Raw genomic sequence first — 72,089 nt, 5'->3', positions numbered from 1 at the left:
ACATGTCTATCATGAATGCTGGTGGGAAGCCCTGCTTGTTAAATAATATGTTTAGAAGTCAAAAACAGCTTGTGAGACCTGATTTGGAGTTCACACAGGGGAAACACTTTTGCAAAGTGGAAGTGAACCTTGAGAGACAGCTTCCACCTTGCGGATGGTGGTTGCCGGCTTGGTTAGAGCAGGAAGCGTTCCAGCGAACCACTGCATGTCCATTCAATGTTGGTCACTGAAGGCCACCATTTAGTTTTCAAAGTAGTTCAATTTATTAAATGGTCAGGAGTACTTCAGAAAAATGTGGGGATTAATTTAATTTACTTGAAAGTCCCTATTAAAGTGCTACTACATGTATGCATAGCTTTAAATTAAATGCTATTAGTGCACCTGCATCACTAACAGTGCCACCCACATAAGTAACCGTTGAAACATTTCACATCCTGCTAATGCAGCCTGTATCTGCAGTTCTAAACTGCCATTTCGACATGGCAAAATGAACAATTTGCCAGTCCAAACCTTCCTTTTCAATACATGTAAGTTACCCCATATGGTAGGCCCAACACAGCTCAGATGGTAGAGTGCAGTGCATTAAAAAAGTTTGACGTACTTTTAAGTTTTACATGTCCTTGTAGAGAAAAACACCTACATTTGTTCTTTGCTACTGCAAGGCCTACCTCTCTGATAGGATAGCATTGGGCTACCTTATTACACCCTATAAGTGAAAGCATTCAATTGGGAGCTAGAATAAATGTTGATTTAGGCCTCATTTGGAAAATGCCACTTTCGGAAAATTCACAGTTTCTTGTCCTAGCCATTAGGTACCTGCAGCCTGTATCCTTTGTCCCATGGCTAGGTGTAGCTGGCAGCTGGTCTTTGTGTATTACTCCCAGACAGTGAGACAAAGGGGGAATAGGTGTTAGAAAAGATAATTTATTTAAGATGAAAATTAATTAATATAATAGCTTTATTTGAAAAGATTTACATGAACCTTAAAACGAGATGAAAATTACACATATTGTAAATGTGCAGACTTCACTAGGCAGCCACAGTTAATAGTATAGGCTGCAGAAATGCTTAAATGCACGTTTTCTTTTAGCTAGAAGTGAACTCCACAATGTTGAAATGTGCACAATACAACTTAGATACTTGACCTTAATCTGACTTGCCTAGAAATGTTAGTCATAGCTGCAGAATGCTGTGGTTTAACTAATGTATTACATGTTGCTAATAAACATCTGATTGCAATAAATAAACTTCCTATTTACCCAATAGTTCACATAATGCTTGAACAGAATTGTTGCACATATTAATACAATATTTCTTGTTTGTGTTGATGAAATGCGTTACTAAACAGTATTTGGTAAGCTGATGTTTCTTTTCTTTAGCATAGTTCATTGTGCATTTGATCAAACATTAACATGAGAAGGTTAAACTGTGTTTGATGCCTATGAGAACGGAGGTCTATTAACTATAAAAAACATACGTACGGAAGATGTCTGTAAAAAACTTTGTGATAAAACTTTAAAAGCTGCATGTTATTTCGTGGGAAAGACGAATGCTGTTGCCTATTTGGATCCGAGGACGAGAGCTCTGTTTATTGCATTATTTGATTATTTGTTCTAACTATTCTTTTTCATGAGATTTCTGGAAACTTACTTGATTTACTAACTAATTTGAATAAAAAGATACTTACTAATGTCTTAATGAAAAATAAATATTTTAAGACTATTTCAAACTCTCATCATTGGCTGAACTTAGAACTGTTATTGGGATTTAACGTATTATGATAAAATAGCCCCTGTTCAAAATATAGTGGCAAAGATCCATCACCTGAAGTGAGTGTACTTAGAAGCCAGCACGGGAATGGGGCTCAACCCTGAAGTTGCTGGTAGGAAAAGGTTGAACCACATCATTAAAATTTTCTCCATGTCCACGTTATCAGCAGGAGGGGCCATCTCTGACCTTATAGTGGACGGAGCTGCCACATACCACACTTGTACATAACAAAGGCTCTGCCTCAGCACACTCCCAAAAGGGTTCTCACTAAATTTGTGTGCCCCCAGACAAGCTTGTGCCAGGGCAGGGAGGCAGAACATTCCAGACACTTCTCTGGGGAAGGGCTCCAGAAGTTTCTCTCACTCCAAAGTGGGGACCAGGTATAAATAATGTTCCCTCAGAACTAAGGGGTCCATTAGGATGTAGGGTGGATCGCCACCACCCGTATGGTGCTGGCGAGCCCCTATATCCTACCCCGCCCGCCACCCATTTCCCCCCACCATATTAGTATGGCAGAGGGGTCTTCCCATCCGCCACTTTTTCGCACCAGGGCGGAAAAGGGTTTAATAGGATTGCGGTTTCTGCTAGACACCACCATCCATATTAGTAGGCAGGCGGAGAGCAGCCTTTGCCGCCACGGAAAGGCATGCGGAGTTCACAATTGGGGGCCTGTTGCGGGCCCCCAGGTAGTTGGGGGGTGCACATGGGGAGTACCTATGTTACCCCCCTACATTTGCATGCACAATGTGGCAGGCACCACGCGGTGCCTGCCACTTTTTGCATGCAAATGCACAAAATGCATTTTTACCATTGAGGCGGGTACTGCTGAAAGCACCGCCCGCCGTAATGTTAAAAATGCGTGATGCACCCACCAGTGTGGTAGGCGCGAATCCTAATCTTCCCCACGGAACCGCCGCACGTATGGCGGCCGGTCCCGTTTTCCATCAGGATGGTGGGTGGACAATGTCCTCCCGCCATCCTAATGATGCCCTTAGTCTTCAGATCATTTCTTGACCTGTTGAGTCTGCCAGAAAGGAGGACTGCTCAGCTTTAAAGTCTGTCCTGCTGACCTGATTGCTTACAAAGGACTGCTTTGCTGCCCGAGGCCTGCTGTTGCTGCACCAGGACTCTTCTGCTGCTGTGTGCTACCCTGATGAAACTAAATACATTTTACTGATAACTCGAGTAACTTTTCTCCATGAGAGTATACTTTGTAAAAAATACTCCAAGGTAGCTATCTGGATGTATTGAAATGGAAGAACTTAGATGAGTGCATGAAATAAAGTAGGATAGAGTATATACACATGTAATTATTAGTTGCCTGATTATATGCTATCAATTCTAGCATGCAAATTAGGGAAAATAATTTTATGTATAGCATCATAAAAGAAATAGGTTAAATGTTTAAGATTACTGCTAGGATGAATGGGGAAGATGACCTGTCATGGTATACCTAGAAAGCAAAAAATCACCCAGCGCGATCCAATTTCTGGAAAGGTTATTTATGCTTTTGGGCTAATGTTGAATCTTCTTGCTCTTAATCAATTTTATTTTTACCCATACATATTACCATAAATATAAGCATATAACAAAGTTATTCCATGAATGTATTGTTTTAACTTAGTACTGAAACTTAAATACTTGCAGTGTAGTGTGAATTATCTCCCTTAGGAAGATCATTGATGTTTTTTTTTTAATACTTATTGCTATATATACTGTTTACGTACTGTTTTATAAAATCTTTCATTGGTTTTAAGAATGTTGGTGTTTCTGACACTATTGGTTGTAGGTGATCTTCAAATATAACTAGCGGCTAATTAAGGCGATCTCTCACAGGTTGCTTGCTCTCACTGATTGTTTTTTTAAGAGTGTTGCATATAGTGCACTATGTATTTATAATTGATGCACTTGTTTTTTGTTTAGAAAATCAGGAGTTTTTTAGTGATCCATTTAGTTTGTCATTCCAGTTCAATAATAAATAGATTTATAAACTGGTAACTGAATAATGGGAAAATATTTTTGTGATTTGGTGTAAATCCTTTCAGCCATTTTCAAGAAATTAATGTTTACAATTGGCTAACATTGGGTATAAAGGGGTTAAGAAATTTGGTATATTTGGAATATTAGTGTCCATATATACTCCCATTGGCAAATGTAAATGGAACTAGTCAATCCTGATAGGCTGGCCACACATAAATGTAAATGTTTTTGTACTTGTATAGCGCGCAGCTACCCGGACCGGGTCTCCCGGCGCTTGTACTCATACCGCTAAGGAACCCTTCCTGGTTTTCCTTGTGAAGTGTCCACTCCTGGGCACCCCCGTGGTGAAACAAGGCATCCTCGCGCTGTTGGGGCCATTGTGGAGATTAAGCAAGCTATTGCCCAGAGTTGCAGCGTGGGACCCATGGTTAGAATAGGCACTGAGGCGAGAATATCCGGTCGGAGGAATTTGAGCCCGAGACCCGCCGAGGCGGGAATAGAATCCTGGTCCCGGACCAGAGCTCTGCATCAAGGTCTACCGCTCTAACCATTGAGCCACACATAAACAATATGTTGTGGAAGCCATTACAGGTCACAATGACATGGTCCCTGCACCCTGTAAATGAATACATTATAAGTTATAAGGGGTAGGGTAAGCACATCCTGACCCTCAGGGGTGATCCAGCGGAAGAAGTTTTATAATTTAATGTATTAAGTTTCACTCCTCATGTATCCCTCTAACTGTACTGGGCCCTCTACAGTCAGATAGATTACAACCTTACCGTTATCACAGAGGTGACTACTCCTCTGATGGATCTTTCTCTGCTGCTAGGTGCTGCTAGGAGAAGTGAGAATTAGGGAGTCTAAACCACAATGTTAGCCACCCAATGAGGATTAATTGGTGACTAACTCACAAATTTGAGATCAGGCTCAAATACACCACTCTCAGGTCCATACTCTAGAAATGCAATATTGCAATGGGAAAACCCAACCCCCTAAAGAAGTTAAGTCTAACAAGAATCATGCACATAAGAAGCTCTGCTATTGATAAACCAAAAAAAGACGCAGAACTAAACTCTGCAAAAATGTGCTGATTTTCCCTACAGCACATTTAAAACTATAGATATACAACTCAGTTTAATGAAATAACATCAGAGACAATTATAGACTCAGGAAATTTAGATAGTTTGGTTATAGTATTAATGATCCGAAATCAATACAAATAAGCAGTCTTTTGAGCAATTCATTCAGGAATATTAAAGCATGAAGTACAAGACTACACATTTCTGCAAGGATCGGTGTCAAAGAAGATAGTTACAAAATAGACATCAACCACTGGTTACAGATTCCTACCACCATTACAGGAAGACAGATATTTTGTTTTCCTAGCAGGATTAAAATGTTTAGAGCATATTATGGTAAAAAGAAATCAAATAAAATCCTCTATGCATGAGTCCATAAGCATAAAAGGGTAAATTGGCAACATTATGTCTTTCAGCAAAGAAGGCATCCAGATCAACTGCTCAAGGCAGCAGTATCAGCAAAAAGGCAGTTTAAAATAGAATATTAAAGGATGGTTATAAAATCATAAGAAAAGCAGTCATCCGTATCTCAAAGAAAAGAAAAATTAAAAGGGATACCCCTCCCTTTTTTTCTTTTATAGTTTCAATGGAGCTTTAGGTGATGCGGTATCACCCCACAGCGGTCAGTTCATCACATGATCAGTTTGCTTATAAAATTACCAAATACGTTTTGTTATTTGTACATACTTTCCCATGTTGTTCATAAGAAAGAACTGGTTTTCCGGGCCTCACAGGTTTGTCAGCTATAAGAATGTACAATGTAACTGTCTATGGCATCGGGTTTGAGTTGACTTTCCCACTGAGTCGTTTCTGCATGAACTTTGAAAGGATGTCCCTTAAACATTAAGATGAAACATATAAAGAACAAACAAAGCAACATTTGCTAAAATGCCAAAGGACCATTGTACTTGACAAAGGGAAAAATGCAGTATATGAAAGGACCACATTTAAAAGGCCGTAAATACATATGTCTGCTTTCAATGAATTTAACTCAATTAGAATCGAATGTAATTCATTAAATCAAATATTTCATAGTAAAAGAAAAATAGTAAAACCTCGCCAATATATTATTACACACAATTGGATAATACAAGCTATGGCCTATTGCTACAAAGTTCCAATATCCATACATGTAATTCATTCTTTAAAAACATTTTAATAAAATTGTTTCTTAATTTCTATGTTCATTGTAGTCTCTACTATTACATTTAAAAATGTCAACTTCAAAGTGGAAAAAACGTGGAGAAACTAAAACATTTCTCTGTTTAACCCCTGCTTTTCAGCGGTGTTACAGTTTTTTTCTTTTTTATAGAAAGGCTAGAAACCCTTTCTACTGATGATTGAGAATAAAGTTTAGCATCAAAAAGCATGGGTATGCCCAGGTACAACCCATGTAACAACCCTTGACGCAAAGTAATGCAAAGCAGCACTTGGCGCTGATTTGTATCACTTTTCCATACAAACCAATGCAAATGCTAGTTTGTGTTGGTTTGGGAATTCCCCAAAAACGTTTAGCGTCTGTTTAGCGCTAAAAAAGTAATGCTAACCCGACGCTAAACCTTGGAGAATCTGGGCCTTTGTGTCTTAAATTTGGTAAATGTGTCATGAAAGATGTTTTTAAATATTTAGCGCTATCAAAGGCATGTGGGGTGTTGGCAAAGGGACCCCCCCTTGATTGGCAGCCACAAAATTGACAACATACCAGGTTTTGAGGTTCTCAAAAAGGAACACATATTAGGGGTGATAAAAGATTTTATTCACAATATAATTCAATTGTTGGTGGTGTTATACTCATTTTAGGAATTCTGGTGAGTTCTCAGGTGATTTTACCCCGTGAAGAAAACGGACCCTCTGCTAGGATTTGATTAACCATGTTTGAGAGAAAACTGTTTTCTTTTATAATTTTCGCAGAAGTGATGTGAGAACAAAGTCTCCTATTTTGAGTGAGACATGTACTTTCAACAGCAGCAGAAGCCTGTTTTTGATTCCTCAGCATTCTACTGCAGCGTCCCACAGGAAACAACTAGAGATCTAATATTTTGTATTTATGACCAATACCATCTTGATTGAATAGAAATTGTAAAACTTAAAGCACTTCCTTTAGAAATGATCAAAATGGGGGGATTATCTTGTCATTGAAATTATTGTAAGTGGTCCATTCAGCAAAAATTAGGATACCTTTTCTATGAGTTTTCGAATATCTTCCTTATCTATGTTGTAGGTGTTTAATGTAGAGCCTTTCCAGCAGCTGAGACAGAAGTAAATGAGCATTGAGATGTTAATGTAGGTAATAAACCAGAAGAATGGATTTTTAGTAAAATAGCTAATGAGGAAACCATCTGCATAATAACAGCATTCCCTTTCCACATCTGTTTTCTAAGACTACCCATTTTCTCAGTGGCTTGTCAGCTGCCTATTTTTAAAATAATAATATTCACTGAAAAAGACGTTTAAAGTGGTGGTATCGTTTGGTGCTAAGGTCTCAACATATGTTAAAAACAGAAAAGACAAACTGTTAAATAAATGTTCTAGTTTGGTGTTGAAATGAGATATGAGCTTATGTTAAAAAAATTGACAAAACAGAAATATGTGAGTTATAGTTCATTTAATCACCTACATAACTTGTGTCCACATCATATTCTGCTTATAATCATGACAGATTAAATGATATCGTTGAGAACATCACTCGTGACAACTTAAATGCATGGAATCTATATTTGAATTAGAGGTGTGCAAAACAGGAGCAAATTGCTGTAGCTTAAATACACCAAATTACCACAAAAAGAGACAAAATTAAATGTATTTACACAAAATGCATCTTACACTTAAATAGTTAAGTCAAAGTTTTTTATTTTTGTTACGGTACTCTTACGAGGACCACAAATAAAATATACATTTATACATTCCATATTAATACATTTTCAATGAGATTTTCAAAAACTTAAAAATTCTGTAACAAACTAATTCATTAGGGGGGCTTTTACATAGTGAAAAAAAGTCTTGTGAGCTAGTGATCTTGCAGGACCGGTAGATGGGCTTAAGACATGTTGACCTTGCATTTACAATTTCTGCATTAGGGCATATAAAAAATAAGTGTTCCAAATTTTGGTTGCCTCCTTGACAAAGGGTACAAAGGGCAGAGCTGTCGGGCCTCCAGGAGGAAGTAAAGGTTTGTACAGGAAGTGTTCCAAGGCGCAACATCATAATTGCACGCCTTGCGCCATGTTGAAGAGTATACTCTAGGTAAGGCTGACGTTGTTTGTATTCCTGCAAGGCTACATAAAATTTATATGACGATAGTCTATTACAATGAGAGTGATCAATCTCGTAGCTCAATTCGGGAGTGAAGTTTTTTAGAAAAAGTTTGAGTTGAGCTGGTGACCACGTAGACAAAATTTCCACATTGACTTTTGCAAGCTGTAGAGCCTCTCGCATATTTTTAGTAAAGGTAGTATGAGTAGAGCTACTCTCGAATGTCTCTACTTTTAGCAATCTTCTTAAAGTACCTTCTTTTGAAAGAAGAAGATTATGGGCCCACCTTATGATGCTCGCTATAGCTGTAGCATATGCGCTCGTGATGGTACATTCCAGTCTCAATGCCTGTACTGGGGTAGATGTTGAAATCTTCAGTAGTTTTTTCAATATTCTTCCTTCTGTTAAATCCATATATGACCATTGATTTAGAGGAATATATTCCGATGCATAGGACAGGACCGGTATGATTTTAGCTCGATAGACTTGAATCAGTGCAGAGAAATGTCTATGTCCAGTGGCCGAATATAAGCGGGACAAGGCCCCAGCATGCAGATCACTTTTCCTTTTCAGGTGGTTGATTTGATTGATGTTGCTCATGTTTTGTGAGAAAATTCTACCCAGATATGTATACTCCTTTACTTGTTCTAGTTTCTCACCTCCCAGCTTCCATTCGTACCGTACCCTTTTCTTCTGATTTGAAAAGGCAACCACTTTTGTTTTGTTCGTATTTGGGATTAGGTAATTTTTCCTTGAGTACTTATATAAAATATCTAAAAGATTTTGTAGTCCGAAAGGTGTTAGGTCAAACATGACTATATCGTCTGCATACAGCAGGGAATGGATATATTCAGTGGCTATCTTAGGAGGAGTACATATCCCTTGCTGCAGTTGGGAAGGTAGGTCACTTAAATACAGTGAGAATAAAATTGGAGCCAAGAGGCACCCTTGTTTCAGGCCATTTGATGTTCGTATTACCTTCGATAGGCCCTTGTCACTTCCCATTTGGACGCGGCACCAGGTGTCACTGTGTAGATTCACTATCAGATGTAATAGCTGCTCCGGGATCCCCATTATTCTCAGTTTTGACCACAGGGTCGGTCTATCCACTCGATCGAAGGCTGTCGAGTAATCAATGAACGCTGCGTAAATAGTTTGTTTTTTCCCTGTTGCGTACTTATCTAATATAGTTTGGAAGATTGCTACATTGTCAGTGACAGAGTGGTGTGGGCGAAATCCGGACTGAAATTTAGGAATTAGACCTAATGAGAAAGCCCAATTTTTCAGCCTATCCAGGATTTCTGCTGCAAAAATCTTCCCAGCAGCGTCCATGAGGGCAATTTGCCTATAATTTCCCGGTGTGTTTCTTTTTCCTTTTTTAAAAATCGGGATTATGATACTTCCTTTCCAGGAATTTGGCATTTGACCACTGTCGAATACATAGTTAAATAGCGGCGAGAGCACCGTTCCCCACTCTTTATGGTCTATTTGGTAGACCTTGACAGGTATCTGATCGGGGCCAGATGCACCTGTGCTCCTTGCCTTCCTGATATTCATAGAGACTGACACTGCCGACGTTTTATTGATCTTAATATCTTTAGTTTCCACGTTTTCTCCTCCCACTTCTTCATTTTTAATATATTCATTCTGTTTGTATAGCTCACGTAGGTATATGTCCCAGTTTTCTTCTGATACAGGTGTAGCCTCCAGCTTTTTTTTGGATCCTGTCATTGTTGCAATCAGTGACCAATATTTACGTTGATTATTATGTTTAGCTGCTAGCTGGATTTCAGTCCAATTAAAGTCCTGCTTCAGTTTTTTCTGTTTAGTTTTTTCTCGTCGTATTTAATTCTTTAATCTATTGATTTCCTTTTTGTTTACTGACGAGAATTCCAGATACTGGGCGCGTATCAGTCTATTGATTTGTTTTACGACTGGTTGATTCCAGTTTTTATTCTTGTTTTTCCATTTTCTTTTTGCTGGTCTGTCGTATTCTAGCTTACTTTGCAGAGCTTGTTTGAGATTATTCGTTAGATGTTCAAAGTTCTTTACAGGATCATCTGAATATATGTTGGTCAATATATTGGTTTCAGTATTTAGTTGCCGCAGATATTCCAGATTTTCTGTCCCCCAGTAAATGCGACGCCTAGTTGTGTTTACTTCCGTTTTTTCTGTAAGAAATAGTGGCTGGTTATAAAAAGAGGACGGTGCAATCCAGTGGGTTGAAAGGTTTAAAAGAGCGTGATCACTTTCTGCAGTAAATATTATCGAAAGTTGACTCATTTGTTCTTTTCCTTCGATCCCGCATATAAAGTAATCAATAGTTGAAGGAGTTCCATTTCCTTGCCGTGTGTATGTTGCTGGTATATCACCATTGATGTTACCGTTTAATATAATCCCATTAATGCCAGAGAGAAAAGCTAGTAGTGCGCGTCCCCTCTTATCCGATTTAGTTCCTTTTGGGAATTCAGGGAGTGATGATTCCAGAGATTCCTCTTTGAGGAGACGAGCCCATTTCTTTATCTCGCAGTTAGAAATTTTAGCATTCAAGTCCCCCATTATGAGGTATGGCAAGTGAGATTGATCATCAATTATATGAGTACTAATTTCCATTAGGCGGTCAAACAGCAAATCATTATTATTACTGCTGGGAGGTGCGTAAATATTGAAAAGTAATATTTTTTCTAGTTTGGCTGAGGCATGGGTTCTAAGGGATACTTTTAAACATTGTAAATTGTCTGTGTTTGTGTTAATTATTTCCTGTGACCAAGAGTGATCTTCTTTTAATAATATTGCCAGACCACCCTTGGCGTGTCCCCTTCTTGATCTTTTTGCCAATGTTTCGTATACATAGTATCCTCTTTGAGTAAAGGTATTGATTAACCATGTTTCCTGGAGGGCGATGATATCAGGGGAATTTTTAATTGCATGTTTCATTTTTATATCAGTTTTCCCTGCCAGGTTCCAGGACAATAACGTCAAACCTTTGCTAAACTTCGCGTTGTTGTGAATTTACCATTTTTTTGCTGTTTAAGGTTTCTGATAACCATGCCCAAGATTTTATTGTGTTCTCAGTGTTGCTAAAGGTGGGATTCCGAGACCAGACTGACCTCTCTCCTTGAATTACTTGTATTTTAAGTAGGTCTTTCCTCATAGTACTTGATGCTAGGTCTCCCCAATTAGAACTGTTGTTTTCTTTTCTTCTGTGAGTTTGTCCTAATATACCATTATTTGAGTTGTTGGTTTTGAAATCTTCCACCGAGATTACATCATAGCCATTTTTGTGAAGAATTTCCTTCTCTCTGATTATTATTCCAGGCAAAACCGGTGAATAAAAGGATACCTGTACTAGTTTGTTATTTTCTTTTATTGGAAACAGAACTAAGTCAATTTCTTTGCTGGTCAGAGAATTCAAGGATGGAATTTCTTGTAATAGATTGATGATTTTACCGCGATTAAACGGCTCCTTATCTGAAGGAAATAGCTCTTCAATAGTTATGTGTTTGGATGGATTTATTTCCCATGGTTGGAAATTATTGTCATATGATTCTTTTATGTCCATGTTATTTTGCGATGTAGGTGTATTTTCTATCGGCGGACAAAATTCATCTGCTTCAGGATTTAAGGGTTTTTCTGATGATGTTTTTTGAATTACTGGAGTGTTCACCAGGTTTACAGGATTAAATTTTTGGAATTTGAGCCTATTCCCTTTTTTCCTCTGTATTCTCCTCATAGGTTTTCTCTTCTTCTTCCCCTTTACTTTTTCCCTAGTATTACTTTTTTCAGACTGTTCTCTTTGGTTGAAGTCCTGTTCAGCAGTAACTCCCGATAGCTCAGTTTTATTTTTTCCGATAATCTGATCGCGATTGTTATCGGATACTTTATTCGAAAAAATCGGATAGTGTTTGGTATTGTTCTCAGCTTTGATTTCCAGTTCTTCTTTGAACAGTTTTTTAAGTGAATATGTGATAGGAGGTTTTTCTTTGTTTTTTGATCCATTAGTTTTATTGTTGATTATTAGTACGTCGTTCGTTTGTGTGCTTGCTTCCTGTTGTTTTGGGGTGGCACTTCCATTTTTATGAAATTCATCTGTTTGTTGTGATTCGACTTCTCCGGTTTGTTTTGATGAGACTTTAGTTAGATCTTTTTTCTTTTTTTCTTCAACCAGGAATTTAAGTATTCCTATTTGTACGTCTAAAGTATCGTCTGAGTTAGCTAAAATGTGTCCAAGATGTGTTAGTACTGAATCCAGAATTTCTTGCAGTGAGAAGAGTGCTTTTGATATGGGAGAGGCAGTATTTCCAGAGTTTTGGTTTATAAAATTTGGGTCTGATAGATTGGTCAGATTAGAAAAAAGGTTAGGTGATTTTTCTGGCGAACTGGTTTGGGGATGTCTTTGACTTAACAATATTTCTTTATTTTCTTCTTCGGTCTTTGAGTTATGATTTGCGGATACGTCGAAAAATAAGTCGTTGTCCTGATTTTTTATAGGTGTTATAGTTGTTATTTGAGACACAACTAGACGAGATTTTTGACATTCTTCCGAAGGAGAGTAATTTGCCAAATTACTCTCTATTGTTATTTGACCTTGTTTGTTGGATTTCTGGTCAGAAAAATGTAACGGATCAGGTTCAACCAACTTATTTTGATCATCATTAGAGTTTGGGGAAAGAAACTTTTTCTTGGAGAGGGTAGAGAAGTATTCACTTATAGCAGGAGTGCTTGATATTTGTCCTGGTTTTAGTGACTTGTCTACAGATTTTCTTACACCTGCGTCCGTCCCCATTCGCCTCATGTAGATTGTCCGTGAGCGTAGTTTTTTTAGCGCCCTCATACTTGGGGACAGAAATCTGTTTTATAGATGTGATGTATAGTATTATTAATATGCTGTGGCTTGTCTTAATCACACTATCTCAGTTGATCAGTAAGGGAATGAGGTTTTTTTTTACACGTATGAATCAAAAGTTTAGTTGAATAGTTTCCTCTTGTAGTGAGCGTTAGTGGGGTGGCCCGTCCCGTCCTCGGTCGTCCCCGGACGGCCACAGACGGCCCGCCCTTTTGCCCGGGCTTATCCCCGCGCTTGATCCCGCGCGCGTCCCGCGTCGCGGGATGCGAGATGTTATCTATATACGTTTCGTTGGGGGCGTGTCCGTGGGCGGTTCGCCTGGGGGAAGAGGAACCAGGTGATCTCCGCTAAGGATTCTGGTCCTCGCAGTCCCCCAGGCTAGGTGTTCTCGCTGTTTGCACCCTGGCCTCAACCCCTCTGACTCCAGCTGGGAGCGACAGGCAGAGCGTGCCGAGTGCAGCTCACGCTCACACCAGCGAGTCAGGGGGAGGCAGCACCACGACACAGTGAGGAATCAGCGTCAGCTTCAGACAGCCAGCACAGGCTGCAGACGGTAAAACGAGTTCTATTGCTCAGCAGAAGTAGAAACAGTAGATCAGCAGCAGTTTTGAGCTCCTGTGAGTGGCGCCCGCGAAGCGGGTGTCACGAATCTTTAACCAGGTCGTTGGGGGCGTGTCCGTGGGCGGTTCGCCTGGGGGAAGAGGAACCAGGTGATCTCCGCTAAGGATTCTGGTCCTCGCAGTCCCCCAGGCTAGGTGCTCTCGCTGTTTGCACCCTGGCCTCAACCCCTCTGACTCCAGCTGGGAGCGACAGGCAGAGCGTGCCGAGTGCAGCTCACGCTCACACCAGCGAGTCAGGGGGAGGCAGCACCACGACACAGTGAGGAATCAGCGTCAGCTTCAGACAGCCAGCACAGGCTGCAGACGGTAAAACGAGTTCTATTGCTCAGCAGAAGTAGAAACAGTAGATCAGCAGCAGTTTTGAGCTCCTGTGAGTGGCGCCCGCGAAGCGGGTGTCACAAATCTTTAACCAGGTCGTTGGGGGCGTGTCCGTGGGCGGTTCACCTGGGGGAAGAGGAACCAGGTGATCTCCGCTAAGGATTCTGGTCCTCGCAGTCCCCCAGGCTAGGTGTTCTCGCTGTTTGCACCCTGGCCTCAACCCCTCTGACTCCAGCTGGGAGCGACAGGCAGAGCGTGCCGAGTGCAGCTCACGCTCACACCAGCGAGTCAGGGGGAGGCAGCACCACGACACAGTGAGGAATCAGCGTCAGCTTCAGACAGCCAGCACAGGCTGCAGACGGTAAAACGAGTTCTATTGCTCAGCAGAAGTAGAAACAGTAGATCAGCAGCAGTTTTGAGCTCCTGTGAGTGGCGCCCGCGAAGCGGGTGTCACGAATCTTTAACCAGGTCGTTGGGGGCGTGTCCGTGGGCGGTTCGCCTGGGGGAAGAGGAACCAGGTGATCTCCGTTAAGGATTCTGGTCCTCGCAGTCCCCCAGGCTAGGTGCTCTTGCTGTTTGCACCCTGGCCTCAACCCCTCTGACTCCAGCTGGGAGCGACAGGCAGAGCGTGCCGAGTGCAGCTCACGCTCACACCAGCGAGTCAGGGGGAGGCAGCACCACGACACAGTGAGGAATCAGCGTCAGCTTCAGACAGCCAGCACAGGCTGCAGACGGTAAAACGAGTTCTATTGCTCAGCAGAAGTAGAAACAGTAGATCAGCAGCAGTTTTGAGCTCCTGTGAGTGGTTAATAGTTAACTTAAAGGTTCAGTAATAAATAAACAAAAAAAATTGATTTTGTGTTGACTTTCGGTTGCTTGCGTTCAATACACTGACGATCAAGTTCGGATTTGCAGTGCTGCACTCACAAATGACACAGTTTGCTCGAGTAAAAAAATCTACCTGAAATGTTTGATACTGCCTACTTTAAAGTAAGTGCCACTCACAATTTAAACACTGCCTCTTGGGTTCGATTTGCAGTTACATGCAAGAAATTACCCTAACGATCTGCTTTAGTAAAAAGTTTACCTGAAATATTTAACTACCCATATTAAGGGAACTGTTGCTCATGATTAAATCGCATTAAATACTACCTGAATGGTTCATCTCATGCCCCAATTTCTCTCCCCAAATTGGCGCCTCAAAATGCAGCCTGAAATAATTGTTTAATCTAGGTAAGTTTTTCAGGTAAGTTTGCGTACATTTTGTTAAGTGAATATACCCAAATCACAGCAATTATGCCAGCGTAATTAACATTGTGCCCTGGCCTAATTTGATTGCACCAAATCATTGGTTCATTTATGTATTTTTGGACTGTGAGTTTGACAATAAAATTATTTTGAAAACTACTAGAATGATTGTGCTTTAATCGTTCTCTCTTTGGTTCAAATCTCTTATATAATTAACAGTACTTAACAATCCTTTCTGATAATCAGACATGATCCCCCAGATTGGTTAACCGGCCTAACTAGGACTTGAAAATATGCTCAATGATAAGTTATTATAACATTTTATATTAGTCCTTGCAACAGAGACATATTGAGCAACATGACTGTAAAACACAGTAATCTCTCCCCAGTTAAAGCATTCTTGAAACTGTGGTTCATAAGGGGAATAGTAGGAATTCTAGAAGTGGATCCTCACAACAATACATTAAGAAACGATTATTCTGAATTTATCACATTAGCACACTTCTAAAGTCTCCTAGGACCTATGGGGTAGCACAAAGAGATTCACAGGGCAGCAGGCAGAGGCCCACAGGAAGTTCCAGTCCACGTCCACCTGCCATTGGTCAATTGGGCAGCTGTAAGCTTTAAGGCCTCTTGTCGTTTTTTGTGTCTCTGTAGCTTTAATAGGTCAGCCTTATGACACTTGGAGTCCACTTATTCGTCCTGGATAGAAAAGGGAGAGTAGTTCCAGTTTTCTAGGCTCATCTCAGATCTCAGCAGGTTCAGTCCCCTTCTGATCTTCCCCCGGTCCAAGAGTGCTCTAAAGTAAGTACCTGGAGATGCCGCATTTATGCCTGGCACAAAATATTGGGTGTGAATGACCCCTGGGGATGCCCTAATTAATGGGATAAAGGTACATGGGGCTAGCAATACCCACTTGGGGCATTTTCAAGATGGCCAAAGTCCTCGGCCACACTCTACTTGTGCTTCGAGGGATATGTGTGTTGGGAGGGTGTACTATGGTAATCATTGTATCTTCCCACATCTAACGCTAAAATCAAATTTGAGACATGCCCTATACCCACAACAACCTCGAAAACAGACATCTGGTAGAACAAATCTGAGTTTTCAGCAACTAGACAGGCGATTCAAATGAATTATTTTGACTACAGGTTTCCCTACTTTGATGGATCCCCCAAATGTTATATGTAAGCGAAACAGATCTTTCCAACAGGCTTTTACACTGTAAGGCCAAAAAAGAGGCCAACTGTGATTTGGCCCGGTCTGGCTCGAGGTACAACAGAAGGGCCCTGCCCAAGAATCAGTTAAATTTTGTCCGTGACAAGGGAGGCCTCTGTGAAGTACAATCCAAGTGTTGTATGAAAAACCCCAGCAGACCTGCCAGGCAGGATGTGACATTCAAACAGAATTTGACACTTTCCTGTCAAAAAGGATCCTCACAGCCCCACGCTGCATATTCTATCAGGTTCAGATTAGTCACCTCTGCTCATTCAGGTCAACCTATTGTTTGCTCCTGGGATCAAGTTCACACCTCATTCATGCCTATTCAAATGATAAATACTGGCTGGCAGGAACGGAAGTGTCAAATTGCGATTTAGTTCCAGGGACGTCAGGCAGGGCAAAGCTAAAATTCTGGAAGTAATCTTTCCAAAATATTTATTACAAATCGGACTCCACCAGTGAATAGGGCTTGTAATACATTTAAAATAAAGTCCGAAATGAAATTTGTAGCTGTTTCCTAGTTAAGGATTACACCTAGGGGACATCACTTGGGGGCCAAGGTTCACTCCAGCAGAGACCTGCAGCAGAGTACAAGGCCAGTCCAGGTGAAGCTGGTCAGTTAGGAATGCAAAAAAGGCCTCTTATTAAAGGTGCTGTGTCCCTATAGCTCAATCAGAAAGTCATCCTTATTACCCTTGGAGTCTACATCTTTGTCTTTGGTACAAAAGGTAGAGCAGGTCCAGTCCTCTAGGCTCTTCTTGTGTCATAGCCATCAGGTACAGTCCTTCATTTTCTTCCACACTTCCAGACATGATATCAGGAGGGTACTGTGGGTGCCACCCTTATGCCCAGTACCAGCCATTAACAATGAAGTAAACATTCCTAGGGGTGACTCACCCACTTTTACAGCATTCATGTATGTTTTGCAGAAAACAATCCTGCAGTTCCTCTCACAGCCCAAAAGTAAAATGGCAGAACCTCTCTTCCCCTGTGCAGGGCTCCTGTACCCATCCTAGAGTTGTGGCCAGAGAAATGAGTAGCTCCTTTTCTATAGTCACTCAAAACCGGTTCTGGGGACAGTTCTCTTATTTCACCTGGTGCCTGACTTGCTAGGGGAACAAAGGAATGGAGTGGGACAGGTGTTTTATTGATGTGTTTGTGACCGGGTAAGCCACTTTGAGATTAATTAAGTTCCAGGGCACAGCCCCGGTGGCCTGCATGACAGAGCACCAGAACACATTTCTACACGCAATACCTTTGTATCAGCTCTGGTAGTACGTTCACAGCTCATTAAGGGTATAATTTAGTTGCTGGGTGAGAGTTGGAAGCTCATTCAATTGGTCATCAAGAAGGTTTAGGCAGGTAACAGGCAACTTTAAAAAAATCAAATACACCATTTAAATCCTTGGGTCTAGAAAAACAAAGCAAACAGACAGAGAAAGGTGGCATGCTTCATCATCTGGGATTTTCCTCTTGGCGGAAATACTTAGTCACGCCAAGGGCTACAACTTCCTCTCTGAGAGGAAGGAGCTCAGGGATGTTTTGTATTCCTACTCTAATTGGGATATACTAAATCCAATAGATAATGCAGGCAAAAACAGGTCATGGTGAGGGTGCAGCACAACAGAAAATTTCTCAAACTGTGAAGGTAGTGATGCAAAAAACTGGCTAACATGGCTAACATGAGCAAAAAGGTTGCCTTTATTAGTTTGCTCCTGTTGCCAGGGTTAAAAACAGTGCACCTGCATTATTGATTTAAACTGTATGAGTGGGACTAAAAACAGGTCTACATGTTTCAGCCAAGTCGACCCCAAAAGGTGTCTGGGCTTTCGCCAGGAACTATAGAGGTGCTGCTGCAAATAGACAGTGAAAAACAATAACCAAATAATAATGATACTAGAATATCAAACCAGTAATCCTGCTATTCCCAGTTCCAGATTTGCTGGTTGTACCTGTTGGAGAGGGATACAAAAATAGTAGAAAACCTATAATTAAGTAACTCTGAACATGTTTGCAATTAATTTGTAAAACCCAAGTGGGGTACTGTTACCCCTACACATGTATAATGCATCTGGCATAAGTAATCAATGTCAAGTTTGCTTACCCGTGGTTTACGGATAAGTAGCCTCACCTCAACCTGGCGACAGCTCACTGAAGGTGGCACAACTCTGAAAAGAATGGGATGTAAAATTGTCAAACATATCCAAAAATATGATGATACTACTCCATAAAAACAGTATTTATGGGGATCAAACAGATCGCCAAGAAACCAAGTAGACCGAGAAACTCATTCATTTAACAGCACAGTCATTTTTTTCAGCTATTCCAGATAGTACAACCAATGTATTTGAAAACCTAGTCGGGTTACGCACACATTGCCCGCAGAATGTTCAAGGCCTTGTCAGAACTACCCCCTAGTTTTACTACCCTATACCTTCTGTGCGCATCCTAACTCTTTCTAACGACCTGGTATGTGTAGTGTTTATGTGCTTACCGCCATGTGCAAATGAATAAGAAACAAATGCTCGGGCTAAAGAACATTTTTATTTAGGTGCCCCCAGCCAGTTGTGACTGAAGTTATATTTGAATGTATATATGAATTTCCAGCCTATTGCCATCTTTCTTACTGAAACCTGGCTTAATGCCAGTTCTGGACCTGACATCGCTACTGCTCTACCCCCTAACTACTACTTAGGAAGGACCGTGCAAATAAAACGGGAGGGGGCAAAGGAATTATTTTTCTAAAGATTTTTGCATGCAAATGGAAGAGCTTCCTATCAATGACTGTGAAGCCTGCCATTTTAAACTTTCTCTCACGTCTTAATTTCCCCTCTCGGGGACGTTGATGTATCGCCCCCCCCCCCCGCGTCCGGCTGGAGCCTGGGCAGCTGCGCTCCCAGATTTTATTGCTCCCCTTATACTTGAAGCCACCAACTTCTCGCTTTTAGGAGACCTGAACTTATATCCTAATGATCCTTATGGCTCTATTAGCTCTACTTTATTTACGGACTTAGCCGCCCTGAACGTTATTTTATGTAATTCTGGACCCACCCATAAGGCAGGTCACCAACAAGACCCTGTCTTTTCCAATTTAGCTAATATCGCTTCTGAGACAGCCTTCTCCTTATTATGGTCTGATCACTTTTTGGCTGGCTTTAAGCTTAAACAGGTGAGGGGACGTGAGCCTTCGTCCTTCACCACTGATAAATCAGGTTTCAGAAACTGGAAAAAACGTAATATTGACTGTCTCAATCTGCACCTTTTGCACTCTATGTCGACCGCTATCCAAAGCTGGCTAACTTCGTCCATTGACATTTGCCTTCCCCTGTCTAAGAATAACATAAAGATCCATGGTTCTCAGACAAACTCAAATCAGAAAAAATGAAGTGCGCTGGAGAGACATTGGAGGAAAGACTATGCTCTGGCTGCAAAACAGGTTTACAAACAGGCCATCAAGGGTTACCAGGCACTATGTAAAGCTGCACGTGCTGAATATATAAATAATAACATCTTTCTGTCTCAAAACAGCCCTAAAACTCTGTTCAAGGTGGTGCAAGAACTGTCTGGCGCTACGCACCAACCCAAGCCTCCAGAGCTAACCAAAATCCAATGTGAAGATCTAGCTGTGTTTTCTATTGATAACATTGAGAAAAGTTACTCTGAATTTGATATTAATGGAGAACAACTTCCTAAGTTCAACAATATACCATCAGACTCTACCACTTTCCCTGGTTTACTGGATAAGGAGGATAAACCTGATAGTATACTCAATAGCTGGCTACCTCTTGATATTGTGTCTTTTAACCCCTTCCATGCTGGGCCGATTTTTCTCGTGTGCTAGGCTTATTGAAGAATCAATGGCTTTATGACGGCCCCCAGCCGTCATGAGCACACGAGCACTGTAATGCATGACGGATGGGGGCCGTCATCAGCATGGAAGGGGTTAATAACATCCTAACTAGTATCAAATCAGGCTCCCCCAAGGATCCCTTTCCAACTTCAGTTAAAAAAAATTAGATCTCCATGTTCTAAGACTTATCATGGAACTTCTTAATGCCTCACTTCTTGAAGCAGTAGTACCAGCTGCCTGGAAACATGCTACGATCCTCCCTTTGCTAAAGAAAGCAAATGCTTATTTAGAAGTTCTCTCCAACTTCTGTCCTATTTCGTTGCTCCCCGCATTCTCCAAAGATGTAGAAAAACATATCGACCGCCAACTGACACAATTTGTGGACTCTCAAAACATTTTGCATCCGTCCCAATCCGGTTTTAGAACAGGTTTTTCTATCGAATCAACGCTTCTGGGAGTTACCGAAACTATCCGCCACCGACTTGATAAGGGAGACACAGTGGCATTCATATTATTAGACTTGAGTGCAACTTTTGACACTGTGTCCCATGAGACCCTTCTTCAAGTTCTAAGGGCATTGTCGGCATTTCACTGAAATGGCTGGCGAGCTTTCTAGCCAGCCGTACATTTCAGGTTTTCTCCCCAACTGCCAGTTCCAGATCCCATGCTTCTCGTTATAGTGTGCCCTAGGGCTCTATTGCAAGCCCTTTACTCTTCAACATTTACATATGCCCTCTAGCATCCTTAGCAGAGGAAGCTGGGCTAACTATTTACTCTTACGCTGACAACATCCAGCTTATCTTTTTCTTATCCACGGAAGACTCCTCTGAGGTATCCTTTCTTCAATCAAGCTTACAAGAAATTGCTGGATGGATGCACACTAACAAGTTGAAGCTGAATGGAGGAAAAACTGAACTCTTAATTCTCGGTGGAAACAAGCTCTGTGGGGCCCACAACATTGCCCTTTGCAAATGGGTGCCCTTCCCCAACCTTCGCAATCTGTTCGCAACCTTAGCATTATTATACATGATCAACTGTCTATTCGTCAAGAAGCAGTCAAGGTTGCCTCAATTTGCTTTGTAATTTTGAAATGGCTTAAAAAAAATCCACCGATGACTCAAAAAACTGTGGTTCAAGCCCTAATCGTGTCCTGACTGGGCTAAGGTAATGTTTTATTTCTAGGTGCTAAAAAGGAGGTAATTCAGAGGCTGCAAGTGGTCTAAAACTCTGCGGCCAGACTCCTCTGTCAGTTACCTCGAATGGCCACCATCACAGGGACCCACCGGGACTTACACTTGCTAAGGATTGAAAATCGGTCTAAATTCAAAGCCCTCTGATATATGCACAGAATTAATGCAGGTACTGCTCTTCGTTAACTTAGCACCTTAGTTCACCCTTAAATTTCATCTTGCCTTCTTAGATCATCCAAGCAGGCAAAGTTTGTGGTCCCTAGGTTCAAACTTACTCGTATGGGTGGTCGGTCCTTTGCCTCCTTGGCCCCGTCTTTATGGAATTCGCTTCCACTCTAACTTCGTTTTGAACTTAATTATGCCAAATTTCGGAAAAGCATCAAAACGTGGTTATTCAATCTCTGAGCTCTGACTCGCTGCTCCGGGTAGCTGTTGCGCCTTATAAATTGAAATATAATAATAATATATTGTCTGCCCAACTTAATTCAAAAAATATAAACATACAAACATAATAATTTATATATCGGCCCACTTCCTCCGTTTACACCGGGACCTTGAAACTGCGGTGCAATCCAGGGGCGGAGGTCGCCCTGTATTAATTGTTTTCCACCAAGCACAGCAGCCGCTGTGCCAATGCACTCCAATCCAGTTATTTCAAAGAAACCACGAAACAGTGCGTGTGCTCAAAAGGATTTAATTCTCCATATAAAGTTCCAGCATGTGATACACGGCAAGTATGGAACAAAAACCCAACGCGTTTCGGCGATGAAACTCTCGCCTTGCTCACGGGTAACTCGTGTATGAAAAACAAACAGTTAAATAAAGTTTACCCAAAGTGCACGTGTGGTCTGTGACCTGGTCATGAACATAGACAAGGGACATAGTTAACGTCACTATGGTGGCCATCTTGGCATGGTAAAATTATAATAGTGTGCCAAATAAACGAGTTCTACATGCAGTTATCTATCACTGTTGTTCACGGTTAGTGGCACATTCTCACAATATAGTGACATGCTGAATTGTGATATGCATAAATTCAAAATCCAAACCAAGTGGCTGATTTCAGACGGCCCAACATATTTCTATCTGTGACCCCTTATTCTCGATGATATAAACAATATCGGCAGCCACTCTAGCGTGGTCAGATTCACATGATATTCTAGAAAAGCTGTTAATTATTTAATAATAGTCCCAGTGGACTCGAATAGCGTGAAGTACCTTGGTCCTGTCTGATAATGTATATATACACAAAATAAGAATAAGACTTGTTGATTCTGTGCCAAGTGGCCAGTTTGCAAAATGTCCAAAATAACCATATATTAAACAAAGTTTCCACTGAGGGGTGAGTGGCTCTGAACCTTGCTACGCTCATCTTAGAGTTCTCATCCTTTCTTCCCCAGTGGGAATTCAACATTCATTCATTTCAGGTGACAAGTCTTCTTGATCCTGTACAACAACGGGAAAAAAACAGAAAATACAGCCTGTCAGCATATACGAAATATCGAACCAATCATAATGCTCAACTATGTTCAAACAATTAGGTACACAGACTGTGCCCTGGTGATTTCAAGTGATTAAAACAGTTAAAATGATGTTGTAAGCAGGAAAATTGGAACAAACAGTGTTAATCTCCATGGTTAATCAATAATACCATTGCTCAGAAAATATTGAGAACCAAGACTAGGAGAACTCCCCGGATTGAACCAAAACATGATTATGTATCCTTTACTCTCCCAGGTGCCAGATCATTTCTTCCTCCGAGTTCAGGCCCCCCGGAATCAAACTGTCTAGGTCAATGATGTACCTGTTCTCCATTTGCCGTAGCTTACGAATCTTATCCCCCCCCTCTTTTCATTTGTGGTAATTTGTCTATCACAAAGAATTTTAGGAGGTTACGGTTCCCACCATGTAATTCCTCGAAGTGTCGGGCAACGGGGGAATTCTGTTCTTTGTTTTGAATTGCCCTCATATGTTGCAGGATCCGAGTTTTCGCAGGAAACATGGTACTGCCTACATACTTTTTCTGGCAAGGGCAAGTGAGAACGTAGACGCAGTATTCTGGCAGGCAAGTAAGGTGTTTTTCAATGGCTCTTTCTTTATCCTCTACTGGATAATACACTTTTTTGACATTCGTACTATACTTGCATGCTTTGCATTCCATGCAAGTATAGAAGCCTTGGATCTTGGAGGTATTGGGTTTAGTCATGTTCACCTCATTACGGCTTACCTTACTCCTGAGAGTGTCTGCTCTCCGATAGGTGCTACTGGGCCTTTCCTTAAGGATATCATTGAGGGTAGGTTCAGTCATGAGAACTTTCCAGTGTTTGTGTAGACTTTTTTGTACCCTCCATGATTTAGAGTGGAACGTGGAAATGAATCTGATCGTTTCATTTTCCCCGTTCCCCCTTCTCTGTTCTGGGGTCAAGAGGGACAGATAACTGATCTTGCTAGCCTTGTCAAAAGCAAAATCTATGGTGTCCTGCTTATAGCCTCTTTCTATGAACCGTTTTTTCATACACTCTCCTTCTTTGGCAAAGGCACAGTCCCTGCTACAATTCCTCCGAGCCCGGAGAAATTCTCCATACGGGATACTTTCAATTAAGGCCTTGGGATGGCTACTTTCCGCGTGGAGTAGGGTGTTCCCTGCGGTCTTTTTGCGAAATAATTTCATCGCAAGTTTGCCTGCAGATACCTCCACAGATAGATCCAGAAAGACTGCCCCAGATTTACTGATATTACCCTCTAGGGTCAGGTTGAGGTCATTTTTGTTCAGTTCTTCAATAAATGACTCAGCCGTGTTGTTAGGACCATCCCAGATGATAAATAGGTCATCTATGTACCGCAGCCATATTTTCACATGGCTGCGGTACAGATGGTTGGTCTTGGCTACTTGTTGCTCCCAGCTCGCCATGAATAGATTGGCGAAACTGGGAGCAAAACAAGTTCCCATCGCTGTCCCTTGGCGCTGGCGATAGTACGTGTCATTGAACACAAAATAATTGTGCTCAAGACAAAACTGCATCATAGTGAGGATCATATTTGTATGTTCCATGTAAGAAATAGATCTTCTTTTAAGGAACATGCGGCAGGCCTCAACACCATTGTTGTGTCTTATAGACGTGTACAAGCTACACACGTCTAATGTGATGAACAAGTAGTTTTCATTCCAAACTAAATCTTTCAATTTGGTAATGAAGTCCCTACTGTCTTTAAGGTAAGATGGGGTCTCTTCCACAAAGGGGCGTAGAAAATGGTCGATATATCTGGATGTATTCTCCAGCAAGGACCCAATTGAGGAGACAATTGGTCTTCCTGGAGGATGTTTGGAGTCTTTGTGCAGTTTGGGTAACAGGTATAGGACTGCTATCGTAGGATTACGATTCAGAAGGAATGAGTACTCATTCCATTCAATAAGCCCTTGGTCTTTCCAACCTTTTAACATTTCAAAATATGTGGTATTAGTTTCCTCAATCTTTTCTAGAGATGAGATCTCGTAACAGTCTGCACTTCTTAGTTGCCGCATACCTTCAGCAATATAATCTTTAGCATCCATAACCACCACATTCCCCCCTCTATCAGATTGTCTTATTACAATGGAAGAGTCATCTCGCAAAGCTTTTATGGCAATCCGTTCACATTTGGTCAGATTGTCTCCCGACCAATGTTTCTGTTTCGCCAAATTTTTAAAGTCAGAAGTCATCAGGGATTCAAAAGTGTCAATACCACACGTTGGCAAAGAGGGGTTAAATGTGGATTTTGGTCTGAAAGAATTGGGACAATTCAGATTCGTGTTATAACCCAAGGAATTAGCATTAATCAATTCATTAGTGGGTGTACCCATTTCTAAGCTCTTCAGGGTAATGAGTGCTTCAACCTCAGTTATACTTTCATTAGCAGGTTTGGCATTGGGTGGAATAGATGTAGTGTTTTTTACTTTAAGTTTATTCCATTTGTGCAGTCTTAATTTCCGTGTAAACTTAAAAAGGTCTATGCGCTCTTGCGAATAGCAGAAGTTAGATGTGGGACAAAAAGATAGGCCAAATTGGAGTACCTCATGCTCACTCTTGGATAGAGGGCGGGATGACAGATTTATCACATTCTGTTGATTCATTTTCCTCTTCTTTTTTGGCCCCGTGTTTCCACTCCCATAGGGGCTGTGTTTCCTTTTGCCGCCTCCGCCCCGCCTGTCTTTTGGCTGGGCTTGTTGTCGTTTTCTCCTGCATTTCCTCTGCCTTTGCCTTTTCCTCTGAATCCGCGGCCCCTTCCGCGGCCCCGGTCTATTTGCCAATTCTGCTGTTGTTGGGTTTGATTCATACGTTTGAATTCCTCCCAAAAATTTGACGGCTTAGTTGGATCCTTTTTCACATTTTCTGTTGATCCTGATGCCTGTTCCTCCACAGAAACATCACTCTCTACCACTTCCTCTCCAGATTCCGCTTCCATCTGGGTTTTATCGATATTGGCTTGTACTCCTTTGCGTACCATGTGGTTATACTTCTTACTAAACGTGAATACTCTTCCAGAGCTGTAGTCAATTTGATCCCTTAGGAATTTGCGTTCCTTTTTGGCTATTATTTCATCCTCATGTTTGCTGATTCTTTTGTTGATTTCCTCCATCTTTTTAGTAAAGGTTTCTGGTATTTCTTCCTTGGAGATCTCCTCCTTAAGTTCTGTTATTTTCTTGAGTAATACAAGTCTATCTTTCCATGCATGTTTTATTAGGATAGATAGCATCCTGTTAGAACAGTCCATAAGATTCTCTGCCCACTCCTCTGCAAGTTCCATATCCGGTTCCTCGTATGAGGGTGCTATTAAAATCCGTAAACCCCTTGGAATTCTTTTTTCTTCTTGGTATTTTTCCAAGGTTATTGCCTCCCACCATTTAGAGACTTCTTTACGGATTAACTTTTCCAGTTTGTTATATTTATTCTGTAGGTTCATCGTTGCAGATTGGGATTCTTTATTGGGTTGTCCTGTAGATGTTGCTACAAACATTGTCTGTGCTCTGAGCCTCCTGCGGGACTCCGTATCGGCATCCATATTGCCGTTTCCTTCACTGGGTAAAATACCCTTGTTTATGCTGGTATCTAAATAATGTTCACGCACTGTTTATCATGTAAATCAAGGTTTAACTAGATGCCCGTGTCACCTACCAGCAGACTTATTTTATGTTGCCGGTTGAACACAGGACAGTAACGTTGCAAGATAACTAGTAAACGAATTATTCAGGTGGAGATATTCGACTGAGTCTTTTGAGTGTAGTCAGACGTTCCACACAGCAGCCACATCCAACCCATTGGGAAGTCTGTTTTTCGCAGGCGCCATGTGATCGATTATCACATTTACCAGAGAAAGTAAGTGTAAATGGACTTAGCCCGGGATCACGCCGACGGGTCCGACAGAGTCCTCTGTATTCCGGACAGGCAGTTCCCTGCTGGGAGGTCCAAAATACAATCTGGTAACAATCCTGAATTCTTCGCTACGTGGTTAGTGCTCCAACGCGGTCGACCGGTGTCTGTCACAATAAATCGGCCCACTTCCTCCGTTTACACCGGGACCTTGAAACTGCGGTGCAATCCAGGGGCGGAGGTCGCGCTGTATTAATTGTTTTCCACCAAGCACAGCAGCCGCTGTGCAAATGCACTCCAATCCAGTTATTTCAAAGAAACCACGAAACAGTGCGTGTGCTCAAAAGGATTTAATTCTCCATATAAAGTTCCAGCATGTGATACACGGCAAGTATGGAACAAAAACCCAACGCGTTTCGGCGATGAAACTCTCGCCTTGCTCACGGGTAACTCGTGTATGAAAAACAAACAGTTAAATAAAGTTTACCCAAAGTGCACGTGTGGTCTGTGACCTGGTCATGAACATAGACAAGGGACATAGTTAACGTCACTATGGTGGCCATCTTGGCATGGTAAAAAAAAAAAAAAAATATATATATATATATATATATATATATATATATATATATATATATATATATATATATATATATATATATATATATATATATATATATATATATATATATATATATATATATATATATACATATATAAATATATATACATACATAAATATTTGCCTTAAACAATTATTAAACTATTATTTTTAATTTATTTTAAAAGTTTAAAATTATATAAAAATGATATATATTCACTGAAAAAACCATAGGTTTCACACCAGTTATAGTTAGGAATTAGCATTTAAAAAACCTATTCAATTCACTGAAAAAACCATAGGTTTCACACCAGTTATAGTTAGCCGGAAATTTTATTGACATAAAACCATTGAAATTCCCACGTTATAGTTAGTTGGACTCACTATAACTTGCGCGCCTGCAATGCACTGCTGATGACGTCACATATTACATCACTCATGACATGGTCAGTGACATCACTCATGACATCACTGATGATACCATCCAGTGAATGTGTGTCTTTCTGCAAAATAATTATTTTTAAAATGTATTTGTAAAGTACGATGGAAGAATAAATGCTTAAATAAGTGTGTAAATGTATGTTTGTTTTTAAAAGAATTGATTGGTTAACTGCCTTATTAAGTGTATCTTAGTGAATACATATATTAGCAAGTAACTTTTATATATTGAAATGTATGTATCAGTGTTTCACTTTGTGTATAAGTGGCTGTATGGGTTGGTGACTGACTCACTGTTTGTATGTGTTTTGAAGACAGCATATGTACATGACTGTATGCATGGATGAGTGTGTATATGTGTATGTTAGTGAGTAAACGACTGTCTCACTATTGTCTTTTTCAGTAATGACATATGTTTTAATCTAGTATATGTGAGTATTGATTTATAAAACTGAGTATATGTGAGAGTGAGAGATTATAAGAGTTCCTGTTTAAATTAGTATGTGTTTATATAAGTGATTGTTTAAGAGAGTAAGTATGTGTAAGTATTCTTAGAAGTAAAGTGGTAGTGTGTGTATAGCTGTATATGCAAATAAATGAATGTTCATTACTTTTTTTGCATATGTGAATATGTGTGTGAGTAACTTTTGGATGACTGTCGGTGTGTAACAGGATGTATAGGTGTATCACTACATATAATGAGTGAGTATATGTATGAGTGACTATATAGAACTGTTTGTGAATGAGTGGATGTGTATATAGATGGTGGAATTACTGAATTGTTTATTGTAACTGGTATGGGTATCTCCACTTTTTTGAAAATGTTAAATACTATTCTCGAATATGTGTTTCAAGGCTCACATTACACTGAAAGGAGGTCTGTCACTCTGTCATAAGGATGGTGTCATCAGTGATGTCATGAGTGATGTCACTGACCATGTCATGAGTGATGTAATATGTGACGTCATCAGCAGTGCATTGCAGGCGCGCAAGTTATAGTGAGTCCAACTAACTATAACGTGGGAATTTCAATGGTTTTATGTCAATAAAATTTCCAGCTAACTATAACTGGTGTGAAACCTATGTTTTTTTTCAGTGAATTTAATAGGTTTTTAAAATGCTAATTCCTAACTATAACTGGTGTGAAACCTATGGTTTTTTCAGTGAATTTTTAAATGCTAATTCCTTTCTATATCGAGTTTCTAACCTATGTTTTTTTTTTACAATTTGCTGTTTTGTGTAATTATTAATTTTTGAGTTTTTTTATATCATTTTTTCCTGGGGCGCTCTGGGTGCGCGCTCCGGTAAGCTCTCCGGTATGCTCTCTGGTAAGCTTTCCGGTAAGCTCACCGGTAAGCTCTCCGGAAAGCGCACCCAGAGCGCTACTTTCGTTCGTGAAAAAAATAAGAATGAAAAGTTAATAATAATGCAAAACATTTCGTACTATACAAATAAAAGCAGTTTTTTTTTAATGAGGAAAATGATTATGCATTTCCGTAAAAGTATGATGACGTCACTTCGGCGGGCAACGTAAGCGCCCTCGGAAGCGCCTAGGTTCGCGCCGCGCGTACGCCCCCGGAAGCGCCTACGTTCGCGCCGCGTATGTGCCCTGGAAGCGCCTACGTTCGCGCCGCGTGTGCGCACCCGGAAGCGCTCCGGAGCGCGCAGCGTCAGCGCGTCAAGTCATGTGACCTTAAAATAACACTTTTCATTGGTTGCTAACAGTTTTTTTTACAAAGAATGAAATCCCCACCCATTTCCTTCACTTCTTCTTTCACTTTTGTGACTGCAAGACCTGCCTTTTTGCTCCTGGATATTTCATGGTTTTACCATTGCTGCCAGACAATCCAGCAGTGAGGAAGAACCAGAAATCATTAATGAAGAGCCTCCTCAACGAAAAGTTAAGGAACATTTTATTTGGAAATGTTTTAAAATCCCACCTAATCAAAAAAAGGTGAATGCTCCAAAAGTGGAGTGCAGGATCTGCAAAGAAGTGCTGTCGCGGGGTAACCCCTTAAAAAAGTACTCTTTTGGAAACTACACGATGATCCGACATGTGGAGAGGAAGCACCCACAGAATTTTGCCCGGGAAAGTGTCAGGGCTCTGGCACAAGAGGTTCCCAGTGATGGGGCCTCTACATCAACCGGAGGAGCAACTTCTTCTGGGAGGGGGAGATCACAAGAGCTGGTTCCGAACATTCAACCTGCTTTTAACCATGGTGCCCTCAGATGCAGATACTGCAATCAACTGCTTACCTTTGGAGAACAAAGTGTACAGCTCATGGTTCGAGCATTAGAAAACCAACGCTGCTCTTCCCACCCCTAATTTTTTTTGTTTTTTTTGCTCCTGTTGAGCAGTTTCCATTCCCTGTTTTTGTTCCTGTTTAGAAAAAAGAAGAAAACCAAAAGTTCTTTTCAGAACTACCTCCAATTCTCATCAAGTGAGTGCAATAGTAGAGAAAGTGTTGGATAGCGGAGGGGTAAAAATTACTATTCCCACTCCAGTGAGTGCAACAGTAGGGAAAGTATTGGATAGCAGAGAGGTAAAAATGGCTATTCCCACTCGACTGAGTGCAACCACAGGGAAAGTGTTCTCATCAAAGAGCTATATTCTAAAAAAAAAGAAAAAAGAGTAAGTGAAATAGAGTGCATTGATAATGGAAAGGAGAATGAGTAAGAAAGAACAGAAAAGTATGAGAGGAGAAAGGAAGTGAAGTAGGAGGACTGAAAGAAGGTGAGTGTTAGGAAAGAAGAAGAAGAGTGAATATGGGGAATGTTGATTTTTAAAGAAAATGTTGAAAAGGAAAAGGGGTGTGGAAGGATAAGAAAAGATGCATTGCTGTAGTTGAAGGCAGAAGGCCTCATTTATGAAGCCATGCGTCACTTTAACGCCACCAAAGCATCACTTTTTGTGACGCATCAGTCCAATAAAAAATGCACCTTATTTATTCATATTTTCATATTGACGCAACAGCATCCTAAAAGTGACGCAGAGAAATCTCATAGATTTCACTGCGTCGCTATTACGAAGCTTTTTGCGGGGGAGCGCCCCCTCTGCATACATTATACCTGACGCAAGTATAATGTGGCGCAGGGTTTTAAAAAGTAACCCATCTACCTAGATGCGTCACCTTTTAAATATAGCGCGACGATGCACATTTTTTTACACCGCTGGTGCATCACAAAAAGTGACGCACAGGCGGCGCAAAACTGTTGCAAGGCCTTCATAAATAAGGTCCTGGATTTTCCCCGTACTTCGCTCCCTGGTGCGCTTCCCGGAGCGCGCACCGGGCGCTCCCCCCGCGCGAATAAAAATTTTTTTTTTTTTTTAAATGCCCCGCGGGACCCTATTTTAGCCCCCACATTAAACCTAGGGGGTCAGGAGGGGGTCTACCCTGCCCCCTTATAGTCATTTCTCCCTTTTTTCATGTCACCTCTTGTGTCTCAATCCTACCGAGACACAAGATGGCGGCCGCTCCGGACTGTTTCGAATGTTTACAGACACCCGTGAGCCAATCAGCTTTCCGTGCGCAAGTCGCGTGTCGCGCCTGGTGCGCTCACGAGTGCGCTCAACGGAGCGGGCCTATAGATATATATTTTTTTTTAACCTAAATTACTCAAAATCCACTGGAGCACATATCTTGAGACATAGAAAAGGCACATCGGGCTACCAGTCCCTACAATTTTGCCAAATTTGGTGGAAATCCATTCAGCCGTTCGGGCTAAAAGTGAAATCGACCGCCCTATGGAAATTAACATGGGGAAAACGCGTTTTGGGACCCCCCTTTTATCTCGGCCCCCGCTTGACGAATACCCCCCCCAAACTTTCAGGGAAGGACCGGAGCTCGACGAGGCCATTTTGAGGAGATTTTCAAGCAGATTCGTCAACCAGTGCCAAAGTTATTCCAAATAGAATTTGGAGATTTAACATTGAAAAAAAATCCTAACTATAACTACCTACTGGCGACCGCCAGTAGGTGATATATATATATATATATATATATATATATATATATATATATATATATATATATATATATATATATATATTTCAATAATTTAAAATATAAGGCAAAAACATGCTATAATAAGTACAACAGTAGGGAAAGTGTTGGATAGTGAAAGGGCAATAATTGCTATTCCAACTCCAAAAAGTGCAACAGTAGGGTAAGTGTTGGATAGCGGAGGAATTACATTTACTATTCCAACTCCAGTCAGTGCAACCGTAGGTAAATTGTTGGATAGTAGAGGGATACAATGTAATATTCCCACTCAAGTGAGTGCAATAGTAGAGAAAGTGTTGGATAGCAGAGGGGTAAAAATTACTATTCCCACTCCAGTGAGTGCAACAGTAGGGAAAGTATTGGATAGCAGAGAGGTAAAAATGGCTATTCCCACTCGACTGAGTGCAACCACAGGGAAAGTGTTGGATAGCGGAGTGGCAAAAATTATTATTCCCACTCCAGTCAGTGTAACAGTAGGGAAAGTATTGAATAGAGGAGGAGTAAAAATTACTATTTCCACTCCAAAGAGTACAACATTTGGGAAAGTGTTGGATAACGGAGGGGTAAAAATGACTATTCACAGTCCATTGAGTGCAACAGTAGGGAAAGTGGTGAATAGTGGAGGGGTAAAAATTACTATTCCCACTCCAATAACTACAACAGTAGGGAAAGTGTTGGATAGCGGATTAGTAAATAATACTAATCCCAATCCAATGAGTACAACAGTAGGGAAAGTGATGGATAGCGAAGGGGTAAACATTACTATTTACACTCCAGTGAATGCAACAGTAGGAAAAGTGTTAGATAGTGGGAGGATAAAATTACTATTCACACTCCAGTCAGTTAAAAAATAAAAACAAAATAAATATTGAAAAATTACAAAAATATTATAAAAGAAAAGAAATATATAATACATGTTGTACATTAAAATACAAATGTATTTAATAAATAAAAAGAAACCATATTATAATATTATTTACATATAACAATACCTACAAACATTATATCAAATAAAATTAAAAATACATTTCAAATAAATAAATATTTTAAACTAGAAAATATTTACACATATAAACATGATTTATTACATAAATGCATTTATTTCATTTCCTACCCTGTAACACTATACAAATCACTACACTTAAAACCTATAAGTCACCCCTATAGTGGGCCTTAACAATCCTGAAGGCAGGGTACTGGGTTTTACGTGAGAGGGTGCCCCTGCATGAGCAGACCCCTCTGCAGCCCTCAGAGACCATTCTCCCGGGTTGTCTGTGACTCAGTCAGACATAAAAGTAGAGGTGCATTATAACCTCGTGGTAAATGCGGTAAACATCACTTACAACGCAAGCATTACAACGCACTACCATTACATCGCAACCATTACAACGCAAACCATTACAACGCATTGCGCTCGGGGGCGCTCTAGGATAGGGAATATATTTAATTTCCTATCCAACACCTTCCCTACTATCCACGGGGACTGGAGTTGGAATAGTAAATTAAATAATTCACTATCCAGCGCCTAAAAGCACTATGCGTTGTAATGGTATGCGATGTAAAAACCGCGTTGTAACAGCAGGCATTGTAATAGCCTGCGTTGTAACGTCATAGATCCGGTAAATGCTATCTCGAACACGGCTAAAACAAAACATTTCGTGTTTGGTATCAAACACCTTGGAATCATACCTCCACACCGGTAACCGGTGTGGGAGGTATGATTCTACCCTTCTGAAGCGAGCTTCGTGGGGTTCATTCCAATACCAGCCTTCTCAATCCAGTCAGCACAAAATGGATGCTGCCGACCAGAGGCACATTTCTGCCCTCCTGCTGCTGAGCCAAGCTCGAGCAGAGGAAGGCAGCACATTAGGCATCCTGTCACCTGTGACAGGGAGGTGTTACCACCTGCCCGACAGGATTTAGTGTATTGGGGCTGGGTGGATGCACTCTACAGTGCCTGAAAGCCTGCACCTGGGCACATTTGGTATTCCTGTGCATAGTCCAGCTCAAACCAGTTCAGAGAGCCTTTGGCTCCTGCTCTGGCGTGAAACTGGACAAAGGACATGGGAGTAAACTCCCCTCTGTCCTGACCCTCCCCTAGGAGGGTCCACTGAAACTGTCCAACCCTCTCCTGTGGGTACATAAGACCTTACCTGGCTGTAGGACTTTAGATTTTAAATGGACAAGATTCTACAAGAAGAAACCACTGACTTTCGACCGTCTGGTCACGCTGGACTTCGACTGGGCCGACTTCGTCTCCCTCTCCGTCCCAAGCTTTGTCTGTGCCCTTACACCATAGAGGCTCCATGTAGGATTTGTGGAGCATTAAGGACAACCAACGAATCTCCCTTGGGGTGAAGGAGTCACTCCCCTGCAGGGTCGGACTGGGAACAGAAACCGGCCCTGACAAACTGCTCAGCTGGATTCTCTGGGGTGAGGGGGAGTGTAGCCGAGCAGTTTGCAACGTTTTTGTTACAGGGAGCCTATATTAGCGACCCTCTGTAACAAAAATGGCCCTCCAGGGGCCAAAAACCGGCCCCCACCCTAGTGGCCTACCTGGGAAATGCCTGATGCCCGCTATGGCCAGTCCGGCCCTGCTCCCCTGCATTCACATACATCGCAATGAAACTGACCGGTCAGCTGATCCTGAGCTCCTGCAGACTCCAAAGGCTCCAGCAACACAAGAGGTGGGCTCTGAAATTTCTTGAGGTCAATCTACCCTCTCACCGAGTTTGAGGCCAGTATCCCTCGTGGGGACCGCATAACCCAAACCCCTGGGCACTGTGTAGTTTTGTAAGTGTATATGCTTGTTAGCAATTCCCAACTCCATGTAATCCTCACCCTGAGCAGTATTTCTACCAAAGAACTCCAGCCCCTTCACACTGAGAGCTCCGTGGGCTGGTACTTTGTGATCTTGCTTGCGGTCCCCTCCTGGTTATTCGGCCTGTGGATCCTCCTGAGGGTCATCTTGAATGCTGTTGGGCTTTTCTGGTTGCTCCAGACATGCCCTGATTCCCCTTTGCTTGGTGAGTCCCCTGGGCCTTGCTGGTCCACACCTTAAACCTGCTTGCCCTTCCTGTGCGTCTTGCTTTTTACCAGGGCTTGTTGGTTCTCCAGCCGGAGACTGACCCCTCAGCACTCAACATCCTTAGTGGGGCAGCTCACATCTGGCTCCTGGCATTGTTGACATCTCCTGGTCCTTGTGGCTGCAGAGTCTAGCATCCCTTCTTCGCACCTGAAGCACCCAACATTGGTGCGCATTCATTCACTGAAACCCTGGCCACCCTGAAGTGACCCAGACTCTGTCCCCTCTGCTTACAGGTTCCTTCCATCACTAATCCACCTTTGGATTCCAACTAACACTTTCTTTCTTCCCGGCAGCAGCTCTCATTTGCAACCCTCCATTGAAAATGACGGTGGTTTCCGGCACCAATCCAGACCTATGCACCCAGCTCCTCTGGGATAGGTAACTCGGGTACTATGGTATCCATGGGTGGGGTGGCTCTCCAACCTCCTAAGTTTTAAAGGGTTTCCCTGAAGTCCACCGAGAAGGGTCCTTAAACTTTAAATTGGTAACCTCTGCTTCTCCATAGAATTGTACGGAGCCTGCGGTCGTGTTAGCACACTCCACCCGTCCTCCATGGGGGTCCCTTTCTACTTACCTTGGGTGGTTCCTTGGGGTACCAGCGATTCTATGTGTTCTAGACACTGTCTCGACTTCAATCATGGTTCTTTTAACACTATTTTAGTATATTGTTTGGTCTCCCCCTGAGCCCACTGCATATTGTGCTACTTACAACTGTTTCTTTGCTAGAGTATTGTATCCTCGTATAGAGGGAACTAGAGAGTGTTATAAATACATGCATATTTTTGTACCTACTGTGTGGTTCTCCTTTCATTTAGTTAATACTAAAGGTTGTAGGCTGGCAAAACAAGCTGCTTTACATTCCATCAAGATTAAGCCTGAAGGCTGACCACTAGGATAACTTTCTAAAGGTTATCTTTGACCTCATACATCATAAGGGTCGTTTGGACTGATGCAATTAGTGGACAGCATATACCAGGCCAACTTCTCACATTATGTCTGCACACCCGCTCACGCTGCTGATTTACAGCTTGCATAAATATTGCTGAACTGTAAGTGGATGTCTAATGAGTTACCTTTCTTCTTGCTCCTCGTAGAATTAAAATAAAAACATTTGAACAAGTTATAGATAGATTCCTCTCATACATGAAATATTATATATATATATTGTTTAAACAATTTTATTGGCCTTTTTGATATCATATACATCATGATATGCGTACCGGAACCAAGTCACTGTTCTTTACGTATTCAAAACGACTGTTTCAGCAGAGTTTTCAACTCTGAATGGTAATGTGTATCCTGCCATAACAAACAATAACCTGCTTCTACCCTCCCCCTTCTGTGTCGTGCAGTAGAGTGCTTAATAAAGTAACATCATACTGGTTCACATGGTCTTTTTAGGTGTCACGTGGTATTCCACCTCTAAACCTTCCCCACATCCCTAGAGACTGGGTACACCGAGATCAATCCCCACGTCATCAGAGCTATTCATCCTGTCTAAGGTCTGTTCCTTCTTTAGCTCTGCTTTCATATGGGCCCATGCCTGTAGATCCTCCTCAAGCTTTCTATCCCTTCTCACAAATTTCATTTGGACCCATTCCACTGTGGCCCATTCATGCATATCTCTCATCCACTCTCACTCTTCGGAGGTCCAGGACACAGCCATGATCTAGCAATCTGACGTTTTGCCAACACAAGACCCAGCATAACACTTTTTCTGCTCAGTTTCTTGCCCTTAGGTATCAGGCCTAATATTACCTGTCTGATCTCCTCGGGCACTATCCATCCGATGGCTTCCTGTAGGCAAGCGAGTACCTTTCTCCAGTAGGTACAAAGCACCCGACAGGTCTAGACCAGATGCAGAAAATCTGCTGCACCATCCCTACATTTTTGGGCATTCATCTTTACGAGTAGGGTATACGACATGCATCGTTTGAGGGCTCAGGTATGTCTGATGTATTATATTGAATTAAAGGAGCTTGAAGCGCGAGTTAGAACTCACTGTTCGTACCCCCTCATGTACTTTTTCCCATTCCTTGTCTGTCAAAGTTTCCTCGATACCCTTGCCCATTTTGTTTGGACCTGAAGCTCTCTGCCAGGCAGATCCTCTCTTATAACCCTGTAAAGGTGCAATATCAGTCACCTGCCCTGTGCCATGTACAGCATTACTGATAACGTATTAGTACTAGTGAGTTCTTCAGGAAATGTTGGCCAGATTTTCCTTGCCACGCTTGAAATTTTCTCATATTGCAGGAATTGACCGGTCCCCAGGTTAAAGGTGTCTTCCGCCTAGGCGCATGTGATAAAGCTACCCTCTATATATAAATCACCTAGTGTAAGACATCCCCCTTCCTTCCACCGGTTTACGGACATAGTCAGCTATACAGGCAAAAGGACCCAGTGCCCATATAGGCATATCCTGTGCGAAAGGTGCCCTTTTTTATCACTCGTCGCACAACTGTGTCCAACACCGTGGTCACATGATGCACTATATACGGGGTTGAGGGGGGGAAACATGAAATGATATATTATTCTTTATTAGAACACCAGACTATTGACTGCTCCATTGAAGACAGTGAAAGTACCAAAGGGACACTAAAGGCTGGTATGTGCCTTATGCTCCAACATCACGACTGTCTTTGTTTCTGATTGTTAGCTTTACAAATTCATTAAAAAAATGGCATTATGGTTAGACACATTTTCACCACAGCTGTCTTTGAATGGGTTTGTTAAAAGTTTGTAAAGAAATTTGAAGATGACTGTTGAAAAGTTGCCCTTTCTGCAGGTTCACCCCAGATTCTTTTGCCTTTTTACTGAGCCCTATTTTTTCTGGCTATAAAACTCTGTGCACTTTACCCCTACTGACTAGGGGTAAAGTGCTTGGGCTCCGCCTTTCAAATTGTAAAATTGGTATACACCTAATTGGCTTATTTAATTTGCCTATAGGTCTCTAGTATAGTGTAAAACATGCACCCAGGGCATGCAAATGAAATGCTCTAAGTAATTAGAACATTTCACCCTCGTTGGAAGGCATGTTCTAATAGAACTAAAACTCTTCTGGGCTATACTGAGTCCTTCTCGGAGACCTGAGCTGCAGCAGAGGGTCCGTTTACAACCCATACATCCCTCATTAGTGGGCTACAATGCTACATAAAATTTGATAATGTATGTGCAGATTTATCTCGAACTTGTATACAAGTTCTTCTCATATTAGCAGTACAGTGGCTGTTGGAGAGATTATTATTTGTAACAAGTTTTTCTCAGCAACTGACATCAGGGACAAACATTCATAACCATTAAGACCAAGTAGTTTTGTGTCTTTTATGGATGAGCAAATAGCAGAGATTCTTCATCTTTGTTAGAGTATGGGGAAATATCTCACAGCGTAGCCTGAGTGAAAGATTAGATAACATGTCTGCTCTCCAGAGGAAACAGATATACACCCACAACTCATATAATGAGGAGAAAGCAGGGGCCTCATTTAGGAAAAGTGACGCATCGCTGCGTGAGAACAGCGATGCGTCACTTTTCATTGCGCCCTCCTTGCGACACCAATGGTGCGTCATATTTACAGTATGACGCATCATGTTGTATTTCTGACGTATCTGTAGGCGCAAAAGTGACGCATTGCTGGAGTGTGTCACAAAAGTGACGCAACTCCAGCAATGTGTCCTATCACATGGGGCAAGCCCCATGTGAAAGGGCCTGCGTCAGTCTTACGCCTACTGTGAGGCAGGCGTAAGATTTTGACGCATTTGAGTCCTAGAAGTGGCGTAGTGAAATCCCATAGATTTCACAGTGTCACTTTCATGACCCTTTCTTGCGTCAATACGCCCCCCTTGCATACATTATACCTAGCGCAGGTATAATATGGCGCAGGGGTTTACAAAGTGATGCACCTACCTAGATGCGTCACTTTGTAAATATGGCGCAACAAGGCGAATTTTTTACGCCACTGGTGCGTCACTAAAAGTGACGCACCAGCGGCGTAAAAGTGACGCACAGCCTCATAAATGAGGCTCCAGGAATTTAAAGAAGGGCAGGTGGGGCAGAATGGACAATGTATTATAAGAGAAAAATCACCCCATATGCACATAAAAGGATATTGCACATCCTGAGCTCTCTTACACTGAAAAGGATCTCAGACTTCAACTTATTTCCTTTTCATTGTCATGTAACTCCTCTGCAGCTTGCAGTATTTTCATAACATAGAGTAGTAGTTACTTAATCCAGTGTAGGAAACCAATCACGATAAGCGCCTGTTCTTAAAGTGTCAAAAGGTAGATCAGAAATAAGCTTTTAGATAGTGGCATGGAAAGCTATCATATTCATTTCACATTCATTAAAATAATTTATTCTGAGGGGTAATAGCTCTCCCTAATGTGACGTGGCACTGCAGTTATGGAAAAGAGTGTAAATTTGCCCTAGGACTCCTCGGAGGATACAAATTGCTGCATCTGAAGGGAATGGCTGAATCAGCATTTCCTGCCATAGATGACCCTGAAAGGCAGCAGGTGAAAAATTGTCGGCTTTAATGGAGCAGGAAAAAAGTTAAATAAATCCCTGTAGAAGCTGGAAACTGAATATAATGCTAAACATTAAAGGGCGTGCACTTTGTAAGAGTCTGACGCATGCATCAATAATAGCTTGGGATTTGCATTTTGTATTTTTACAGATAAATACACCATTGCAAAAATATGTTATGACTTATGAGGCATATTGCCTAGGGTTAGCACAGTGGTTGGGATGTTGACAGTCAGATCACTCAGAATTTAGCCTAGGTCTGATGGTACAAGCCCTAGGCGCAGTGCATAAGAAAAGCGCCTAGGGCTTGTACCATCAGGTGGAGGGGCGAGGGTGCTGGTGAGACACCTGGCACATTCTTGTTCTAAGTGCAATGCAGAACTTGCCAGTCAATAATGCCAGTTATGTTCTCTTACCAAATAAAAACATACATGCTGATATAATGTCCATAATGTCACACATACTCAAGTGAAATACTGCATTTCCGTTTAATAAATACGCTCACATGCAATAAATCGGATATTAAAGTAGACTCTGCCTGTTCAGAGGAATGTTTAATAGATTGCTTCATGAATCGTGTGGGGGAGGGAGGATGCTGACCCCTCTATCATGTGACGTAATTACTCAGAGAAAAACTGTTGTGAAACAAGTTATGGTGTTTAACCCCTCCCATGCTGGTGACGGAACCACTCCGTCATCAGCCGCGGTCGCGTTTTGCTGATGATGGAGCGGTTCCGTCACGGCCCGCTGGGAACGCCTGCGCGGCGCAGATTCTGCGCCTGCGCTGAACGTTCTATTGAGCGGGCGGGCCCGTGACGGAACCACTCCATCATGAGCACAGCGCAACCGCGGCTGGTGACGGAGCGGTTCCGTCACCAGCATGCGCCCGCCGCTCTTCCGCCTCGCCCCCTTAGCACTGCGGCGGAATAGCCGCCGCAGTGAAGGGGTTGAAATGATAATCTAAAATCGAAAGTCATAAATCACGATTCTTCCCCTCCCCTCCCCTGAAGAACGCACTGTATATGAGGCATTAGATCAATTATACTTTAGACTTGCTAAAAATGTGTTCAGGTTTTATCGAGGTGGCAAATTAAATAATTATATTTTCGAAGGATGGCAGGCTGTCCCAGAGAAGAAAATGAAAAACAAACTCTAAAAAGCGTTTTTGTGTAATAACATTTTAAACAAGTGGAAATTTAAATGAATTTCTTCATTCAAAATAGGGAGAATTTATGAATTCCATGCAAAAAAAGATTTTGCACTGATTTGCATCACTTTTGTGATGCAAACATAGCGCAAAATCTTAATAAATCTCCACTCTTAATCAATCGCCCCTTACGATACTCAACATTTTCCCTTGCCAATAGGCTACAAACTTAACCTCTCTTTCTCTCACACCACTCCACTGACTGAAGAGCCAAGTGTATTTCTAGGGCTAGGTTGGCCTTCTACAACACTGGAAAACTTCCCCATGAGCCTTGCTTCTGGTTGGCTGTCTTCTTTAAATTCAGCTGCTACAGTTACAACATTACTGTGGGAGACTTTCCCTTTCACAGTTGATGAAATGTTGCTGGGGAAAGAAATAGTTGCAATGCCATCCTGCGCTGTCAAAGATGGCCTGCCCCTGGCAAACACCAACTGGGATTAAACAAATGCTCTTTAACCCCTTGTGTGCTGTAGACGAGCTCAGCTCGTCATGAGGGACGGTTGAGATGCCCTCATGACGAGCTGAGCTCGTCACAACCGTTAGAACGTTCGCACACAGGGATAATTTCCCCGCTGTGCTGAACATTCTAAAAACTGGTGTGGTGTGACGAGCTCAGCTCATCACGAGGGCAGCTCCACTGTGCCTCATGACGAGCCGAGCTGCCCCCCCCCCCCCGGGCAGATAGGGGTTAATAGCCTTAGACAATTTATGCAACTGGACATCCGGACTATGAGAAGATATGGTCTAATGGCCAAGACTGTCAAGCTGTGGAACTGGGGAACCAGGTTCGACTCATGGGGTCGTCTCTACATTCTGTGATTCTGAGCAAATCACTTCGGGCCTGATTTAGATCTTGGCGGACGGATAACTCTGTCACAACAGTGAAGGATATCCCGTCCGCTGAAATATACATCCCATTATAGCCTATAAAATTTATATTTCGGTGGATGGGATATCCATCACCGCTGTGACGGAATAAGCCATCCCACAAGATTTAAATCAGGCCTTTAATCTCCCTGTGCCTAAAAAATAAAACCCATGACCTTGTGTAATTTAATTTGATGCTCATGTAAAGCTCTCCAATGCCCTTATATAACATATAAAGCCGCAACATAACAGGAAGCATTGGTTACGTTCAGCTAAGCTGCCCTAACCTCCTACCCAGATCTTCTTGCCAATATGATAAAGCTCTGAAGTTCTGAAGGACTGAAAGTCAGACCATCAGGGCTTGGTCCTGGTGTGGGGAGTGTCTAAGAACCATGGTGAGTGCTTAACGAGGCTTCAGTTGGATCGCATCTGACATGAGGGGAGATAGAACAACCACAGCTGTCCGCTCCACCATCCAAGTGGTAATCCTTTATCATTGCAATTTCAAATTCAAGACAACAGAGCAGGGTTCGCTTATGCATCATATTTGCTACAGCTGTGGACTAAATACTATTCATGTATTATTAACAGGTCCGCAATGTTTGCAATTCCAAATACTGAATCCCTTTAAATGAAAAATGAATACAACTAAATTACCCTGTTAGAATACTTCTCAGTTCTATTGCTGTAAGATGCTGTTTAAACACACTATGATTCTAATGTTAAAGCTATATTATTATCTATTGGCATTCCAGCCTAACCATTACGGTGAGAGAAAGTGAAAAAATTCAGAAGCAACGTACTGCTTTAGATTAACTCAAAACTAATGGTAAGCAGAATGCAGTGAAGTGGTAAAATGAAAAGAAAAATGCCTGGAGGGAGACACTGACCCACGTGGACAGAGCAGCTTTGAGAAATTCATTATAATGTGTCATAATTTCATTATCGCTGTGATCATTCATGAATGAGTCATACGATTGATAGGATTTTCTCAGCTCAGGAGACATTTTTAAAAATATGACTTCGATTTACATGCCCTTAAGCTCTTCCTGGACCAGTATTATTTTCTGATGAGACAGTGATAAATTAGAAAAATTTCATAGAGTAGACCACGTTTGTTTAACTGCAACCTCAATTGCAAATCAATGCTCTGGATCACCTGCATTTTTTCAATTTATTAGAAGACTCAACAATGTCTGTTGAAATATTAATGCCATCTGGAAGTAATCCGAAGAAGGTCATGACCTTTACAAATAAGCATAGATTTCTCTGTAATGTCTTTTTCCTGCACATTGGACCAATCGAGACACCAATGCATACCAACGTTTGAAATAGGCTTCACCTGCCCTAATGATAAGGAAACAATATTCAACCCCCAAGGGATGCAGATTCCCTTCAACCCGAAACAAGCTGACTTCAGAAGTTATTGTTTAGGGGAGAAATTCCTGGTTACACAATTTTAATCATTTGGAACGTTCACTACTGTCATATTTCTTGCGGTTGGGTTTTAGCCTGTTCATGGCAACGATATAGGAAGGAATTATATAGTGTTATCCTGTGAGACATTCAGACAGCATTTACTACCGTGGATTGCAATATCGGAATTGCTGACAACAAAAAGCAAATTGGCCATGCAAACTACCATAGGTATCGGCACTCTCTACAATTTCTACTTGTAATTATGAGACGGTTTCCAAGTAATTGAGTTCAGATTTGGCAAACCATTTGTCAGTATATTTCTGGAACCCAGAACCATGCTGAAATGTCTGTAGCTCTTGATGAATATACTGGAGCATAGGTAAATACTGTTAACAGACCACCAAGATGTGGCGCTCTTTTCTCTCATTATTAGCATGCTGCCCAACCGTATAACACATTTAACCCCTTCTATGCGGATGACAAAGCCAGCTCGTCATGGGCGTTACCTGCGCTGCGCGCATGACGAGCTGGCTTTGTCACGTTACCCGCGATTTTTAAATTTCAGCGCGCAGCAGGAAAACCCGCTAGCGCGCATGCGGTTAATAAGTTCTAGTTCTCAACAATTTGCGTTTTTATGAACACCAAGCGTGGCTATTTGTTGTTCAGATCTCTGATTTTGTTGACAGCCATTCCTATAGTAGCTTTGCATGGTAGAACCAAATGAAATGACAATAAAATGAATCAATATACTTTTAACAAATCATATCCTTTATATTGCTAATATGAGTAAAATGAATATTACCAAATCCCTTCCATTGTCAGTACGAATCAATAGAACCCCTTTATTGACAACAGAAACAGCCGATTGGACTTTAGAAAATCAAATCCCTTCTATTTCATATAGTGCGGAGATGCCCCTTCGGGGGTGATTCTGGCGCTTTATAAATTAATTAATAAATGCATTCTTTCCATTGGCAGTAAAAGTAAATACTGCACGTTCCTCGATGACCACAGATATATGAGCTTTTTGCCTTCTGGTGTGGATAGAAAAATCAGTAGACTAAATGTAAAAAAAATTCCTAAGAGTAATTATAGGTACCCATTTTAAAATGCAGAAAGAAAATATGACTTTAAAACAATTAAACAAAATCACAAAGAAGCACTAATGAACAGTTCCTATCTTGATTTCAGGTATTAATTGTATATGCGAACTATACTCACCTTGATTGTAATTCAACATACATGTTTTAATTAAAGCAGTACAATGCCATGGTCATTCGGAGAAAGTCCTAGATAAATAAAAGTTATTATATTGCCATTAAGCAATCCATAGTCGGGTATGACAATGGATGTTAGCAAATGTCAGCATATAAGCACTATTCTTATTGAACTCTGGGCCAGAACAAGACAATACAAAATTTATTTTAGTTTCTACCCCTTTCTGTTCTCTGCAGCCTGTAATTTTGTATTTTTTATTTTTTAGGTGCAAAATGAATCATCCCCAAGGGGATTTCTTGGCGCCACAATAAAAGGTAGAGCAGAAGCGGAGACAACTAGTTACTGATTGAACAGCCAGGTTTTAAGGTTTCAGAAACTTAGGGGCATATTTGCAACAGGCAGCGATAATTATCGCTGACCTTGTATACCGCATTATTTCCTATCGCTGGAATATTTCGCCAAGGCTAGCGTTGTATTAACAACGTTTAGCGCCATGGCGATGAATATTCCAGCGATAGCGCCCTTTTCCATGGAACATCACTGGTTTTTCAGCAATGTTCCATGTAAAACGGCGATATGCTTGATAATATGACCCTCTGGTCGTATTACATGACTCCACCTCCCATGTTGGGTATGCCTTAGTCAGGAATTTAACTGACGTTAAATTCCTGAGTTAAGGCATACGTAGCGCAATTAAAATAATCGCTTTCATGCGTTGTAAATATCGCAAAGCTGCCTTCACGATATTTACACATGTTGTTTCCACAGACACACCTACTTTGCATCTCATTAGAGATGCGAAGTTAGGCGTGCTGGAAACGGGAACAAAATCAGCAAAACACACAATAGCGTGTCTTTGCTGATGTGGCATTAAAATTATCGCCGCTTTTCGGCCTAAAACGGCCGCAAAAGCAGCGATAATTTTATATCAACGCCTTGTTAATATGCCCCACGATCTTCAAAGATTTTCTCCACTATGACTCAGAATGGACAGTTAGAAGTCTCTGAAAATTCATAATTCACAGATGTGTACAAGAAGGTTCTAAACCCTTACAAAATTCTGAGGATACAACAAAAAAGCCTTTCAACCTTGTAAGATACTTGAGAATGTGGCAGGACTATCTATGCTACTTATTAATAAAAATGAAACTATATAGATCCAAAAAAGGTTTAACGCATCAGAAACAAGTACATTAATTTGCATTCATTATGGGGTAACTATTGTAATGATAGAAATTAAAAAAAGACTGACTCCAATTCAACCTTTCAAAGGTAAAGACAACATCAAGAGCATATGTGCCTGCTATGATTTGAAAATGGCATACCTTTTGATATTTTGTTCCGCATCATTTTAGCCCTATGTGTTGACGACAAGACAAACGCAACAAAACTACAGAAAATTGATTCTTCACAGCTACAAGTTTACTCTAAGTAGCTATGCAGGAAAATGTAGCATACAGACTTCAAAGACGAAGCAGAAGTAGCTACAATCAAACATTTCTTAAAAGGAGCAAACACAAGCAAGGTGTCTCATTTATGTAACCTTGAACGAGTATGAGTGAAAAAGCAGGTCTATAAAATTCTGATCATGCACAAGAAAGACTTCTGAGAAATTCAGCCTTGATGGAATTCAGAACAATAGCAAGCTTTCTCGACAGTCATTCTTGGAAATTCGTGTTCCTTATAAGCAGTGCCATGGCTAATTGTGCATTGGCAACTGAAGAATTTCTAATTTCTTACAAAGATGAGAACTACAAATCTACTAACAAGCTGATTTCTTATTCAAAGTTATACTCTTCTTTCTAATCACTTACTGGAAATCTTTCAGCTTTAATTGGTTTTCTTTTTGTTGAATGGAGTTCATCAGCTTTTAGCCGAGTAAACTGGAATCAGCTAAGTTTATACATCAGTGGTTTTATATCGATGAAATGCCTGTCAAACTAGGAGTTAAATATATTTCCTGATGTATTTGCCATACCTTAGCATGGTTTTGATTCAGATGACTAAAAAAAACTAACATTGGCAGTCCCACCTATGAGGTTCCGTGACAATTGTAAGTGGTGTTTTCGACTCGCACGAATATGGTCGAGTCTGGTATCTACGAACCGCAAATGTTGAGTTTAGTAAGTGTGCGCAGTTTCGCTGTGCTAACTTAAACCGTTCGTTTGTTACGTGGGTTATTCATCTGTACCCACGGGTTCCATCTTAGATACGGCATCCATTTTGTCTCTTGCCCTCAAGTAGCCAGCGAACGGACGTTGTCCGTTTCGCGACCCTGGGATTCCCAAGACATCCGCGGTCAGTTTCCGATGCGCGAAGTTCCACCAGTGTGGATGCCCGGTGATAATGCAGCTGTTCCTATTATTCCGCCGCATTTCCAGAGAGTATGGATACATCTCCCATGGAAACGATCGTAAGTGTTGCAGGTGAAGCAATCTTTGCCTGACCCTCGCAAAAATCCTGCAGGGTACTATAAAGAATTGTCGCAGCTTGTAGACGCTACGATAATGAATCTTGCCGCTATTGATATGCTGTTTGGCAATGTCGTACCGCAACCGGTATGGGCTAAGATTCGTCAGGAAAATCATGCCAACGAATTAGGTGGTGGTTGGGCTGCCATTATAGCGGCGGATGGGTTGCAAACTGGTGGTGCTAAACCCGAACAGTTGATTGCTGCTCTCCCTCAGAGAATAATTACGCTAATGAAAACTCTTATGCCAGCTATGAGGGTGAACTGGGACAAATTGTCAGCTTGTAAACAGAAAAAGGACGAGAGTGTCTCTGATTTCTTTACGAGATTTGAGGAGGCATTCATCGATCATAGTGGTCAGGATATGGGTACTGAGGGTGGTCAGCGGTTGTTCGTGGACAAATTTGTCTCTAACTTATTGCCCGATTTGAGCAATAAATTAAAAAACTCTGAGAGTGCGTGGGCCGTTTCTACATCTGCTCAAATATTGGCTACGGCACAGTATTATGAGAACAGAGAAAAAGAGGAGAACGATCGCGCTGATAAAAAGACGAAAGAACTTAAAACTAAGGTGTTGTTGCAGCAAGCGTATCCTCCGCGTTCCAATCAGAATGCTTCGCAGCATAATAGACCGCAGTCGCAATCGAATAGGTCGCAACCTCGAAATGACTCCTCTTCCCAAAGATCTTCGTTAGGGTACAATCAGTGTGCCTATTGTAGACAGGAGGGTCATCTAAAATTCAACTGTCCCATTCTAAACGATTGTAACAGTGGTAACTCATCTAGAGGAGGTCGTGGTGGTTCTCAGCAGACACCGCGTGGTAGGGGTCGTAGTGTTCAAAATGATCGTTCAGATAACTCATCCAATTCCAATAACTGTTTTGATCAACGCGGATCATCGCAAGGACGATCTGCGCAGTACAATGTAGATGATTATTACGTCGATCAGGATGCTGACGACAGTAATTACTAGGACAGCCATAGACAAGGAGAGGGAGTGGTATCATTTCCGGTTGATCAGAGAGGGCCTTATGTCGCAGTTGCTACATCGGGCGTTGTTGAGCCTTTTCTGTTGGACACTGGTGCAGCGAAAATTTCCATAATGCATTCGAAACTCCCTGGCGCACCTTTGTCTGGCTTAACTAATGTTTCCGTTGGATTCTCTGGCGCCCCTGTTAGCAATCCAGTTTCACGCCCTTTGCCCCTTACAATTGGGCCTCGTGAGCTCCAAGCTCCGTTGATTTTAACTACTGGTTGTGGTGAAAATCTTTTGGGCCTGGATTTGCTAAAACGTTTGTATGCAACTTTGTATTGTTCTCCTACGGGTGTAAAACTTACGTTAGGAGAGAGGGTTGTCTCTCCTATGTACTTGTCTCTCGATAAGCTTCCACTGGAATTGAGTTCTCTTCCTGCATCTTTGTGGGCAACAGGTCCCAATGACGTGGGCCTGCTTGACATCTCCCCTTATGTTGTTCAGCTGAAATCTAATGTACGGTTGCCACGTATTCCCCAGTATCGAATCTCTCTTGATGGTGAACGAGCACTGTTAGCGATCATTTATGATCTTATCGAGAAAGACGTTATTGAAGAGACGCAGGGAAACGTGTGCAACAGCCCTGTACTGCCTATTTTAAAACGTACTGATCCTTCAAAACCACCTGTTTATCGTTTTGTTATCGATTTACGGGAGGTAAATAAAATTGTGATTCCTCAGTTCCCTGTTGTGCCTGACATCACGGCGCTACTGACTCTGATTCCAGCTTCTGCATCATGGTTCTCGGTGATCGATCTGAAGAATGCTTTCTTTAGCATTCCGATTGCCGAAGAAAGCAGAGACCTTTTCGGTTTCTCTCTTGGTGGTCGCAGCTTCCGGTTTAAACGCGCTCCTCAGGGCTACTGTGAGAGTCCATCGATTTACAGTCAAGCCTTGAAGGGTCAACTGGATGCGTTTTCGTTGCCGGCTGGTGCGGCCTTAATCCAATATGTTGATGATTTATTGGTGGCTGCGGATACTCAGGACATTTGCAAAATTGCTACGGTGTCGTTGCTGCAACATCTCTGTGACTTACATCACAAGGTGTCACCTTCTAAACTCCAATATTGTTGTCAAGAAGTAACCTATCTAGGTCACTTATTGTCAAAGGAGGGAAGACGGTTGACCCCAGAGAGAATTGCAGCAATTGCACGAATGACTGTGCCAACAACCCAACGAGATGTGCGTGCCTTTCTAGGTATCACGTCATACTGCAGGCAGTGGATTCCAAATTTTTCATTGCTAGCGAAACCATTGGTAGCTCTGACGTGCAAGGATGTTTCAACTCCTTTACCATGGACGGAAGAATGTCAGAAAAGTTTTTCTGAATTACGTGACTCATTGTGTTCGGCTCCTGTGTTAGGTACCCCTGACTACAGCAAGCCGTTTACATTATATGTTCACGAGAGGGAAGGTTGTGCTTTGAGTGTCTTAACGCAACCTTTTGGTGGTAAGCAACGTCCATGTGCATATTTTTCCTCGACCTTGGACCCGGTAGCCAGAGCATTGCCGAGTTGCTTGAGAGCAACAGCGGCAGCTGCGGTGTCCATCCGACAATCAGCAGGACTGGTCATGGATAATATGCTTACGGTGATGGTTCCGCATGCGGTCGATACTCTTTTGAATCGCACGAAAACTCAGCACTTGACGAGTGCGAGGTTGTCTGGGTATGAGTTGACGCTGTTGGCAAGTCATATTCAGATAAAACGTTGTAATGTTCTGAATCCGGCGACTTTGTTACCAATTAGCACAGAGTCAGATGAAATAGCAGCCCATGACTGCTATCTGAGGACTGAAGAGGAAACAAAAGGCCGAGTGGACCTTAAAAACACTCCTTTGGAAAATCCAGACGGAACTTTGTATGTGGATGGTTCATGTTTTAAATTGCCGAATGGTGATGTGACTACTGCGTATGCTGTTGTGACTTTGAATACTGTTGTGGAAACTGCGAGATTGAATCAGAACTCTGCTCAGGCTGCAGAGCTGATCGCTCTAACTAGAGCGTGTGTGTTAGCGAAAGGGAAACGTGTGAATGTGTTTACCGACAGCCAATATGCATTTGGTGTCGCGCATAGCTTTGGACGGTTGTGGAGAGAGAGAGGTTTTATGACGTCGCATGGTACGAAGATTCAGCATGGACAACTTGTGAATGATTTGTTAGATGCACTTACGTTGCCTAAGCAGGTAGCGATTGTCAAATGCAGTGCACATCGTAAGGTGACGGATGATGTTGGTCGTGGTAATGCATTTGCGGATGAGATTGCTAAGGAGACTGCCCGGAACCTTAGCACTAGAATGTATGTGACGAGTTCGGTTAGGTGGCCTACAGAGACTAGTATGTGTGAGGACACTATCGAGAGTGTGAAAGCGATTCAAGATGAGGCCACCGAGACTGAAAAGACGAAGTGGAAAGAAAGTACGGGAAAGTTGGATGCAAATGATTGTTGTTGGGTTGATTTGTCGGAACATAAGAGATGGATGTTACCGGATGCGTATGTGCTAGCTGTTGTGACAATGGCACATGGGTTAGCACATATTAGTGTGAAAGGTATCTGTAAGCTGCTGTCCCATGTGTGGAAGAATGATGGTATCACGAAATGTGCTGAACGGTTGGTTAAGAATTGTATGGTATGTATGTTGTACAATCCTGGTAAGGGAACCCCAACCCCTTCTGGACATTTTGCTCCCCCTTCGTGTCCTTTTGAGGTGATCCAATTAGACTTCATCCATATGGAGAGATGCAACAACCTGAAATACGTTTTAGTTGTGGTTTGCGCGTTCTCCCGATGGATCGAAGCCTACCCTCTTAAAGACAATACTGCCCTGTCGACTGCGAAAATCCTACTGAAGGAATACTTTCCTCGGTACGGAATGCCTCGAATTGTATGGTCTGATAACGGAAGTGAGTTTGTGGGGAATGTGATGAAGAGTGTGTGTAAGGGCCTTGGAATTAATCAAAAATTCCATAGCGCCAATCATCCCCAGTCAGCTGGTTTGGTTGAAGGGTATAATGGCACCCTTAAACTGAAGCTAGCGAAGATTCAGGCTACGACTGGTCTTTCGTGGCCTGATGCTTTACCCTTAGCTTTATTGTCAACTAGGGCAACCGTACACTCCCGAGTAGGGCTTAGTCCCTATGAGATAGTGTTCGGCCGTCCTGCGAATGTGTGGGGGGTCCCTAGACCGGGTGTGTTCTCCAGTCTTGAATACCCAATGTTGATTGACTATCTTCATGATTTGACTGCTAAACTGAGGTTAATTCACCAACAGGTTTACGAAGCATTGCCGACGCAGACGGAGGGTCCAGGCCACCAGCTCCAGCCCGGAGACTGGGTGGTAACCAGAAATTTTGCCCGTAAGAAGAACTTGGAACCCCGGTTTACTGGACCCTACCAGGTCCTCCTTGCCACGAGAACTGCCGTCCGTTTAGAGGGCCGAAAAAATTGGGTGCATGCCACCCATACGAAGAAAGTTCCTATTCCTTTACCGGCAGACTCGTGGGTGAGGAGGGGCATTGCTTCAGCTGAATCCGACGGATTGCCGGCGTTTGTACCTTTTAGTGACGCACAACCTGTCGGAGAATCCTCAGTGCAGCAGAAAGACACTGTTGAACATTTGTCATCAAAAGACTCAAGACCAGAACATTCGACTGATCAACAGGACTCTGTTCCCTCATCGGATCCTTTGTTTGATGAACATACACGTCCTGGGAAAACTCGATACTTTTTGCGTTCTAGCACTAAGGACAAATAAAAAGATTCTGTTCTGTCCCTTGACAATTGCATTATCCCGTTTTCCACGATCAGTCCGAACACCCGTATCATTGTAATTATTTTTGTATATATATTGAGTTTCGTTCCATATGTATTTTTGCTTCCACAGCTGAGAGACATTTTACGTATACATTGTGAATAAAGGCCGTAGGGCCGCGCGTGTACTTCCTTCTGGTTAGCAGGTCTTGACGCTAGGTTAAAGACCGTCGGTTCCTGGGAACTCCTAGGGATTGACTATTGCTACACAGAACGAAGTGCGTCAAGAAACGTTGCGGACGGTCATAGGGGATGGCGTTTTCAAAGCTGATGGACTTGGAAGAAGCTCAGGCGCAAAGGTTCAAGCTACAACAACTTACTTGTACCAAATGTTTTATGTTTCAAATGTTTGTATTACTCTTGACTGTTTCTGCACTATTGGCGGGTGAGGTGTATTATATGATGTCGTACTTCTTACCTTCTGCCATACCTACTCCTACTTCTGACCCTAAACTTACCTCCACTGTATCCCCTCATTCTTTCCATATCCTACCTGAACACGAGCAGGCTAGACGTGCAGAATTCCAAAATAATTCCTTTATTCAGCTCCTTCATCAGCACCAGTTAGTGGTTAATACTACTAATTGTTGGGTGTGTGGACTAATGCCACATACCACGGATAAGGGAATTCCATATCTGGTCTTACCGTATAGTTCCCAGGGTTCAGCTCGAGCATTCCAAACAATGTTTCGAAGCGCACTGGATTCTTACCCCAGTCGAGAGCCACGTTCTCCCTACTTTGGCCTTGGCTCGTATCATAAGCCTTTGTCCATAGCGATAGAAGATTTAGATAGAGATATCTATGAGCCGTCGCTCATCCCAGAGGAGGAGGTACAAGCCTATAGGGTCCTGAGTAAGGTCGAGTATAGTGCGCTCACGAGTGAAAAACAGCTTAAAAGCTCGCCTCCGATATGGGTCGTACCTCACATTGGTAATTTTTGTCTAATGGGTCGTGGCCGAAGATCGAAAGCCCGACTTGGAGAGAGTGCTTGCACCGAGAATTACATTCTGCCGATGGTCTCGTCCCCTGTGTTTCTGGCTGCCAAGGGTACGTACTTTGTCTGCCATGATCGTGCGTATGCATGGTTGCCCTCTGACTTTATGGGCTCATGTTTTATCGCAAATCTGTTGCCTCCGACGTTCACTGTAGACGCAGACTATCACAAAACTAGAGTTGTAAGAGGCGTAATTAGCGAAGAGGATACTGCCGGTCAAGAGGCAGGAGACTTTTTCAAGGGTTTCCTCCCGTTTTGGGGGCCTATAGTTAATAGTAGGAACCTGAGACAGTTGACTCAAGTGGTAGAATCGACAGCTAATATTACCGCCAGTGCCCTCGGTAATATCACCACAGAACTTCAGGCGGATAGACTTATGACGTTACAAAACCGTATGGTTTTAGACGTGATCTTAGCAGATCGAGGTGGGGTATGTAAGGTGATCCATTCGAGCTGCTGTATTTTTATTCCAGATAATGCTCCGACCGTCTATCAAGCCATCTCAAAGTTGCATAAGATCTCTGAATCCATACACGTGGATGTAGGGGATTGGACGCTACTTGGGTGGTTTTGGGGCCTGATGTCGACTTGGGGTTGGAAGATTCTGATGATCATCGGAGTCGTTGTGGCATTCCTGTTCACGTGTTGCCTTTGTGTGCAGTGTGGTCCTGCCTTATGTGGCCTTTGCGCTACAACGTGTATAAGACAGCCACCTGTTACCAAGGGGACTCGGTTGGACAGAGCTATGTTGCAGCAACATCTAGATGGTTTGATGAATATCGAGTATGATTCCGACTAGTGCTTGCCTACATGAGGGCAAAAGGAGCGTCTGAGGTTCCGTGACAATTGTAAGTGGTGTTTTCGACTCGCACGAATATGGTCGAGTCTGGTATCTACGAACCGCAAATGTCGAGTTTAGTAAGTGTGCGCAGTTTCGCTGTGCTAACTTAAACCGTTCTTTTGTTACGTGGGTTATTCATCTGTACCCACGGGTTCCATCTTAGATACGGCATCCATTTTGTCTCTTGCCCTCAAGTAGCCAGCGAACGGACGTTGTCCGTTTCGCGACCCTGGGATTCCCAAGACATCCGCGGAAGACACATGTTCTTTGAAAGTGTCTTTATGACGAGGGGGATGATGCTGTAAGGCAGATGGCCCCGCTCGAGGCTCATCTTGCCGTGCTGGTCTATTGTCTCAGCCGTGCATCTCATTAGGCACGTCCCTTTGATGCCTGTAGCTCGTGTTTCCTGATACCTCCCCTTTTACACCCTTTTCGATCTCCCCACTGTTTCCATCTTCCTCTGCACCTGTTCTTGTTCCCTCTTCGGTCTGTTTTACTGCCGATTGGAATGTACTAATGGTGGGAAGATGGGTTTTTACAGTTGGGAACCGCCAAATGTTTCCGCACTTAGGCCCCGGACCTTGGATGTATCAAAGCGACCAAAGTGACCCCTCTCGGGGATAATTGTGGGAACCGAGTTGTAAACCTTTGTGTACCATGCAACCTTATGGGAGACATTTGTATAAAAGGAGCGATCCACAGTACCAATTTGAAGCAGTCTCCTCGAACCTACATTCGTTGTACTTCCTGTGACTTCTGTGTTCCCTGCAGTAAATAAACCTTGAATCTTTGACGCCGAAGGAAGTGTCCCGTGTCTCTGTCATTCGTACACCGGAGCAGGTTACCCACGAAGGTTTCAGGTGTTGTCCCCTGGCACCGCTGGGTCTTAAATAACCCAGTCCTTCACCTATATCTGGCCCAATAGTGCCTCTTCAGGTTCTGGCGAGTTTAGACACTGAATAACACATCATTCATCCTCCCACTCACTCATTTGCATTAACCCACCTACAATGAAACAGACACATTCAAACTCTACAAGCATATGCAAGATAAATGTAAAAAAGAAATGTAGAAAAACGAAAAAGGTTGACAGCTTCATGCCTGCGAAAGAAAACTAAGTTAAAAATGTAAGCATATCAGGCGATGTCCATTTTGGAATGATATATTGCATGTGGTATACATACTATAATAACAATAGATTGATAGAGGGTTTTACTTTAACTAACACTTTCACAATACATATGTCAAGCCTACTGCCTCTGATCTAACATTTCATAATAAACAGATTAGCCTTGATCATTGACTTGCCACTATAACCACACCAGGCTTACTGTAAAAGGCATAAGGCTGTATAAGGCTTTCCCACAAAGCAGCAAATACAACACAAGCACTCTTTTTTAAAGACAGTGCACACTTTCTACCCAATGAAAACTCTTAAGGAAAATGATCAACATAGGGAACGAGCATTAATAACTCTCTGACTACTGCTTTTAGAAGCATAAGGTATAAAATATCTACATTGTCAAGCCACATCTAAAACAGAATTGGGCATATTTCCAACAACTAGCGATATTTACCGCTAAATGGGCTTAGCAAGTTTTTTTTTATCGCCAAGCATCGCCGGATATTATCGCAGCGATAACGTGCTATTAGCAACATTTATCTCTAAAGCGATAAAATATCTGGCGATAGCGGCGAAATGCGTGAATATCGCTGAGAATACAGCGATATTCACACATTAACGCCAATAGGGTCTTAGCCATAATATACACCTCCCATTGGATATAATGGCTAAGAACTGGTCTGAGCAGGCGTTGGGTTTTGGAGATATTTGCGCTTAGCGCGAATATTTCCATCGCTACGCCTGCGTTGATAGGCGATAGCGATGTTAGCAACTGCTTTCAGCCGCTAACAGGTTGGGTACGCCCACTTTGCATGTCATTAGCGATAAATATCGCTGACATGCAAAGCGGGCCCCAAACTGCTCGCTATCGCCTACAAGCTGTCGCTTACTGCTGTTCGCGACAGCTTGCTAATAGGGCAATGTAATTATCGCCGCTCAGCGGCTGAAAACGGCAATAATCTCTTATCGCCCTCCTTGATAATATGCCCCAATATTTCCAGGGCTTGATGTCTTTTGCTAAATTGTATTTTATCGTTTTAAGTTTTGTTTAGGTTAGTAGTGTTAAATCACTGGGGCAGTATTTGCAACTGTAAATAGGAATGTTTATAACATACTGCGTATTATTTGAACTTTGATGTAGTCTGTAATATCCCAACATTTTGACAAAGATTACATGTGGGACTCTTTCATTTAAATCGCCGTAATGAAAGTTGTGTTCCTTCCCTACATGGCCTGGGGCTCAGACACATTTAAAAGTGATGTTATTGTTGCACTGGAATAAGTACATTCAAAAACTTCAGATTGGGGCCTCATTACGTGTGCCCCAGTATTTCACAGGATAATGTTGCACCAGGTAAATGCCAACACCACATGTTGCGGAATTCATCGGGTGCTTCAGTACTTCCTCATTGCGAATACCTCGCCTTGGAATGGGGGATAACTTGGTAACCCTCAACATTCGGAATGTGGTTTTTCCTCACATACATTCTGCCAGGTTCAATCTGATGACATTTATGTGGGGGAAGGAAGTACATTTTTCTACATTACTTGTAATCTCGCAGACAGCAGGGGCCTTGGCTTTACTCAGTTTGATCTGTATGTAGAAAATGCAAATAAAGAAGCTGAAAAACACGTACCCTGCCTCTAAGTAAAAGATGTGTAACAAATCCTAACAACAAAAAAAGACAGTTGAACTCTCGTTCCCTCATTCTTTCGTCCCTTCACTCCTTGCAACTGTCCCTTGACTCCTTGCAAACCTGAAACCACTGTGTTCAGCATTCGCCTGAAAAAATGGCAAGCGTTCACTGAAAATGTCAGACGTGAGCAAAAAATGCCCGTGCGGGTAGACGATGCCAAGTGATTATGTCAGTCTAGGTATCCTGTTTCTGTCACACTGGCCTTGTCACATTAGGCATTTTCAGATATAGTATCGCTTTTTCAGTCCAATTTCCTCGGGCTGACAAATTCAGAGCAAGGCAGTCTATTTATAACTGTGAATGCTACAGAATTGTATTAAAAGTTACTTCAGAGGGCGGTGAAAGATAAGGATAGAATTCCGCATGAAATTGTGGATGACAACTTAGGCCCTCATTTATGGGGTTTTGGCACAGGGCTGTGAAGCAAGTCACCTTGCTGTGCTGCCATATGTGAAAGAAGGGCAGCAATGCATCGTATTTATCCAATATCTTGCATTCCTACCTTCCCCCTATGCTGGCCAGTCGCTGCTGCTGCAGAAATGTAGTGGGAGGGCTGCAGGGCAGCAGCAGTGTTGGTGGCGGGGAGGGTTGAATTAATAAAAATTAAAACAATACCTATTCCGGCCGGCCGCCTCGCCCTTCGTGCTCCTCTGTTGCCCTGCTGCTCCTTGCAATTCCTGGGACAAACTGCACATCCAATCAGGACTCTGCTCTCATACTATGAGTGCAGCGCCGGGATTGGCCGGAGTGGGTTGGTTTGATGCTCGCTCAGGCACAAGACGTCTGTGCCTTTTCTTCACCCAGCTGTAGAATACAGTGGGTGGAGAAACCTGAATGCTCATATCTGTTTGGCTGATCTAAGATGGCTGGCCCAACTGACATGGGCACTTATAAGTGCACTCCACTCTTCCTCTCCCTCCCATGGCCCAGCCCAACCCCACCCTACATACACATGGCTGAGCCAGCACTTGAACAATTACCAGTGGTAGAATGAGGCGTGTTTCTATAAGCTTGCAAGACTTCATTTAGAGCCATTTGAGTGTCTTTCCGAGACAGTTCAGCTTGTTGAATGGCTTTCTTTAACGTAGACATAAATCTTTCCACCTTTCCATTGGCCTGTGATTTTGCGATGCTTAAAGTTGAGATGCCTGGCAAATTCTGTGAAGTCTTGACTGTTGAATGGAGGCCCATTATCAGTTTTCACTATTTTAGGAATGCCCCGGGCAGCGAACACTTCATCCAAAACAGGGATTGTGCTGGACGCTTTCTTTGACGCAATGAGTTGTGCGATAGGAAAATGTGAGTACTCATCCATGATGACCAGGATATATTGTCCAGATTTAAATGGCCCAAAGAAGTCTACGGCAACGTGCTGCCAGACACCTTCCGGCAGTCGGGACATTTGCAGCAGTGCAGGAGGATCAGGTCGACTGACCAGTTGACATTGATGACAGTCCTTCAGCGTGAGCTCTACCATTTGGTCTAGCAATAGAAACCAGACCCGTTCCCTCGGTGCTCTCTTAGTGGCCACAATGCCTCGATGGCCTTCATGCGCCAGATTGATGATGCCTTGCCGTAAGTAGTTTGGGATAACTATTCGATTGTCTCTCAAGAGCAGGCCATTGGTGGCTTCATACAGTTCCTCCTTCACGTGCTTGAAAGCGACAAGTTCATGTCTGTCAATCAGGGTATTTGGATTGTTGTCATCTAGGTGTCTTCAGTCATTGTTTTGTATGCGACGCTTTACGTCTTGCAGAGTGACATCTTCACGAGGGGCATCCGAGATAGCTTCTAGTGGGACTGCCGGTGGTCAGGCCTGATCTACCACAAAGCATACGTATTCCTCGACCACTGACGGTTTGCACTTGGTTGTCTCTTTGGGGTGCCTTGACATGTAGTCAGCAGGGTTTGCTGCTTTTCCGGGCTTGTGCACAATTGTATAAGTGTATTCTTGGAGGCGAAGACACCAACATTCTATCCTCGGTGGCATCTTAGCTCGAGGGTTGCCAAAGATAGTAATGAGGGCCTGATGATCGGTGATTAGTGTGAAATGTTTTCCGCATATGAAGATGTGGAAGTGTTCACAGTCCCAGACAACAGCCAAGCTTTATTTCTCAGGCTGTGAATATGCTTTCTCAGTACCAGTCAAACTCCTGCTGGCATAGGCAATTATGTATCGTTGGCCACTTTCGGTGTCATATTGAGCTAGGATGGCTCCCAGCCCTATGAGACTGGCATCAACGGTGATTTCCGTCTTTTTCTTCGGATCAAAATAAGCCATGTTGTCTGCTGATTCCAAAGCTACTTCAATTTCTTTGAATGCTTGTTCACATCCCGCAGACCACTGGATAAGGTGACCTTGTTTTGTGTCAGTTGTCTCAGGGGATAGCTGATTGTTGCATAGTCCTGGATATACCGGGCTCAGTAGCTGCCATCCCTAAAAAGGAGCGAACATCTCCTGCATCACAAGGGTTGGGGGTGTCATTCAAAGCTGCCACTTTGTCTGGATCTGGTCTCATTCCCGCTTGGGAGAAGATATGGCCAAAGAACTTCAATGTGGACTTATAGAACTCACACTTTGCTTTAGTTAACGTGAGGTTGGCTTCCATTAGTGCATGACAGAATCGTTCTAGGGCGGTGTCATGTTCTTGTGTCGTGGACCCATAAACCAGGATGTCATCACTGTAGTTTAGGGCATTGGGGATGTGATGAATAGTTTTCCTAATGGCTTCTTGAAAAATTTCAGCAGCAGAAGACACTCCAAAGCAGAGTCTCTTATACCTAAAGAGACCAATGTGAGTTGAGAAAGTTGTAATGTAACGCGACTGCTCGTGTACTTCCAGTTGGTGGTAACCTTTATTGAGATCCAGTTTGGAAAATATCTTTGCTCCGTTGAGTGATGCAATCATGTCGCTGATATGTGGTCCAGGTGTCTTTCTCTTTCAATGGCGGTATTGGGCACCCTCATATCAACACACAGATGGACTTTGTCATGTTCACCTTTCTTTGGCACGACTACGACTGGAGAGACCCAGGGCGTAGGTCCATCCGTCCTTTCTATGATGTCAGCTTTGAGCAGATCATGTAGTTCCTGTTCTACTGCTTGTTGGAGCTACTGGAGTTATTTGTTCGTTAATGTGTAGCCTAATCTGACAGTGAGCCATCTTTCCCAGACCAGCGAATAACTTCGGAAATTTCTGAACCACATCAAGTTCGTCATCAACCTTGTACAGAATGTCCACTAGTCTCAGCCGCTCAGCAGTTGGAAGACTCAGAAGGCAGTCAGCCTCTGGCCCTTTAATGACATGGATGTAGGCAGGAATTGTGCGATCTTGATACATGAGATTAGTTGATAATTTTCTCAAACAAGGGAGTGGCTTTTTGGACATCCAGGTGTAGACTCTAATATGAGCAGGGCTTAGTCGAGGTGGTGACTTCATCCTCTGATATTCCGCCACTGGTATATAGTTGAGAGAAGCTCCACTGTCCATCACAAATTTAGTCCAGTGCGTGCCAATTTGGATGCTGAGCCGAGGATATTTCTTCAGTCGGTCGGGGTCAGCGACCATGCATACATATTCATCACTGTCCTGCGAGATGGGAGGCAGTGACCTTGATTCTTGTGAAGATGAGCGTCGGGATCTGTGACTTCGGTAAGACTGGCAGCTGGAGAGGGACGATCCCTTCGACGAGTCTCTGTGATCGCGTACTGCTTTGGCGTGATGGCGTATGCTCAACGGTCGAGACGACCTTTCTTGATCACTCTGTTTGTCTTTCCTGGAAGTTCCACAGATGTTCTCGAAGTGGTTCTCCCCCCACACTTCCTGCATTCTTGACCCAGAGCGGGGCACCCATCTGTGTGGGGAAAGTCATAGCCACAACGATAACATTTGAGATGACGTTCAAGCCGTCTGTTATTTTGACTGGAGCTGCGACGTCATCGGCTCGCAGATTGCTGTTGCATTTTGGACCGGGATGACCTCAGCTTCGCCGGAGAATATCTGCGTGTGTTACGAGATTGAAGCCTGAAGGCTTGTTCACGCTTTTCACATCTCCTTGCTTCCATCTTTTTGGCATGTTCTTCAGCCTGATCATGCACATGTGTCATTTCTTCGATTTCGTCCGGCAAGTAGCTCTTCTTTAACAGCTTCTGCCACAGTGATTCGGACTGACAGCCTTCGATAACTCTCAGACGAAGAGCATCTTCTGTCGAGAAAGAGTCAAACTCGCAATAACGAGCCAATCGTCTAAGGCCTGTGATGAAAACGCACATGGGCTCTTCTTTTTCTTGAGCCGCCAGGTGAAACGTGTATCTCTCATAATCAATGTTCCTTTTGTGCAGAAATTTCCGATTCAGTGCTTCACACACATCAGCGTAAGATGCCACATCTGCTGCAGGTAGTTCCTTTATGATTTGGCCAACGTCTTTTCCTATTAAATTACGTAATGCTACGTGAGGGTGATACATAGAGTGAGTGAGATAGATAGAGAGATAGATAGATAGATAGATAGATACATAGATAGATAGATAGATAGATAGATACATAGATAGATAGATAGATAGATAGATAGATAGATAGATAGATAGATAGATAGATAGATAGATAGATAGATAGATAGATAGATAGATAGATAGATAGATAGATAGATAGATAGATAGATAGATAGATAGATAGATAGATAGATAGCTGTTGACCTGCTTCGGTCACATGCAAACCCTTCATGAAGTCTTCAAAATCCTCCAGCCACTCCTTCCATCTAAGACCCATACCTCCTCCTGTTTCTAGGACCAAAGGTTCAGGTGGACGCAGAAACGGTACTCCAAGCACCCCCATATGTCCAGCATTGGCTTGCGCCGGGCCCGCTTGAGGTGGAGGTGTAGTAGACAAGGTGGTGAGGCGGACTTCTACCAAGTATGACCACCGACTGAGACGACAGCCCACAGCTAGCCGCCACACTGCACTACACCGGAGCAGCAGACGCTGTACCGAGCACAGAACGACTCTTGGATGTCACTCGATGTGCTCACACTTCTCTGCGTCATATGGACATGTTCCAGACATAAAATGAATCAGTTGACAGCCACCCTGTTGTTCTGGACGAAGCACACTCCGAATCACCACTGGACGTAAATGACTTGAATTTGTCAGGGCTTGATTTAACCAATGCACAAGAAAACACACTCCAACTGCATTTGGCAACTTTTTTTTGTTGTTGAATTTATTTATGTATTTCAAGCTTTTCCAGTTGAATTTACAATGCTTGATGTATTTCAGGCTTTTCCAGTTAAATTTACCAATGCTTGATGAGTTTCAGGCACTCTGCCTGACTTCAAAATGGCCACCGGGACTTCCTGGCAGGGGATTGGTGCAGGCGCCTGACTTAAAGATGGCCACCACGAACTCTCGGGCCCCATGAGATTTGGCCTTCCTCACACTGGCAGCAGCTCTTCCAATACTTGGACCTCCCCAGCAGCCGGGAAACGAGACGGAGCACTCACCCACAGGTAACGAGGGCACAGCAACACGCGACTGGGGTGGGCACCCAGATCGCTTTGACGATCCGCAAAACGCGGGACCTCCACACTGCTTCAACGTCGGGGGGGGGGCTCTCAGACACCCCGCACTCCTTCGGAGAGAGACAGACGCGGCCGGGGTAGGCACCCATACCGCGATGTTCCGAGATGAACTCGGTCGGGGTAGGCTCCCATACAGCGATATGCAAATTCACTTCAGGCACTCCACGCGCTCACACGGTAGCTCCTGACAGTAGCGCTCACGAACGCACAGACACACCACATTGGTTGTGGCCACCCTCCTCGCCAGTTGTAGTGTCCTGTGGGCCACAGAGGACACGGTCTCAAGATTGAGGTACACCTTTTCTTTATTCACGTTCCAATCTGCTTGCCTCCTCGTTACAACTGCCCATTCTCCGGGCCTGGCTCCCCCTCTTCCCCTCTCCCTTATCCCGCCCTCATCTCGTCTCCTCCACCGTGGAGGTCCTACTGCCTAACATTTTTTATACTGCATTACAGCGCCATTTTGGCAGCCTAGCGCCAATGCAGGCACCTTTGCACCAGGGTGCAGGGGTGCCTGTGTTATCAGAAGGGTTGTTGTTCTGTAGGAAGAGGAACCTTCCTGCACAAAAAAATCCTGGGGGCATTTCCTCTTTCTAATTGGGCTGCAGAATGCAGCACACATGGAAAGAGGAACAAATAGTGAGAAATAAAGTAATTTCTTCTTATTATGCCTCACCTCACAAAAAAGTAATGCTCCGATGATGCAAGGGACTCAGAAATATGCCCTTCAGTCTCCGGGATCTCACAGGGTCAGACAAAAAAAAAATTGTCACAAACTGTTTTGTGCTGTCTTTTAGTGAGGTCCCATCACAAACTGATTGCCAATTGTGCCAAATTGGGGTTTGCGTTCAGTTTTCTCACCAGCTTTAAACTCAAATGTAGTAGAAATTAGTATAACATGCTGGCAATGTGGTAACAGAGCCTAAAAATAAGAGAGTCAAAAGAGTATAAGTCAAGTCACGCTTTAAGCGGCAAATCAGAGCAAAAATCTTTCCAACAACCTAGCACAAATATTTTATATGTGTATTATTTGCATCAACATTTAGCTCGGTGGTTGAAATAATTGTCTTCTGGATAGGAGACTCTGCAGAATAACTTGAACAGTGGGCACACAGACAGATATCGATGAGAGCTGCGGGTCTACTACAGACTCCCATTTCAAACGTGGGCATCTCCTGCCTTCCATATTTATTTATTAGTTTTTTGGTAAAGCTCGTCAAACAGCCGGTAGCGGACTCAAGTTTTGAGTAGGAAGTCATGAAGATTTCAATCACACGAATATGAAAATGCATTTTATTTGCTTGATTAGTTAGAATGCATGCACGCTATTTACAGAAAAAAACTATATTTAGAGTAGAGTTATAGAAATATTAAGTTATCTAGCCAGACAAAATTTCACGAGAATTGATCCAACTAGTGATAAAATGCGTGGCAGTACTATGGAAAATACATATGGATTCATTTATGCCTTAAGATAGCAGATCTTAACAAACAATTTACAAATTACCCAGAACTTCCTTCAACAAAATCAGATGGTGATACATTAAACTTTAGATACGGGCTCCCATATACATAAACTAAAGGCAGGTAGTTACAGGCCTACTTAAAGTTCTGATTGACTCCAGCGGCTGATGAAGACATTTAAAAGTGGTAGGGCACGTGCAGCACATAAAAGTTTAATCATTTCCTAAAGTATAGACATGTTTAAATTGGCATTGCAGCGTTGAGCGGGGCACATTCTACTTATTGGTACGTTTTATTTATATAGCAGTGCAGCGATATCCTTTACAATGCAAATATAACTTTATTTGAAAATAAATTAACCTAAAAAAATATCCTTACTTTGAAGAGCTGATCCTCCAGACACGCTGCTAGGCAACAGTGTGCGTACTGAATAATAGCATTCCAGCCAATCAAAGAACTGCTATCATGCTGCTTTTAATACCAAACAGCATATGAGCACTGCCAGGATTGGCTGGGTCAGGGAAACAGCGCTCTGTCGGAGACTGATGGGCTGTGTTGAAGCTCTATCAGCTCCCATGTAGCATTTTTTATGGAAGTCAGAACAACGCAAGTCAGGCTGGCCATGGCAAAAACATGGCCAATCTGACGTGTGCAGTTCTTTAATGCAGCTTCCGTCAATTGTCACATTGTGCCATAGCCCAGCCCCTGTAGGAACCAAATGCTTTCGGATATGGAGTCTGGGATGTAATGACTCGCAGGAGGGGGTCAACGCACCCCAAGCCTGTATGGATGGGTCTCCCGTGACAGACTCGGTTTTCGATGTGGTTCTTGTTAGGAGCCAAAACTACTGATTCTCAAAAGCCTCTGACCTGAACAATCGGGCAACATTTTAAATAGCATTACAACAAAGATAAGTACATATACCATGTACCAGATTTACCCAGCCTTTACAATTTTAAAGAAATGTACACCATGAGATACAATATGCACGATATTCATGCAACCGCTTCCAGGTACATACTCTTTTATCCATAAAGAGTTGACATAGGAGTTTGACTCTTTCCCTATGCATCACCGGGCATAAAAAGAGCAAGTGTGCAACATTTGGAATATGTATCTGATATATTCTACACCTTTTACAATCTATTATTCCTGTGGTCCTATTGGACATAAACTCTCTGACCGGAAACTTGGTGTATCTAAAACAAAGGAAGCCCACAGTAAATAATCTTGGTTTTGGATAATTAATACAGAGATGAGTAGACATGTTTCTGTAAGTGTGAAATGCATATTTTGCATTTGTATTTTGCTTTAAAATGTTTTTAAATTGTGGTTATAAGAAGTTATTTTCACTTTGTTCTTGACCAGATTTTTAAACCCCTGTGACAGTAAAACTACAATGGCCCATTGGTTCTCAATCTAAACATCTTAAAAAGAAGTTAGAAATGTAAGACTGCTTAATATGGCCTACTGATATGTCTTGCCATATGAGGCATATGAGTACACTGATGTCAGGTAAGTCGGACTTACATAACAGCACCAAGGCCATTCTCCCGATTCTATAAGACAGGCTGGAATGGTCTAGCTTTAGATCATTGAAAGAGGAGTAGCAGTAGCCAGACCAAATAATGGGCAGATTGAGTTACTACATTTAACATCAAGCTACTTATCCATTTTGCCCAAAGTAAGTAACATCAGTATAGTTCACCGCTGGTTAAAACCAGGTCTCCAGTAGCTTAAAAATTAGCTCCAGAGAGAAGCCTGGAAGCTTTTCAGGCAATGTTTTCCTTGAACACACCCTCCTTGTATGTGCTTTAGATTTGAACCTATTTTGGTGCAATTTATGAGAGTCCATCTTCTCCATGCAAGGGCATAAATAATTGTTTGTTCTGACAAGTTCCAACTTTCGGGTCATTCAATTACCAATTTTTTAAAAAATCTGCAGAAAGTTAATATCTCAGGACCTGATTTAAATTTCAGGGGATCGGTTCCTCAGTCACAAACATGACAGATATTCCATCCACCATACTACAAGTGCCATTGGATATAATGCACTAGATATTCCTTACATTTGTGATGAAGTAACCCATCCGCTGAACTCTAAATTGAGCCCTATGTTTTTGAGACATTACTTTTTAGATCATTTTCTTAGCAGTGAGCCTTCAACTTATCCAGTGCTGACTATCCATGTGATATGTGTAACACCTGCACATTGGAGAAGGTGGATGAATTGGCATCCTTTTTTGATGAAAGCACATGCATCTGTGATTAGATTGTAGCCAAGTCAGTGGTACATAGACTAAAGAAAATGAGGGCCTCTACACACCACTGCTTCATATCTCTGTTAATACTGATTTGCTACGCCAAGTGCCAACTTTTGTAGAAATTGACCATATATCCCTGTTAATACTAATTTGGTACGCTATGTGCCCACTCTGACTTTAACCCATATATTATAGTTTGATCTTTGAATGTATCCTAACAGAATGGAAATTGCGTACCAACTAGACATCTTCTTCCACTGTATCTCTCTCTAACCCAGTCTAAAATGGAAAAAAAGTTAATTAAAAGACATAAAGCAAACTGCTTTTTCCATGGGTAACTTAGTGGTCTTCTCACCTGTCAGCTGCAATATTATCGGTTCTGTTTGCTCTCAAACTACGAATGTTTTAAACATCACTGCTGCGTTCCACGTCAAAAAATATCAAAATATCTTTTTTTCTAGATCTCAGTTTAATTAAACTGCCAAGAAGAGTGACTCTCTGTATACAAACAAATGTTCACACTCTTATATAAATGCCAGACCTGCTACGTAGAATTTGGATAATACAAATGATGCTTTATGTGAAATGACGACTGACGTCCTTATCTCCTGCACAACCTGGCTTCCCCTAAGTGCATGATAAATAAATACAGTTTTCTTCTACTGTGCTACCAAATTCATCACAAACTGACAAAATTAAAGGTTTGTCTCACTTGTTCGAATAATGGAAAGCACTCCATATAATATTAAAAATCGATTTGACTTGGACATTCTAGCTTAACCCAAGATAGCTGATAGCAATTCTTTCTTGTCAACTATCATGTTAAATCCTCCTAAGTTAACTTAATGAAAGGATTGTATAGCCTCCTTGTCCATCTTCAACCACTAGCCACAAAGAGCCCCATATTGCATGACTTCATTTTATAGCTTAAAAACAAGGGTTCGCCTCACATTCAAGAATTCCAGCAAAAACTGAGCAATGCAGGCAGAGCTCTAAATGTCTCTGGTCTAATTCATGTTTGTAGTGATTCCTTGTATGCAGCATTCACCTCACGCCTCATGGTAAGCAAGGGCTCCTTTCCTCTCTATTGTGTGCCAGAAAAATTGTTGTTTTACGCATGCATGGCAATACATTCTTATGGGAAATCAGGACCTGTTTGTAGTGTACTGCCATATTACACCTCATTAGAGACCCGTGGACGCTGGTTTTCTGACTTTGAGAATGCCCTGGGCTCTGATTACCAGACTCAGGGCCAGTGCTATGTGGAAAACACACTTAGAATACAGTGAAAACTCCTACATATACTAGGGTACAGTATTGGTTAGGGTACCCCTATGATTGGCATGACCTCCCCCATAAGGCCCTAGTACATAATAGGGCAGGGGCATTAAAACTACATTTAAGTCCCTGGTATACAATAGGGCATGACAGTTTAGAGGGCAGCAGCATGTGTGCACGGCTGAGAGCCTGAGATCAGTTTAAAAGCAATCTTGTGTTGCAGAAATACTTGTAAAATGTAAACTGTGCCCAAACTCAACTTTGGTGTTTGGGGCACTTAAAAATGGATACACTACAATATGTGTGCATATTTGGTACCTCCAGGGTCTCCCCAAGGTGTCCCAGGGGCACTTAAAAATGGATACACTACAATATGTTTGCATATATAGGTACCTACCCCCCAGGGTCCCAGGGATGGGGTGGGGTCAGATACTTATAAGGAAGACCTCTATAAAAGAGGTTTTATGTGCCTTAGGGATAGAGCAATTGCACATTTGACTTACCTCATTGTAGTAAAGTGCTTTCCAAAATCGACATTTGTGCTAGGAGCACTGTGGCATGAGGATCTACATTATTTTTTGTATATTCAGAACCCCTAAAATCTCCCCTATGTGTCTTGGGAGTGGGGGTCATGTGGTTATAAGCAGGGTCATTAATAAGCATTTCTATGGGCCCTTGTGCTGGAGAAATTAGACATTTCCTTTTCCCCATTGTTGTTCCCCAACCACATAGGTTAACATTGTCCTAGTTTATGAATTAATACCTGTGGCAAAGGACAAAAAAAAACTATAATTCAAGGACCTAGGAGAATGGTATTGACAAATGCAACACAATGGCTGTTGTTGGATGTATCCTAAAATGTACATAAAAGAAGTTATAAGACTGTCTTGTCTGTAAGCCAAAATCTAGCCTTCCAGTGGTCTGCCCTGATTGGTCAGTGTTAAGTGGATTTGCCATGCCGCTTTGATGAAGTGATAAGTGTCACCTGAGGTAAGAACCCATCTGGGAGGAGAGGGTTCTGCTGCACAGCAATGGAAGAGCAAGGAGGAGGGGTTGTAAACCATGCTCTTCAAAGGAAGATGGGGACCGGCAGAAGAAGCCAGGTCCATCTACCTACATCCCTTTTGAAATTAGCCAGATGGCATGCTTAAGGAAGGAATGTGCAGGTGCCAGGGGCAGGGAGACTATGGAGATGAGCCATCCTGGAAGTTGGTTTAGCTGGCTCTTGCCTCTCTGCTAAGACTTCATTCATATTGAATTTTGGAGGAAGAATAGTGTTTTCTGGGAAACCATTGCGCCGCGCTTTCAAGTTCAAGTTCAAGTTCAAGAATTTGTATAGCGCACTACTCACCCAGAGGGTCTCAAGGCGCTTGGGGAGGGGGTTCATTATTTATCGAATAGCCAGATTTTAAGTTCTTTTCTGAAGGAGATGTGGTTCTGTGTAAGGCGGAGGTGAGTGGGGAGTGAGTTCCAGGTCTTGGCCGCCAAGTAGGAGAAGGATCTACCTCCCATGGTGGATCTTTGGATACGCGGAACTGCGGTGAGGCCTTGATTGGAGGATCTTAGTTGGCGGGTGGGTGTGTAGAAGGATAGTCTACTGTTGAGGCATTCGGGTCCTAGTTTGTAGAGGGCCTTGTGTGCGTGGGTGAGGAGACGGAATGTTATTCTCTTGTTGACGGGAAGCCAGTGGAGGTCTTTCAGGTGGCCGGTAATGTGATCTTGGCGAGGGATGTCCAAAATGAGTCTCGCCGATGCGTTTTGGATGCGTTGGAGTTTTTTCTGTAATTTGGCTGTAATTCCGGCGTAGAGGGTGTTTCCGTAGTCTAGTCGACTCGTAACCAGTGCGTGGGTGACAGTCTTTCTTGTCTCGGTGGGGATCCAATGGAAGATTTTTTTGAGCATACGAAGTACGTTGAAGCAGGAGGATGAGACGGCGTTGACTTGTCTGGTCATCGAGAGGGAGGAGTCTAGGATGCAGCCTAGGTTACGTGCGTGGTCTGTGGGTATGGGTGCAGAGCCCAGATCCGAAGGCCACCATGAGTCGTCCCAGGCAGAGGGGGATGATCCTAGGATGAGCACTTCCGTTTTGTCTGAATTAAGTTTTAGGCGGCTGTTTTTTATCCATATGGCTACTTCTTTCATGCCTTCGTGAAGATTGGTTTTGGCGGTGTTGGGGTCTTTAGTGAGGGAAAGGATCAGCTGGGTGTCGTCAGCGTAGGAGATGATGTTGAGGTTGTGTTGGCACGCGATGGAAGCGAGTGGACTCATGTAAACGTTGAAGAGGGTGGGACTGAGTGATGATCCTTGTGGTACACCGCAGATGACTTCGGTGGCCTCTGATTTGAATGAGGGAAGTTGGACTTTCTGAGTTCTCCCAGCTGGGAACGAGATGATCCAGTCCAAGGCTTTTCCTTTTATGCCGATGTTGCTGAGGCGTTGTATGAGGGTGCTGTGACAGACAGTGTCAAAGGCGGCGGAGAGGTCGAGTAGAATGAGGGCCACTGTTTCTCTGTTGTCCAGTAGTGTTCGGATGTCGTCTGTTGCTGCGATGAGGGCGGTTTCGGTACTGTGTTTGGCTCGAAAGCCGGACTGTGAGGGATCGAGGGAGTTGTTGGATTCGAGGAAGGCGGCGAGTTGGCTATTGACGGCTTTCTCAATGACTTTGGCCGGGAATGGGAGGAGGGATATGGGGCGGTAGTTTTTAAGTTCAGAGGGGTCTGCTGTGGGTTTTTTTCAGGAGGGCGCTGACTTCGGCACGTTTCCAACTTTCTGGGAAGGTAGTAGAGTTGAAGGAGCAGTTGATGACATCATGGAGATGGGGAGCGATGATGGAGTCTGCTTTGTTGTAGATGTGGTGGGGACATGGGTCGGTTGGCGAGCCAGAGTGGATGGAATTCATTAGGCGGATGGTGTCTTCAGTGGTGATTGGGTTCCAGGCGCTGAGGTTGTTAGAGGGCGGTTTAGGTTCTGATGGGGGTGGAGAGGATTGTTCGTTGGAACTGTTTTCGAAGCTGTTATGTATGTCGGCAATTTTGTTGTAGAAGAAGGAGGATAACGAGTCGCATAGGTCTTGGGAGGGAGTGATGTCGTTTGAGGCTGCGGTGGGGTTGGTGAATTCTTTGACGATGTTGAATAGTTCCTTGCTGCTATGGGCGTTGTTGTCGAGTCGATTCTTGAATGCTGATTTCTTGGTGGATCGAATCAGCTGGTGGTGTTTGCGGGTGGCTGACTTGAAGGTGGTCATGTTGTCGGTGGTTGGGTTTTTTCTCCATGTTTTCTCGAGAGTACGGCATAGCTTCTTGGATTTCTTAAGGTCATCGTTGAACCAGGGGGCCTTTTTGTTGTCTTGTTTGGTGTGATGGTTTTTCAGGGGTGCTAATTCGTCAGCGCTGTGAGTGATCCATTGTTTGAATTTGATGGCAGCTTGGTTTGGGTCCGATGAGAGGGCGGGTGGGTTCTGGTTGAGCGATGTGAGGAGCTGGTCGGTGGTGATTTTGTTCCATTTTCTCCGGGGGATAGGTTGTGGGGGGTTGTGGGTCGAGGTGGTTTTGTTGCTGAAGTGAACACAACAGTGGTCCGTCCAATGGAGAGCTGTGGTGTGATCGAAGGAGATGTGATTGCTGGAGGTGAAAATTGGGTCAAGCGTATGTCCGGCTACATGGGTGGGGGTGTCAACAAGTTTTTTGAGGCCGAGATTGGCCAGGTTGTCAAGAAGGGTGGTGGTGTTGCTGTCGTTTTTCTTTTCCAGGTGGAAGTTGAGGTCTCCTAGTAGAATGTAGTTCTCGGCGTAGTAGTAGTGCTTTGGAGTAAATGGTCATATTCTGGGGTGTTGCCCTGCACTTCATTGAACAAGAGTGCTCTCCTGTGTGGCTCCAAAGAGCACTGAATAACTATCTGATCTTCTACTTGAAACAAAAGAAGAAGAAGGGTCCATGCTAGAAGTTTGATTTGCACCAATCAGGCCCTGCATTCTGACTGACTGCGCCTGCTTCACAATCTGGATCAACAGTCCTGTGGACATAACTTCAGGAGGAATACAGAGTGGACTCCCTCCAATGTACAGGTTAACAGAGCTCACCTGGACCATAACCACCAAGAATACCCAGCCTGGAGTGACTCCATTGCATTTGTAAGGGTTTTGCCTAAGTGGATTGTGGGAATTGAAGTCCCAAACTTTCATGGACCATCTTGGAGCTTTCGGAACCTTGAAGTCAGTTTTAGACACCTTGGGACCCCCAGAGGAACTTCAGGAAGAAGTTCCTGAAGTTTGGAGCAACTTTGGAAAAAAAGTTCAATAAGTGGGCTCCCTTGACTTGGCTAGCCAAGTCAGCGACCCTCAACCACGAGTCGGCCTGCCCTCCACATTCTTCCTGCTGAAAAGCTCGGAGGTCATACTTCCAGAGCTTAACTGGGAGCTCACCCAAGGCCAAGTTGGCAAACCCTCACCAAACCCGGCCTGGTGAAGAGCTTCACGGGAGAAAAAGCTCCATAAAAGTTTCTAAGTCTGAAGGTAAAAGACATGACCATCTCCAACCGTGAGAGTCAAGCCGCCCACCTTTAAGCGCAAAATGGCCTGGAACCCTGGTTCGTCCTGTTGGAAAGTTCCATAGGTCTGAATTCCATAGTTTGACCGGGAGCTCGTCGAAAGGCAAGCCGGAGAACCCTCACAGAATCCAGACTGGGGGAGAGCTTCGAGGGAAACCGGCAGAAAAAGCTCCAGAAACGTTTCTAAGTCAGAAGGTAAAAACTCTGACCGAGACCTACCATGAGGGGGACCCGTGCAGGGCTCCATTGCGGTCAGCCTGAAACATTGACTTTGTCCCAGTTTAGCGCGAACAGGTGTCCCGATAAGCACTATAAGATTCTATGTGCTATATAGTGCTCAATCTTTTTAAAATTCATATCTTCGGTTCCCTACATTGGATGTTTTGCATTGTGGTGTCATTTTAAAGATACAAATATTTCCTATTCATGTAAATTGGTGTTGGATATTTAATTATGTGTGGTGTCTTACTTATTTACTGACTTGGTGTTTTTAAATGCTTCACGTACCTGTCTCTGAAGTTAGGTCTGCCTGCTCACAGCCAAGCTACCATGAGTTGAGCATGGGAATAGAGTTCTGAGACCTATTTTGAGCCATAGTCTGTGTTAGTGGATTTATTGTCAGTGGCAGATGCATATTTACCACTACTAATATTCCACATTCCAACAATTCTGAATCAATAAAGGCAAACAAATGACTCACACTGTATATTGTTGAGTCTTTCTGGCACATGTGTTTTTGTGTATTGTCATTTTAACAGAGAATTTATTAAAAGGTCTTTCTTAGGGTTGACTAAGATTAGAAAGTGTCACATACAGAGCATATTGGATACAAACATTAGAACTCCTTAAACCTGGTGTGCTTCAAGATCATACTGGGATGCTGGAGAACAACCAGTGTTTCAAA

Source organism: Lissotriton vulgaris, chromosome 8 (genome assembly GCF_964263255.1).
Source record: "Lissotriton vulgaris chromosome 8, aLisVul1.2, whole genome shotgun sequence".
NCBI classification, from domain to species: Eukaryota; Metazoa; Chordata; class Amphibia; order Caudata; family Salamandridae; genus Lissotriton; species Lissotriton vulgaris.
Note: the sequence above shows the minus strand (reverse complement) of the source record.